General features: G+C 36.1%; 2 protein-coding genes, 1 long non-coding RNA gene, 3 other non-coding genes and 1 pseudogene across 6 annotated transcripts; 5 read left to right on the plus strand and 2 right to left on the minus strand.

Moving 5' to 3' along the window:
• The first annotated feature begins 8,733 nt into the window (after positions 1-8,733).
• On the plus strand, positions 8,734-10,538 carry LOC130966625 (ethylene-responsive transcription factor ERF061-like). Its single transcript, XM_057891442.1, has 2 exons — positions 8,734-8,802; positions 9,327-10,538. Exons 1-2 carry the CDS (start codon positions 8,734-8,736, stop codon positions 10,218-10,220), a joined length of 963 nt encoding a protein of 320 aa, XP_057747425.1. The 3' UTR covers positions 10,221-10,538.
• Positions 10,539-13,966: 3,428 nt separating this feature from the next.
• Positions 13,967-14,833, plus strand: LOC130970476 (subtilisin-like protease SBT2.5). The gene is made up of 3 exons (XM_057896571.1): positions 13,967-14,116; positions 14,209-14,356; positions 14,466-14,833. Exons 1-3 carry the CDS (start codon positions 14,040-14,042, stop codon positions 14,526-14,528), a joined length of 288 nt encoding a protein of 95 aa, XP_057752554.1. The 5' UTR covers positions 13,967-14,039; the 3' UTR covers positions 14,529-14,833.
• Positions 14,834-18,313: 3,480 nt separating this feature from the next.
• Positions 18,314-25,227, plus strand: LOC130968074 (uncharacterized). Its single transcript, XR_009081506.1, has 4 exons — positions 18,314-18,654; positions 18,881-18,955; positions 20,255-20,333; positions 21,288-25,227. It is a non-coding gene; the product is annotated as an uncharacterized LOC130968074 (long non-coding RNA).
• Positions 25,228-26,852: 1,625 nt separating this feature from the next.
• LOC130966626 (zinc finger BED domain-containing protein RICESLEEPER 2-like) lies at positions 26,853-30,647 on the minus strand (annotated as a pseudogene).
• A 5,073-nt stretch (positions 30,648-35,720) lies between these two features.
• On the plus strand, positions 35,721-35,828 carry LOC130972142 (small nucleolar RNA R71). The gene has a single exon (XR_009083338.1). It is a non-coding gene; the product is annotated as a small nucleolar RNA R71 (small nucleolar RNA).
• Positions 35,829-44,284: 8,456 nt separating this feature from the next.
• On the plus strand, positions 44,285-44,392 carry LOC130972143 (small nucleolar RNA R71). The gene has a single exon (XR_009083339.1). It is a non-coding gene; the product is annotated as a small nucleolar RNA R71 (small nucleolar RNA).
• Positions 44,393-64,316: 19,924 nt separating this feature from the next.
• Positions 64,317-64,424, minus strand: LOC130971360 (small nucleolar RNA R71). Its single transcript, XR_009082583.1, has one exon. It is a non-coding gene; the product is annotated as a small nucleolar RNA R71 (small nucleolar RNA).
• Between the last annotated feature and the right edge of the window lie 7,665 nt (positions 64,425-72,089).

Consider the following 72,089-nt stretch of genomic DNA (forward strand, 5'->3'; position numbering starts at 1 on the left):
TTTGCTTAATCTTATAATTTCTTTTTCCAAAAGATCTTTATATTCTAATGAGAACTCTTCTCTATCTCTTGCGGAATAAGGAATTTTATTTGGAATATTTATTTCTTTTGTAGGATCTTTTAATTTAATGTTTACTAATTCTTTATTTATATTTTTAATATCTAAAGGATTTTCAGCACAAGTTTCATCCAAAAGTTCTTCTATTTTTCTTTCAAGATTATTTTTTGGGATATTTATCTGAAAATATAAATTTAAATAACATGTTTCTAATATAGAAAATATTTTAAATTTTAAAATCTTATCTATGGTAGTAGTTGGTATCTTTATACGTTTTGATTTTTGATTTATTGAAGAATCATGTGGAGCTTTTAAAACTATATATGTTAATTCTTGAATGAATGGATGATATAGTTTTAAGAAGTTATTTCCTATGATAAAATCCATCCCAGAATCTAACATATATATGGATGGAACAATGAACCTATAATTTTGAATAAATATTTCAGCCATTTCTGTTTTTTGGTCAATTTTATGTATTGATTTGTCAGCTATTCTAACTCTTAATGGTTTCTTTAATTTTTTCTAATCAAGTTTTATATTTGTACTAGCAAAGCATTGTGTTGCTCCAGTATCTATGAAAGCATTTATAAACTTTTCTGTTATTTTTATAGTAATAAATGTGGCATTATTGCTCAGTCTCTGAGTCTGTTTCTGAGACATATTCAAAAATATAGTCTAAGTTATCATCTGATTTTTCTAATGGTTCCATGAAACAAGACTTAGCAATTTCTAATTGTTTGGTAAGATCTTTTTTATCTTTCTTTTTTGGACATTCATTTGCATAGTGTCCTTCTTCTTGGCAATACCAACACTTACAATTTTCTTTTTTATTTGGGCAATAGTCATTTTTTTGTTTTTTATTTTTATTGTTACTTCTTTTTCTAAAATACCTCTTTTTTCTCCAATTTGGATAGTATTTTCTTTTTCTAAATTGATATTTTCTTTTTCTTTGAAAATTTTTATTAAGACCATATTTTTGAGGTATTTCTTCATTATCCTAACAACAAATTCTAATTATATTTTCAAATCTTTTTTGAGTTGCTTCTTGCATACAACGTTCTTTTATTTCCTCTCTTATTGCAGAGGTTGCTCCTCCAAAATTATTTTCAATTGTTCCTCTATTTATTTCTCTTATAAATCTTTCTATTATGAATTCATTAGCAGGGTATGGAAGTTTTGTTATATACATACTAAGATAATGGTTTTTATCTTCTTCTTTTAGTTTATAATAATGTATTCTATATTCACATATGTAAGATTCCACATTACATAAATCATATATTTGAATATTAGCTAAATGGTTGTTCGCTTTTTGATATTCTTTATTATAGACTTCTTGTCTATGATCTATAATATTTTTTCCAAAAAATTCTTTATATAGAATCATCATTATATGTAATATCTTATCGTAAACTGTTGTTTTTGTTGCTAATTCTTCTATTATTTAGTTTTCTATTGATGTCATATAATCTCTTACAGTTCCAGATATCTCCTCCAGACAATTCACTAAGTTTTGGATTAATAAAGGCTTCTAATAAGAAGGAATTCAACTAGTTCTCGAAAATTTCTTTTTCATTCTTTTTACAGTTTAAATCGAGCATTCTTTCTTCTTCCATTTCCTGGATTTTAGGAACGTACTTTGATGGTATTTTTGTATACTTTGAATTTTTATTTATAAATCCCTTTTTAAAAGCATAATTTTCAAAACCTGTTTCCCATTTAACTTGAGATTGATTATCCTTAGATGTTTCAGCTTCATTTTTTACTTGTATTGGAATTGCTGGTTCTTCATCACTTGAATAATCTAGGATGTGTTCTTCATTTTCTATATTTTCAGAATTTACTAATTCTTCTTCTATTTGAAATTCTTGTTCCATAATATTATTTTCTTGAGCCATTTTTAATTGTTTAACAAGTATTGTAACTTCTTCTAATTTTTCTTCAATATTCATAATTTCAATGGTGGTTTTACTTTTAGTTTTGTTATGTTGGCTATATTTTGAATTTTTTCTTCTTTGGGATTCTCTTTCTGAAAATATTTATTTAATATTTATTTAATTTCGTTTATATTAGGTTCCTCTTTTTCCTTATTTCTTTGAAAATTTATGGATACTAATATTTCTTCAAGCATATCTACTATAGAATTTAATTGTGGGTTAAACGTAGGATAGAGATGTGGGGAATCATTTCCATGGTTGCATTTTTTAAAAATTCCATGTGAAATATAAATTTTTTTAGGTTTTTGAAGTCCTTCAATAAAACTTATAGTAAAATAAAGATTTTGAGAAAAATCATTTTGTATTGATTTTAAGAATTCGGTATCATTACAATTAATATTAGTTAAAATCATTAGTTTTTGATCTATTAATTTTGATAATTTAATTATTTCTTCTATTAAATCTTCTAATTTACTTTTTTCCATTAGGTGACGCTTTTCTCATAAAATGCTATGGTTTTAAGTGTTATGTAGTTAAAAGTGTGGCTTTAGAATGTATGGTTTAGGTTTTGCCACGTAGGCGTCTTTTAGAAAAAGTTGTTTTTGAGATCTTTATTTGAGTGGTGCCTATATTATTATTGTAGTATTGTTTTTTTTTTCAAATATATTATTATGTTATTATTAAAAAAATTATATTAGAGTTCTATTATATTGTTGATGAAGTGTTTATCTGAGTGAATGATCCAATTAATTGTGGTTTTTAAATTTATAATTACTCTTCTCATTAATATATATGCTTACACGGATTCGTAAAAGTAGTATTTGTAGTAATAGAGTATAAGATTTAAGGTTAGAATAAATGGAATATATAGTAATAAAAGTATATTTTATTTTTGTGAATTATTAGATACTTTAAATTAAATTATAAATATTTTGAATTTTTATGATACGAATACTAATATTTAATGTTTAAATGTGCTTCAAATAAAAATTATATAATATCGACAATATTTGTTTTATTTTTTAAATATATTATATTCATTATTGAAAATTTAATAATTTATCATTTAAACTTAATTTATAATATGTTATTATATAAATAATTAAAGACTATAAATTATTTTATTATAATTGTACTGAACTTGATATATTTTCATCGAATAGAATATTTTTCACGAGATCTATAGGTTATATATATTCCCATAAAGAAATTGAGGATTAGGAAAAACGTTTTCTGTCAAATAATATTAAGTAATTATTTTTTGATTAATATTAGTTAATTTTTTAAAAATTATTTTATTTATTTTATTTTTAGACTGTTTAACCTTACACTTTAAATTATATACTTTAAATTCTAAAATTAATTAGTATTAAATAACTAAAAATTAATTTTTTATATTTTTCTTTGTCAAAAACAAAAACTGAATAGGATTTTAGAGTGTAAGATGAAGAAAGAAAAGTTTTCTCCCTTTCCTACCACCTTTCACCCTTTCATGTTGTCATTTGTACTCTTTGCCAATTGGGATATATATATATATATTATTTGGTATTTATTAAAATCAGTTATTAATTTATTATTAGTATAAAATATATATTTAAAATAAATTAATTATATATATTTATATATAATAATTAATTTATTAATCAATTTTTTGTGTATATATAATAATTTTGTTAATCGGCACTATAAAAGAACAAGTACCATATATCAATAGTAAGAGTGAATTGAATTCTATATAGCTTACACCGATGTGTATTTACATTTGTATTCAATAATAGCAATAATATTGAAGATAATTGACCCCATAAAAAAAACCCATCAAAAAAATATTGAAGATAATTGAATTTTTTAATATTTTTTACAAGTCAACATATCATTATACTGTTGTCACGTGTATGAGCATTTTGATATACATTAGAGACGAGCATTTAAAGTGCCACATAAGAGCATTTATGGTGCCACATAATGCAGTGGCACAAGCCATTTGCTCTCTCCATGTTTGCCAAGATATATTGCAGGTTTTAGTTTGTTAGAAATATAATTATTAGGATTATATTTTAGTTTAAATTTTTAGAATAAATGATTTTATGATATGGTATATATTAAAATTTTATATTTAAAAAATTTGTTATAAAAAGATGCAAAAAAAGTTGATGGTTATTTTTTGTTGTTGATATTTTTTGATAATTTATTGTCGATATTTATAAAAAATATTTAAAAATAAATAATAAAATTAACAGTCTGGTTATCGATTTTTTTTATGCATGAATCTTTTTTTTAATATCGTCACATTGTCGATGAACCAAGAGTTGAAAATACTTATTTTAAAATCGACGAATATGACATTTATTTTATTATTTAAATTATTGATAATGTTTACTGTCGATAATTTTAAACGATTTAAATTATTTTTTAAAATCAAATAAACAGTATAGATTTAATATATAAATTAAAATAAATGCTTAAAATGTTGCATACTTTTTTTTAAATTAAAATCGAAAAATCTACTCTCGATTTTTATTACTAAAAACAAAATTCCGCGTCCACTTCCCGCTCTAAAGTTTAGAAACGCCATTTCATCACTAATCCCCAAATGCACACAATTTTTATCACTAACCCCGCATCCACTTTTCTCAAATTTCCCATTTTATTACTAATTTCCAAATTCACACCATTTTAAATGTTATTTTTTGTTATCATAGTCGCTCCGTGACAGTTGTGCCGCTATCGCTCTTCTTGCTAGCACCACCCTTTGCGCTCTATTGTTGCCGTGCTACTGTTACTCTCCACATTCACGTCAATATCGCTCCTTTTAGATAAGATGTCAGAAAAACAAGTTTTCAAATATATTATTAACAGTTAATGACTGTCGTAATAAAAATCTTAAACATATTCTTGCATTGCAATAATTATAAGAAGATGCTCAACGTTTTTCTTATATGATGCTTTGTTTGACATTTGGTCATTATATACATTGATGCTGAAAATGATTACAACTAAAAATATTATCAAATTTGTTTTGACAATTCACAACTGTGAAAATATAGTATTGAATATTTTTTATTTTACAATTGTAAATGACCATAAGATATTCTTTGATAAATTAATTATTTAACTTTTAATAACTATATAAAAAGCTCTTTTTTCTTATGATATTAGTACGTATTCAGTAGTTTATGCTATGTTACATTATTTGAAGTATTTTTCATTTTTTTGAGTTTATAAATTCGTATTCACTTAATTATTGACACGAGCAAACGGAGCTAGTGATTGATGCATGACTTCCATTTTATGCCCATTCCTACATATAGAAATTAATTATTGGTAGGGGCATCTAAATTAATCTGTACAAAATGAATTATGATAAAAGATTTAAAAAAAGCTGAAAATATCCTTTTCTGAAAAAATGGTTTATAAAATTTATCAGTTCAGTTTGTTTTTCATTTTAATTTCTAGATTTGAACCAAAGAAAACTGAATTGAAGCAATTAGCAGATCTCATTAATTAATAACAAAACTCCATCAACAGACATATCATCATCATAAGTTCCTTTTCGTATCTGGAGACTGTGCCCTAATATTATTGGTAAAATAATTAATTAAATCCACGTAAACTTCCTTGAGTTTGCATAACAATATAAGTTTAAATTCACATTTCAGCGACAGGCAGAAGTGAAGAAGAGTTTGCTTTCTGACATTGTGCCTACCCTATTCCCTTCCTAGTTTCTATATTGAAATAGCCCTTTTTTATAATATCACGTAAACTCCCATTATTTCCTTATTTATAAGATCACTTCTATTCTTCTTAGCCATAAAAAAAAATGATAAGTGCACCCTAAAAATAACCATCAAATAAGTTATTATATACTTATATTAAATATACGTATAATTTATTTTATTTTAAATATATATTTTGTATCTTAATATATATTATATATTGATGATTGATTTTAATAAATATCTAACTTATTTAAAAAATTCATGATTTTAACTATATTATTTTTTAAATTGTTAAATAATAAATTAATCTTACTAAATGTACTAAAATTAAATATTAATATAAAATATATATTAAAATATAAAATATATATTAAAAATAAATTAAATAACATATATATTTATATATAAATATATAATTAATAATTTTAATAATTAATTTTAGTATATACATACTATTTTTTATGATAAATATGAAAAGTACTACGTTGTGCCTTTGTGCTTGATAAAATTTGTTAGAATTGATTTGGAAATAAAATGAGTAATGTACTTATATTTGATAGTTTAATATATATGAAAAATGATATTGTAAAGAATAGTAATTATTCACTTATACCTAAAACAAAACAATATATATTATATAAAGAAGAAGGCTAGGAAAATCAATATTTTAGTGAAACAACAAAAAATAGAGTAATTAATTTGAATATGAAACAAAAATATTAATTATCTAACATTTGTCATATAATAATTAATAAAATATTATTTATATACTAAAATTAATTATTGATATATTTATGTATAAATAAATATGTGATTTAATTTATTTTTAATATATAGTTATATTTTAAAATATATTTTTAATAATTAATTTTAGTATATATATAACATCGAATAACTAATTATAATAGTAGTATAATATAATCGAATATTTCTTTTTTGGAAGAGAATGAGGGCATTTAAGTAATTTGAGTGTAGTTATGAAGAAGAAGTTCTTATTAGCGTAAAACGCAATGTTCTGGGAACCGGACCGGACCAGCCGGTTCAACTGGGTTAACCGGAAACCGGTCCCCTAGCCGGTCCGGTCCACATGGAAAACCGCCCTGCAAAAAATCGGTGGAAAAACCGGCCAAACCGGTGGTTAACCGGCGAACCGGGTGAACCGGCCCGGTTTTTGTCAACGCCGGTTCTCTCCCAGCCCCCTGAAAACGGCGTCGTATTAACTTAAAAAAAAAAAATTAAAACAGCCAATATCTGAAGCTGCTTCCCCCTTCCCTTCGACATTTCCCATTTTCCCCCAAATCTCCAAAACTAACCTAAAGCCAAAATCCCTTCACCTTTGTTTCGAAGACAGCCACCCTAATCGGAGCTGCAGACGGCGGAGGTGGTCGTCTTGTCTGCGTCGAGGCTGGAGTCGCGGGTCGTGGGTCACCGTCGCTCGTCGTCTTCTCTGCTTCCAGGGTCGCTCACCGTCGCTCGTCCATCACTGGTCGTCTTCTCTGCTTCGTGCTCGCTTACCGTCGCTGGTCGTCTTCTCTCCTTCGAGGTTAGTTCGTTCTGGCCTCTGGGTTGAACCAGTTTAAGGCTTCTGATGTTAGGGTTTAGGGTTGTGCTTCCTGCTCGGTTGTTAAGCTCTGTTATTAAATTTTATTTTTTTTTGTTCTGTGCTTCAAATTATTAAGGCTGTTGTATGTTGGATAATTTAATTAAGTTCTGTGTTCTTGACTTCTTGGTTGATAATGATTTCTGTTCTGTTAATTTTTGATTGTTAATTTCGGTTGTTAGGGTGGATAATGAACTATGCTCTGTTAATAATGAACTCTGCTCTGTTATTAAATTTTGTTGGTTTTTTTTGTTCTGTGCTTCAAATTATTAAGGCTGTTGTATGTTGAATAAATTGATTAAGTTCTGTGTTCTTGGTTGATTAAATTCTGTTCTTGGTTGAATAAAGTGAATAAATTGTATGTTGCTGGCATTCTGAATTATTTGTTATTTCATATCCAAGTTCAGTTTAGTACTTTAGTTTCAAATTTTAATATGTTGGGTGATAAACATTAAAAGTATTTGATTTTTGTATCTACGTAGGTGAATGGTGGAGGCTACACGGTGGGAGTGCTCCTAATTTGCAAAAAATGGCGGTCCGTCTTCTTCATCAAACCTCTTCTTCATCTGGATGTGAGAGGAACTGGAGCCTTTTTGAACAAATCCATTCAAAGAGGAGGAACCGGTTAGAGCATCAAAGGCTGAGTGACATTGTTTATGTCACCTATAACCTACGCCTTCAATCTAGGTTGCATCGAAAGAAGAGGAATTATGATCCAATTGACATTCAAAGCATTGACACGGTAGATTTTTGGGTAATGGCAGATGATGATGATCCTGAATTTACTAATGGAGATGTTGAAGGCATTGAAAGTTTAATATACACTGATAATGCTATGCCTTCCTATCCTAATGGTGAGTGACATAGCAAACTTTGTTTCCTTCCATAAAGATACATGTCATCAATATTGATTTCTTATTGCGTTCTCTTTCCATTTTATTAGATGGTGGAGACATGGAAGTTGAAGTGGATATGCCTGATGTTGTAATTGAATCCTCAAATACTATTTCTGAAGATGCTGGCTTTGGATTACCTGTTTATGATGGAGACATCGGAACACTTAATGATGATTATGACTTCTAGTGTCTTTGTTTAGTTGAAGTATTATTTGTTGAATATTGTTTCTTTTGGTTGCAAAACATTATGTTTGTCATTTATGTGCGTTTTAATTTCTTTAGTTATAAACTTTGACATTTGAAGTTGTCTTTGACCTTTTAATGATGAATTATGTATTGTTTATTTTGTGAAATTATTAAATTTTGAATCTTATTAGTTTAAAAATTATTGCATTTAACTTTTTAAAATTATGTTTTGATTTTTTTTTATAATTTTATTATATATTTAATTAAACCGGTTCAACCACAGTTCAACCCCGGTTGAACCATTGAACCATTGAACCAATCACTTGACCGGTTCGATGACCGGTCCGGTTCTCGCAACCTTGGTAAAACGTGGCTTCTTTGGCGTCTTTGTCTTGCATGCAACCGTATATTCTACCGACTAAAGATGTCTTTTAAGATATTTTTTATTAATTAAAATTTAATACATATAATTAATTAAATTATATTATTTTTATTATATATAAATTTATTTAATCGAAAAATTAATAAATTAAATTTTAAATTAATATAAATTAATATTTTTTTTATAAAAGATAATTATAATAATTTTATTATAAAAAATAATTAAAATATTTTTATTATATATATATATTTTAATTTTAGCGTTTTTAAAAAATATATATAAAAATATTTTAATTTTTATAATAAAAATAATATAGTTATTTTTTATAAAAAAATATTAATTTAAATTATTTTAAAATATAATTTATTAATTTTTTAATTAAATTAATTTATTTAATTTAATTTTAATAAAAATAACATAATTTAATCAATTATATATATTAAATTTTAATTACTTAAAAATATCATTAACAAAAACATTTTAAGCATGTTTATTTGTGTGCTCTCTTATTCTACACCTATAAATGGCTAATATAACACGCTGAAGTTTGAGTTTGAACCCAAACTAAAGGAATTCAATTCACTCAACCCTATCCTTCCTCCTGAATCCAAAACCATGGAAATAACGGATGAAAGAAACACATTTGATGACATTGGGTGGTGTTTATCAGATCTGATATTATCATCATCGGGTTCAAACACGTTGGACTCAATCTTCTCTCACTGCCCTCCCACTAATCCCACAGTGGCCTTCCAGCAACCGTTCGGGTGCTCCTCCGTCTACACCCGCCAAAGAAACATCCTGCAGAAGTTGTACGAGCAAAGCCGAGTGACCACGAAGCGTTCTTGTTTTGTTGTTCCCCCTCCCTCGCCATGGAAGAAGAAGCTGTACAGAGGAGTGAGGCAGAGGAGCTGGGGAAAATGGGTGGCTGAGATTCGACTCCCTCAGAACAGAATGAGGGTCTGGCTTGGCACTTACGATACTCCAGAAGCCGCTGCTTATGCTTATGACCGCGCTGCTTATAAGCTTCGTGGCGAGTACGCGCGCTTGAATTTCCCTGCTTTGAAGGAACCCTCCAGTGATGTCCTCTTGTCTTCCCAAGATTCCATCAAGTTTAACTCTCTCAACTGCTACGTGGATGCTAAGATTCGTGCCATATGCCAAAGGCTCAAGCGAGAGAGGATCATGCGCAAGAATAATAACAACACTACCACTAGTCCTCTCGAGAATCCACGGATGTTCTTGTCTAGTTCAAGCGCCGAGTTTGTTGAAGCAGCTGCTGGCGGTTTCCTTTCAGTAGAGGACAGTATTGTTTTAGCAGAGTGTCCCCCAACAATGACAACAGCAGATTCTGAATCATCCGATGATTTCCAAAACTGTTCCTTAGCAAGACTGCCTTCCTTCGATCCTGACTTGATTTGGGAAGTTCTGCCTAACTAAATATACGTTTCCATTAAGTTATTATCTTTTATAATATGAGATATAACAATAATAAGGTACACGAATGCATCAAACATTTCCTCAAAGAACATCATCATCAGGTCACTTAGTCTTGGATGTGTGTGTTGTACGTTCTCTTTCTTTTCTGGATAGTGGGTATTATTGGCATGGTGCTTAAGTGTAGCTCTTGTTCCTCAGAATGGGGACAGGTCCTTTTGTATTAAGTGGGATATGATATGATAGTTGTAATTTCGTCGGCCTTGTCTTTTTTTTTTTTTTTTCAATATAATGCCTAATTATACTGTGTTGTCTCTCCCATGCATATTTCTCAAATGCTCGAACTTGTGTTCATTAATCTATTAAATTCTGTTGTCTTAACTAATTATGTAATACTATTGAATTCAATTGTTGTTATCCAACCTTGTTATATAATTATATTAAAACATGGATATGAGATAAGCTCTCGTGTAATTTAGGGGGAAGAGAGTATGTTTGAAAGCAATAAATTCGACTAATCATAGATATATATCATGATTTATTTTTTGTTTTTTTTTTATTTTTATTTTTTATTATGTTTTTTTATTATATATCCTGATGAGGTATATTTCATTTTGGGTGAAGAGGACTAGAAGAGCCCGTTTCTTCTTTGTTTGACAAGATATAATACAGGAATACGAGTACCTACAAAAAATATTTTGACACTTACATTAGTATAAGTCTATTTTAATTTTGAAGTATATGAGATTCAAAAGCATAATTTTTCCAAATTTAGATAATTCTTTTACAGGTGACTTATGATGAAGGAAAGTTGTAAAATAATCATTTACTTAGAGTCGAAATTAATAAATAATCATAATAAGGTAAATAATTTTGCAATTAACAAGTTATATTGATGGTAAAAACTCAAATGCAGTTGACTTCATGTAAAGTTGATAGTTGAGAGTCGTTAGATAAAAATTTAATCAAATCAGTCAAATCATTTAACGATTTCTATCTATCAACTTCACGTGAAATCGACTGCATCTGAGTTTTCACCTATATTGATATGTGATAAGTGATAAGTAATAAGTTTATTGACCAAATTAGTTATAATTTGGGTTAAGTATGATTTTGGTCCCTAATGTAGGGGCTGAAAATTTCTTTCGTCCCTCGGCTTTTTTTTGCTCGAAAATGGTCCCCAAAGTTTCAATTTGTTTTAAAATCGTCATTTTTACCAATTATATTTTTTTATTACCAAATTACCCTTTATTAAAAAAAATTATAAAATAAAATAAATATAAAATAAATAAATAAAAAAAGAAAAAAAAAGAAAGAAAGGGGGGATAACAGAAGCGGGGGTGGGTGGGGAGAAAAGGGAGAGGGAGAAAAGGGAGGGAGGGGGTGGGGAGGGAGAAAAGGGGGGGAGGGGGGTGGAGGGGGGAGACCCATGCCGCTGCACCGTCGCTGCCTGCCGCCTCCGCCCGCCGCTGCACCGCCGCCCATGCCCGCCGCCACACCGCTTTCTTCTTCTTCTTCTCCCGCCGCCACACTCACCGCCGCCCCACCCACCGCCGCCCCCTTCTTCTTCTTCTTCTTCATCTTCTTCTTCTTCTCCCGCCGCCATACCCACCGCCGCCCCCCTTCTTCTTCTTCTTCTTCTTTTTCTTCTTCTTCTTCTTCTTCTTCTTCTTCTTCTTCCTCCCACCGCCACACCCACCGCCGCCCCCCACTTCTTCCCGCCGCCGCACCCACCGCCGTCCCCCGCTTCTTCTTCTTCTTCTGTGAATTCTGTGAATTGAATTTTTTTGTGAAATTTCTGGATCTGAATTTTTGTTTATCTGAGTTGAGTTCTGGATCTTTTATGATGATATTGATTTTCTGAGTTTGGCAGTGGATGGGGGTGGTGGTGGTGGTTCTGGTTTTAGTGGTGGTGGTGGTGGCATGATTTTGGGGAAGAAGGGGTAGGGGCATTTTGGTCCGAAGGACCATTTTAAAACAAACTGAAACTTTGGGGACCATTTTCGAGCAAAAAAAAGTCGAAGGACGAAAGAAATTTTCAGCCCATACATTAGGGACCAAAATCATACTTAACCCTTATAATTTTTATATTTATTTTTTATAAATTTATTCACAGGATGTTGATGAGTGGGTATTTAAAAATAAAATAAAATAAAATTTGGAAACACAATGCAACCCGTTCTATGTCACTCCAATAGATTGCATAAGTAATATGTGATGCATTGTAACGGTTATCACTTCTCATTTTTAGTCTAGTGCTAATGAAAGGTCAAAGAAGAAGTCCAAACTTTTTTTTTTTTTTTGGTCTTAGACGGAAGTCCAAACTATTTACAATACTTGGGGGTAAAATAACCCCTCTACAATCATCATCAATAATTTGTCGAAGACTACTTGGAGGAACATGTATGAACATAAAATTTTACTGCATTTCTAGACCCCTTTTTTGCCAAGAAGTCTGTGCATCTATTTCCCTCTCTGAAGTAAGGTTTTAATATGCCTTTGATGTTTACTGATTCCGTTTTGATTATTTAAAGTGCCAATAACGTGCTCGATTCAGCCTCCATAATCACTAGAAGAGGAGGAAACTTGCAAGTATTGCTCAATAAGATCACTTGTAAGTTGTGCCATCTTTCCAGTGGGCTTTCACAACAACATCCCCGATTCTTTAAGGCCCTAAATATAAATATTTTTGTTTTTGGGATTTGGGCTTATATATGGATGTCCTCGATGGATCCTCTTATGTAGTGAATGCAAGAATTGACGATGATATGGTTGCTTGGCAGATGTGACCAAATCAAGAACGAATTTAGATTCTTAAAAAATGAGAAATTAATTACTAATAATTTTATGATTTTCATAAAATTTGTGTCGCACACTAATAAAGGAAGACTCACATTAAAACATGATCATGCCTACACTCGCTCACGATTTGCAAAAAAAGAGCATAGATTGACCAGTGGCCGTCAACTGGGAAGCCTACCACGTGATTGGATCTAGCTGCTCCTGTGTTTTTCGAAACAATCATCACTCATTTGTAAATTGTAATGTAAAGTTAGCCACCTACCTAGTTAATTCACCCTTTTTATTAATGTAGCCGGTGTAGATTAGATTAAATAAAGGGGTGAGCTTTGACTTCACACACACACATCTCATAGTGCACTGTACATGTACAAGCTAAGTGTGAACACCGCTGCTTCGCTCATCATCCCCTCTATCTCCTCCCACCTTATAAGAATTAACATGGATCTTTAAGGCTCACCACATCTCATCGATTTTTATTAAATATTCTATCTAATTAAATCTCTCCATTATATTAATAAGGAAATGACTATGACTAGCTATCATTCAAATGAAATCAACTTTGATTGATCTACTAATTAACTCATTAATTCGTTTAATAAATGTCAATAATTTAAATTTTGTTTTATACATGTAATTAACTCATTGATTCACGACAAATTTTTAATTAAAACTTCGATGGACGACAAATTAATTCTTGAATTGTTGGGGGTGAAAAAACTGAAAATACTGTGAAAAATCGGAAAAAAAGCTATCATTCAAATGAAATTATAAATTCCCTCTATAATTGCATGCATTGAGCTAGTTAATTAGCAAGCGTTACGGAAAAAAGTTACCAATTAACTCTACTCGTGCAAATCGAAATGAAACCAACGTGGGCCTCTTTTTGTTTTTTTCTCTATTATTGGTTTGTAGTATATATAGGTAGCGAGTGGTGGTGGAGCAGAAGACACACGCACCATTATATCGTAGATATTTCCCTCCATTCCTTTCAATCACATACACGAGGGATCGTACTTCTGAATGGGGAGCAGAAAAGGCGAGCCATACTTTGTGTTCATGAGCTATGATCCAGAATACGAGAGACTTCGTGCTGATCGGTTTGTTAATAATTAAGTTGTTCATTCTTATATTAATATTATCACTTGTTATTAACTAATTAGTAGTATATATATGACCTATGGGGATGTAGAAGCAAGAGAGGGACGCACGAGCTTGATTTGTACATAAGCAGAAAGCACGATGAAGTGTTGGCCACCAGCCTTGAGCCTGGAACCTACAGGAAGACTTCTTCTTTGGTCATTGTTGATGGCTTTGCAGTCGAAATCACTGAGGATCAAGTAATATTCATACCCTCCTCCTCTTGCTCTTGCTCTTTCTCTTTCTCTTTCTCTTTCTTTCTTAATACATATGAATGACCCGCTACCCATTTCTTATTTCTTAAAACAGGCCAATGTGCTCAGATCTGCAAAAGGAGTGAGGGTTGTTGACAAAAACGAACAAGTTCCATAGGAGATGATCCAGAGAAATTAACATATATATGTATATGGAAGGAAGCACTACTTTAGTTCGTTATTCTCTGCTTTCTTGATAGATGAAATTAGTTATGCGTGATTTGCTATGTAGGCCAGGTGTTATTGAAACCATTAACAAGCTCCTAGATTTCGGTTAGGTATGATATGTGTGTGTAATAATTGCTACGGAAATTTGAGTGTTGCCTATTACAGATTACCGTATTACACTATTACCTATATATCAGTATGAAATATGAATATTATGTAATGCAGCCAATTTGTTATAGACCACTACTTAAACAAGTCATGAAAGATATTCTAATTAATCCTAATATTTTACATTATATTGTAGTGACATTGTGATCATAAACTCTTATTATAACCATATATGCAACGGATCTCACCGCCGAAAAAGAAAAATAAACTCAAACCAGCATGGTGTTCATGTTTCTTAAATAAAAAAAATATTGAGAGCGACGAAAGTGTAGACTTCAGAATAATTATAGTTAGGTGTGGATTGGCAGCCATAGAAAATTACATGACAAAGAGAGAAGTGAGAATTGACATTGACTCCTCCAAAGTAAGCATGAATATGTCACTTAATACAGCAAGGCAAGGATAACAACGGGACCAGACTTAGCTGATTTCATTCAGCTAATAATACACCAAAGCTGGGGCCTGCTCTCAGCTCTGCTTTCCTTTATAATTACTGCAATAAAAATGTTTGATAACAAAAAATAATTAGTCAAAATCAGTTAAAATATTTTTTATTTAATATATATTAATTATTATAATTATTAATAAATATTAAATAAAAAATTCTGGCTTTTTTTATTTTTTTAATATTATCAAAAATTTATATTAAAAATAAGTAAAACAACATATATATTTATATATAAATATATAAGAATTAATTTTTATAATTGATTTTTTTAAGTTTGATGATAAAGTAAATAATTAGGGTGAATAAAATAATAAAAAAGTTGTTATTTCCATAAAAATATCTTTATGTAAAAGTTATACGGCGAATCATAAATAATTTAATATATTTGATGTTTGACTGAATAATCTAAATCTAACTTCATGTAAGTATTCATGTAAAATTTTTTTTTATAATAATGATAGAAGATGCATAAAAAAATTAGAAATTAAATTGAATCAGAGGATAATTATTATAGCTTTTATCAATTGTCCTATACTCGTATTGGCATTGGGGTGATTCACGGAAGGAAGTGAATTGGCCAAGTGAGAAGTGAGAAGGGGAAACAGGATTTGCTAGTTTAGGTAATAAAAGGGACAGGGCCTAGACGCCTAGTTGTGTTACTTGCTTCCAGTTTTGAGCAATGGGGTTTCAGAATCAATTTCACATGCTGCCCCCCACAAAATTCATCTTATTCTATCTACACATGCTCCTTCTCTTACAAAAGGTTCCCTGCTAGCTCCCCCACTTTATGTGTACAGCCAGTCAGCTACACCATCTCTCTTTCTATCCTACAAATTAAAGAGCAACTTCTGCCTGCAAGTCTCAACCGAAGTTTTATCTAGAGTCACATTAGAACATGTGAGAAGTGAGAACACGCTTCATACAAATAATAAAAAGAAAAAATTCAATTAGGATTCTCACTTCCGGAGTTCCAGGAAAAAATTTTAACTAAAACTTTATTTATTTTTTAAAAATGTTAACTGAACAATATTTTTATTTATTTATTTTGTATTTACTCTAATACTAATTTTCATTTTTTTTATACTAAAACTGTGCTGTTGATTCTTAGAATTTTTTCTAATATAAAATAATTCATTTCCTTTTTTTTTAATAGCAAAAATAAAGTACAAGTCCCAGACCACTTCCGTTGACCACTATAGCGCCCTCTTCAAATATCATTTCATTTTCTATAGCCATATATATGTCCTCCTTTTTTAACTTGATATATAAGATGACTTATCAAGTTCTTTAATAATTAAAAATGCTTAAAAAGCAGGTAACAACCTAACCTAGATATATAAAGGAGAAAGTGCTTGAGCAATAAATCAGCTAGGAACTAAAGGAATTTGAGCAACTCAAGACACGTTGAACAAATCCTATCAAGCTCCATACACATTGAATTTATCCTTCTAAATAAATTAAGAAGTAACAAACACTATACTCGCTCCCAAAAAGGCCTCAAACTTGTTTCATGAGAAGCAATTTGGAAGCCCTTGAGGGAGAGAGAGTAATGAATGCTCCACGGGATTAAAGCTTTGATTGTGTGAATAATAATGATGGAAAGCTTTGTAAGGGATAGTTTATTCACTCCTCATCAAGGGTTTCTTGCCATACTTGTACCCAATAAAAAAAAAAAATGAAGAGGTTGGTGCTAGCAATTAGAAGCCCTTGAGGGAGAGTGAGCAAGCAAACCCTCAACTGATTCTTCAGCTTTGTTCTCATTGGCCGGGCATAGAAGCTCCTTTTATACTGCATAAAATAGAATGTTAGTTGTTACATTTAATAATGTGGAAGCCATTGACCTTATCTTGTGGGGCCTCCAAATCTTAGCACTTGAGAGGTTTTGATAAATGGTACAGGGAGGATCGCTAAATGGTACATACAGGTAATGATCACATACACTCCATAACAAGCCAAGACTTTGGACTCTCAGTGAATCACGAGCTTACCAATTTACATAAGAAAATCAAATTGTTACTAAAGCACGCACGTGGCAGGCATTAGGAGCGTCGTTCCAAAGGAGCTTCTCCGGTTCTACCTGCTTCTATGATTGGAAATTTTTGAATAGTTAAGAAGATGGATTTGGCTTTTGGCAACCTTCAAAAAACATCTAAAGAAGAATAAAGCAGTTATGAGGCATCTAAACGTTATGAGCTGCCTCTAATCCAAACACGCTGTTTGACATTCCTTTCATGTCTTATCCATAATCTTGTCCCTCTTTTATTTGCTTTATTTGGCATATCTAAATGTGTGTATTGATTTAATTTTTTATTTATTAAATTCGTATACAAATAATAAAAATAAAATTAATTAAAATAACAAATTATTTATAACGTAGATAAAAGATTTTGTATTTAGGTCTTGAAATAAAAATATTGATTTAATTCTTAATAAATACGTCACATATGCATTGAGATTGCATATAAAAAGTAAAATTTCATTTTGTATGGATAATTATGATCTCTCAAAATATGGTTAAAAAGAAAATAAAATTTTTCATATGGATGTTGGAAAAAGTGTAAAGTACCAATCTGATCTCTGTCCATTTTTCCGAATGACAAGACGACCTTTAACCAAAAATAGGTTCTATTTCGGTCTCTAACCCTGTACTTCGTCTGTCAACTCGGTTCTTCTGTCATTTTTACGACAAAAATTTGACGGAAATCGTTGACGCGTGAAGGTGAGGGTATGACACGGATGACTTGGGTGGTTATGTGGAAGATAGAATCCCATGTGGCTAGGTGAAATAAACAGGACACTACAAGAAAAATACCTATTCAGCCACACTTTTTTTAAGCTACATTTGAAAAGCGTAGTCTATTCACAAAATAGACTACGCTTTTCTCCGTATTGCCTTTTTATAAGAGAAAAATATACATAATTGTGGTATCATTTAAAAAATGTAGCCTTAAATATTATAGAAATTGTTTATAAAGTATAGCCGTATGTTGATATTTATCGTCAAATTTTCGTATTAAAAAAAGAGTTTTTATAAGGTAATTTATTTGTTAAATTTTAGATACACTTCAAAAGTGATGGCAAATGTATCTAAAGCCAAAAGCTTGACCCTTGCAGAATTTTTTTCCAAATTTTCCCGAAAGCACACTCAGGCCTCAGCTCACATTTATTTTTTGTTTCCCTCCAAAGCACACTCATCACCTCCAAAGCGCGAAGAAAACCCTTTCAGAGAGCTGACCATCGCAAAGATCGAAAACCTTCTCACTACCGCCATTGCCCGTCGTCGCCCCCCACTCACCACTCATCACATCGCTGCACACTCACCACTCACGGCCACACACTATCGCTGCGCACTGACCGTCGCTCCTCTTCACCCTCCTACACTGATCATCGCTGCACCGCCCTCACTATCGTCGATCTCTGCGCTTCTCATCGTTGTCTCTGTGCTCACGTCGTCGATTAGGTATGTATTAATATCCATTTGGTTCTGAAATTTGAGGGGTTTAGGGTTTCGATTTTTGAAAGCGATTTCCGGTCGATAACCACAAACACAGCTACTATGCTCTTATTTATTTCTTGTATTACAATTAGAATGTTGAAATTTGAGAATAAACCAAGTTGATGCATGTGCCAGATATGTCATTGTTGTGGTAATTTCAGAGATAATAGTGTGTTGAGTTCTTTTTCAGAAGGGAGCTCGAAGAGTTAGGTGTGACACTTCCAAAGGATGCATTCGAACTGATTTTTGTTTTCCTCCAAGAGTGGTAAGTGGTGTCTGCTCTTTACTACATCACTTTAGTTTTGTCTCCATATTGATTCTGTTTTTATTTTTTATTTTTTTAAGTTGATATATAATTAATTAGTTAATTAATCCTTTATGGAAGACATGCATAACTTCCACCAAAGCTTCCAGAAATTTGATTCCCTGCCCACTACTACTACCATAGTACTAACTGTCAAGCATTTTTTGTGTTTTTGTTAATTTCTTTTTCTCCAATCCGTAAGATTTGATCATTGAATAGTATACTAACTTCTACTGTATTTATGGTTCGCTCGAATTATTCAATTGGGTTTCCTTGAATTTTTGGTTTCAATATTCAATAGAAACACCGCACACTGTTCACATTTGTCTATGTGCGTAGCTATTATTGTTGAAATAATTTGCATATCCTGAATGTTCAATACATGTTTAATTAATGCTTTTCCTCTATCATGTTACATATTGTAAGTTGTAATTTCTATCTCATTAACATGTGAATCAAATTAAAAATTAATTTCATGGAAAAATTGGTTCACATGGCTGCAATTCCTGCATTGATGCAATTTCAGTGGTTATAGTAACAACAATATTTATGCTGCATTCATGACTGTGTCTACAAAATGTTGATTTTGGTACCATGTTACTAGTCGACGGAGTTCGTTAGTTGAGTGAACTTATACAATTGTGTGTATTAATAGGTGAAAGATACAAATTATTGCTGAAGACTTTGGAATTAAGTTATGCATTTTGTCATTTCTTTTTATGCTTTGGCCTTTCAGGGACAAACTCCACTTTTCTCCAAAATTTTAGCCACGAGGTTGCTGGGCATGTAATTTTGGTATTTCTTTTTCTGTGTGGTTAATTTAGAAGTATGTTGTATTTGCATTTGAATTACATATGATTGAAGAACAGGGATTTTATAAGGATGTTGAAACTTGAAACAAAGAAATGGACCACTGACTCATTAAAATTTCGAAAATGATCAGTTTGGATGCTTGGCTAAACGTATTAGTGGAGACATTTAATGATTGTCACATAGGAATTGAAACTTGATCTCTTATTTTCTGTAATTATGCTTGGCTAAGTGTTTCAGTATAATTTTACTTTGGTGCATGCTCTATGCAGTTATTTAGGGATATTGGCTTAGCATTTTATTGAGAATTATTATATGCATTTTCTGTAATTTGCATTTGAGTTCATTATGAATGGTGACCAATGAATTTTATTAACAATTATTATATGAAATTGCTTTACATTACATTTTTATGATTTTGACTGAAAATTCTTATTTGTTTTGTGTTAGATTCTTGGCAAATAGACATTCTGCACATAGGAAGCTGCAATACATATCAAAGTTAGAGAGAAATGTAACTTTATTTCAGGTTAGTTATTTATTGCAACACATAATTTAGCAATAACTTGCACCAATTTGTAATTTAGATATTACTTGCCCTGTTTCTTTTTTTTTTCACACCTTCCTCACACACGCCCTTCCCCTAACTTGACTATTATACCCTAATCTCAATTCGTAATTTAGTAATACTATAATCATCATGACTTAATATCATAGGCCCAAATGGAATGCCAAACTTTGATGCCTTCTTAATAATACTATTAATAGAAAACTTATTTTAAGAAGAGTAAGTAATTAATTGTAAATTAAAAAAATCATAATTATTTAAAAGTTTCAAAACATTAGCATCTGTGTGTTCTATTTCATTGGGTATAAAAATTAACTCTCCCTCTTGTTCATAATATGATATATTCTCTCCATGCAAAATACAAGATCCTTTTCAACACTTATATCCATTTTTGCATTCAGTATCTTTCTTCCTCTCATAAAGTCTTATATAATTATAAAATAAAAATAAAAATAAATAAAATATTGCAAAAAAGGCCCCCTTTTGCTTAGTTAGAGTTTCCCCAAGCAATCCCCCAGAAGTGGTTAATGACTAATGAGTAATCACACTATCATTACCAATTACCAAATGTCACATTGGACAGCAGCAACAGGCAATTCATTGTATATTACACAATTTAATCTCCTTAATAATTGATTGGATATAAACTGCAACTTGAATATTTCTTGTGAATCTGCTTGTTCCCCCAATCATTTATAGCATTTTATCTTATGGTTTATAGCTTATGCTTTTTTGATCTTTGAATTCTAAATTTAGATTTGTGAAACACTATTATGCATTGGTGAAACTTGCACACAGTACAGAAAGAATTAATGATATCAGTCATTGATAGTTTTGAGTTTGATTTTTTAATTTTTATAATTGTGAATGTCATTATAAATATTTTTCTAATTATTTTTTTATATAATTATGCAGGATAATATTGAGGATGATAATGAAGATTAAGCTGATTATTATTGTGGTTTATTGGCTAACACTTTGAATGTCAAGATGAACACCAAAAAAACTTTGAAGATCAAGATGAACACTAAGAACAAATTTTAAAAATTTTTAAGAAAAAGGACACCAAACTTAAAAATTTTTATACTTGGAACACTAATAATTCGAAAATGTATAAGATAAAAAGCAACAAAAGACACGAAACTAAAAAATTTTTAGAAAATCAAACACAATTTTTTGAAAATAAAAAAGAAAAAGCACAAAGAGGACACCACACTTAAAACATGAAGTTAAACTCAAACAAAAGACTCTAAACCAACAAAAATAAACTATTCCTAATCTAAGCAACAAGATAAATATTCTGTTGTTCAAACTCGAACAATTCCCGACAACAGCGCCAAAAATTTGGTGCATAGAAGTGTGATTCACACTTCTCACAACTTCGGTGCCACTAACCAGCAAGTGCACTAGGTCGTTCAAGTAATACCTTACGTGAGTAAGGGTCGATCCTACGGAAATTGTCGGCTTGAAGCAATTTATGGTTATCTTGTAAATCTTAGTCAGGAGATTAAGAAAAAGAGTTTTGTTTGTAAAAAGCAAAAGAACATGAAATGAATAATACTTGTTATGCAGTGATGGAGAACAGGTTGAGGTTTTGGAGATATTCTGTCTTCTGAATCTCTGCTTTCCTTCTGTTGTCTTCTTCACGCACGCAAGGCTCTTTCCATGGCAAGCTGTATGTTGGTGGATCACCGTTGTCAATGGCTACCATCCGTCCTCTCAGTGAAAATGGTCCAATTATGGTTTCGTAGGGCTAATCATCTGTCGGTTCTCACTCGTGTTGGAATAGGATTCATTGATTCTTTTGCACACTATCACTGCGCCCAACATTTGTGAGTTTGAAACTCGTCACAGTCACCCCTTCTCAGATCCTACTCGGAATATCACTGACAAGGTTTAGACTTTCCGGATCTTAAGAGTGCTACCAATTGATTCTAGTTTATACCACGAAGATTCTGGTTTCACGGATTTGATCACTCTGTTGTCAAGAGAGGCAATCAAACTCGTGAACTAGGAACCCAAGAGATACACACTCAATCTAAGGTAGAACGGAAGTGGTTGTCAGGCACGCATTCATAAGTTGGGAATGGTAATGAGTGTCACGGATCATCACATTCATCATGTTGAAGTGCGAATGAATATCTTAGAATAGAAACAAGTGTGATTGAATAGAAAACAGAAATAATTGCATTAATCCATCGAGACACAGCAGAGCTCCTCACCCCTAACCATGGGGTTTAGAGACTCATGCCGTAGAAGATAAAAATTCAGATGTAAAATATCGTGAGGTACAAAATGAATCTCTAAAAGTAGTTTTTATACTAAACTAGTAACAAAGGTTTATAGAAAAATGGATAAACTAAGATAGATAGTGCAGAAATTCACTTCCGGGGCCAACTTGGTGTGTGTTTGGGCTGAGCATTGAAGCTTTCACGTGCATAGTCTATTCCTGGATTTAAACGCCAGCTTTGGTGTCAGTTTGGGCGTTTAACTCCAACTTTTATTCCAGTTCTGGCGTTTAACGCCAGAAAAGGGTAGAAAATTGGCGTTAAAATGCCAGTTTGCGTTATCAATACTCGGGCAAAGTATGGACCATTATATATTGCTGGAAATCCCAAGATGTCTACTTTCCAACGCAATTGAGAGCGCGCCAATTGGGCTTATGTAACTTCAGAAAATTCATTTTGAGTGCAGGGAGGTCAGAATCCAACAGCATCTGCAGTCTTTTTTCAGCCTCTGAATCAGATTTTTGTTCAGGTCCCTCAATTTCAGCCAGGAAATACCTGAAATTACAGAAAAACACACAAACTCATAGTAAAGCCCAAAAATGTGATTTTTGCATAAAAACTAATAAAAAAACTAAAAACTAACTAAAAATCATACTAAAAACTATGTAAAAACAATGCAAAAAGCGTATAAATTATCCGCTCATCACGTAGCCTTTGGTGTAGAAAAGTGTAGCCTTTGAGAATAGGCAACGGCCGAATAAGAATCACCACAGAAAGCGTAGCCATAGCCTAAGACATCACTTTTTTTTTTTTATTTTTGGCTACACTTTTTAAGTGTACCTGAATGGGTGTTTTTCTTGTAGTGGGGTCCTTTCTGTCCTTGTCCACAACACAAAATCGATGGCGTTTTGAGGGTTCCAGAATTTAGGCCTCCTAGGAAGAACTAGAAATCTAGGCCCACTCCTGGATTTAGGCCTCCTAGGAAGAATTAGAAGTGTAGTCCTAGGTTTATATCCCAACAAGTAGATGATTACTTTTTGATAAACTAGCTTACATACAGCCACAATAAACAGTTTTTTGCTTTCTGTTTTGATAGCCTATGTGAATTAAGGACCTATAATACTTTATTTATCTGTGTTGCTGATGTTGGTATAGGGCTATATGTTGTCCACTTTTGGAGTTATTTTGTACACAACATGTTGGCATTTGGTGGCTGTATGAAGTTGTTAATGTTACATATTACTGTTACTTATTACTGAATTACTTTTCATGGAATGAAAGAATTCGAGTATAACACATTCTATTTTTTGACACAATGAATCTTTTCTAAACAACCAACACAATTGTTTCATTTAATAATCTCGGATTCACACTGTTAAGTGATACAATACAACTATTTCAGCAACAGGTACTTCCAACACAAAACCAACATCATACACTAACTATCTGCTATACAGTCTAACGACTAACAGAGATAATTTGCAAATACAACTCCAATGACAAACACAACAGATATCAATGGATAACTAAACCTCCTATTACACTTAACATGCCTAGAATTTTTCATCTGCAATTCTAACCTAAAACTCTGTCCTCTAGCTTTGTCACTTTTTCCTCCATCAAAAAGCTGCATCCAACAAATTATTTTGCTTTGGATTCCAAGCATAAGGATTGTCAACATTTATTTGCTCCTCTTGAAACAATGAAACATATTCATCTAGCCACTGAAAATATTTGCAATGACATTCTGCAATTTGCACAGTAAAAAAAAAGGAAAACTCAAATTGCAACAAAGAGATGCTTGCTATAGATCTTGGCAGGAATATCAACATAACTACCTATTTCATACCTTAAAATTTGGACATCCAAAGAATAGCCTCTTAGGGTTCGACTGTGTTGACGACATGAATAGAATTGCATGAATCCCATAATTGCATTTCGGGACAACGAATCTTTTCTAATCTTTTCTTCTTTCTCGCTCCAGCACTACCAACGGAGCTCACAAAAATACTCCTACCCTCATCGTTCGACGCATCTCTTCCAATCCCACGATCTTTGCTATTGCTCATGGTGGTATCGGTTCCATACACGAAACAGGGAAGATAGACGACCAGACTCGTCTAATAAAGACGCCTGGAACCCTCAAAACACCATTGTTTTTGTGTTGTGGACGAAGACAAAAAGGACCCTGTCCATTTCACCTAGCCACATGGGATTTCATCTTCCACGTAACTACCCAAGCCATCCGTGTCATACCCTTGCCTTCACACGTCAGTAATTTTCGTCGAGTTTTTGCTGTGAAAGTGATAGAAGGACCGGGTTGGCAAACGGAATACAGGGTCATGGATTGAAATAAAACCTGTTTTTGGTTAAGGGTCGCCTTGTCATTTGAGGAAATAGACAGGAATCGAGTTGGTACTTCACTCGTTGAAAAAAGGGTTAAAGTTTAAAAAAAAACATCTTAAAGAGTTAAACTTATCTCTTTAAATGAAAACTAGAATAATAAATGATTATTTGATTAGATTTGCAGTGTTGAGATAATCATCTAGCAAGTTAAAAATAAATTAAATTAAATGTCTTTTCATTATATGACATGTAGTAGTAAACATTCAAATTTTTTAGACATTCTCAAGAGAAACATCGTCCGGAGTAACGTTAAAACTGCTATCTTAACTTGTGAAAATTCTTTTATTATTTTGTCTAAAATATTATTTTTTATTATTATTCCATATTTTATTCTTATATTGCTTATTTGTACATTAATAAAAGTATTTTTTTCTTAAATTTATTTATCTTTAATCTCTTCTCTTGATTTATTTTAGATAATTTCTTTTCATAAGGCACTACTAGAAAACTAGTTATTACAGACGAATATGTTCAACGAATTTTATCCCACGGAAATACAGACGGAATTTCAAAGGGATTTTTTTATCGAAAAACAAAAAAAATAAATTAGCATAAATTACAGACGGAAAAGAGAATTCGTCGATAATTCTGTCGAAAAAATTAATTTTTTTTCGTGGGAAATAATTACATACAGAAAATCCGTCTGTAATTAAATGGATAAAGACGATGCATTTTATTAAACTATTACAGACAAAAAATCTGTCTGTAATTTAAAATTTTTCCTCGGAAATAGAGTTTACCCTAATTTTATCCCCAACTATCGAGCTCCATTCACACTCCACACAAATTCAATGAGCGTGTTCCTCTATCCGTCACCGAGTTGCTTCTTCTCTCTATCGCACCAGCTTCTTCCACCGCTGTCGCCACGTTTCACGTTGCAGGATCTCTCTCTGTCATCCTTGCGTCGCATGGGCTCCCTCCACCGCTGCTCTCGTCATGTCTGCATCGATTCATGGAACTCAGCTCAACTCGGTGGAAACTCGGTGGTTATTGTTGAATAGCGAAGCTTGAAGCGAAGCACGGAATGATAGTGGACTCCGTTGGTAACTTCTTCTCTGGCAAAGATCAGCTTCCCTGGTGTGACCCTGACATCGTCGCTGTAAACCTTTTCTTTTTCTCGATTCCATTTTCTTCATTCAGAATTGATATCAACTTGTGATTTCTTGTTATCTATTGGTCGTGATTTCAGTCTTGATGTTTAGGTCAAAATAAAGTAAGCGCTTGCAATAGGTTTAGGGTTTAGATTTAAATCAATTACATATCTTTTGTTATTTTAGTTAAGGAGGAGGAATTGCAGCTTCTATTAGGGGTGTTTGCAGTGCGATTTGGTTCAGTTTTTGAAGGAAAAGCCATCCGATCCGATCGTTTAATTAAGCTGCGGTTCGGTTTGGTTCGGTTTTTTTTTTCAAGGTCATCCGAACCAAACCAAACCAATTAAAATCGGTTTAGTTTGGTTCGGTTTGTTCGGTTTTTTCAATCAAATAAAAAAAAATTCTACCATACTATTATGCAATGTCATAAGATTGAAATCAACAAGCTAAAATACACAATAGCTAACAAAGTCTTGATCTAATGAAATATAACGACAATAGAATTCAAATACGACAATTAAAGAAGTTTAATAGCTCAACAGTCAACACAACTGAAAATAAAAATAAATTGTCATTAAACTGATAGCAATTAGCAAAGTTATGGTGTCTTCTCCAACAAAATAGCTAAAACTTCATAATGCAAACCAACCTGAAATAAAAAAAATTACATAATAAGAACAACAACAACAACAACAACAATAATAATAATAATATAAGGAGAACAATTCATACTATAAAACTTAACAAGATGTACTTTAATCAGACTCAACACCAGAATCTTCTTCATTGGGATCACGAGTGGGTGCAACTTCTACAAAATATATAAAACAAGAAACAATCATAACAAATAATATATATTAATAAAAACTAGATTAAAATAAAGAAAATTATAAGTAGAAACTTAACCATACCTAATTCTAACTTCTCCAATTTCTCGATGAGTTCCTCAAGGACAAGTTTTGGAGAGTTTCGAAGCCAATTTTGGGTACAAATTAACGCTTCAGCTGTCATCGGAGTTAGAAAACTCATATAATTATTCAACACCCTTCCTCCAGTACTAAATGTCGATTCTAAAGCAACTGTGGAAACTGGCATGGCTAAGACGTCTCTTGCAATCCCCCAAGAATTGGAAATTTAGTGGAATTCACTTTCCACCAATTTAGAATGTCAAATTGCACGCCACTCTTCTCTAATGCCTCCATAAGATATAACTCCACCTCATTCTTGTTAACACCCTCATTGAATTGCATTTCCTTCTCAAATTCCATAGCAAAAGAAGTTTCATGTGCCTCAAGCTCTTGTGTGCTAATTTCAGGAGGATCTTGCCGAGTAGACCTTTGATAGTTACCACCAAACAGCCTGTAGCTATCAAACACCTTGAAAAGCGTCTCCTTTACCTTTGATGTTAAAAATTCAGCATCTTCTTTTTCATACAACTTTTCAAAACTCCACTTAATCAATTGAAGCTTATACCTAGGATCAAGAACAACTGCAATGAAAATCATCATGTTTGTATTCTTTATATTTCCCCAATACTTATCATACTTGGACTTCATTTTCTGAGCCATGCTTGAAAGTACCGTATCTAAGCTTCCCATCCAATGCTTAAGTGTAGACAATATTTTACAAAAGTCATTAAAGTGTTGAGAAGATGTCACAAACGTTGAACCAGAAACTTTGTTAGTAACCTCATAAAATATTTTTAAAAATTTGACAAAATGCCTTGCATTCTCCCAATCCTCAGACCTAGGAATCCCACCAGCCATCATAGCAAACTCAAAATCTCTCTCCCCCAAACGTTTAAATGCCTTTTGAAACTTCAAAGCACTTTCAAGCATTAAAAAGGTAGAGTTCCACCTGGTAGGAACATCTAAATGGACAGTGCCTTTTTCCAGAATTCTAGCTTCCTTAATCATAGTTTTAAACCTCTCAGTACGACCAGGTGATGCATGCATATGCCGAACCGCATTTCTAATCTTTAAAATTGACTCATGCATTTCTCTCAACCCATCATTCACAACAAGATTTAAAATATGAGCACAACATCTAACATGTAAAAACTCTCCCCTTAATGGATGTGAGTTCCAATCCTCCATTCTATTTTTCAAGTAAGAAAGTGCAACATCATTTGAACTAGCATTATCAACAGTGATAGCAAAAACCCGGGATATCCCCCAGCTCAACAAACATCTCTCAATCTTCCTACCAATTGTTTCTCCCTTATGATTTTTGATAGCACAAAAATTCAAGATTCTTTTTTGCAACTTCCAATTAGTATCAATGTAATGAGCAGTAAGGCAAAGATAGTTTAAGTTTTGCACAGATGACCAACAATCAGTTGTCAAATAAACATTTTGATTTGGTTGAGAGAAAACAGACTTCAACTTAATTTTTTCATTCAAATAAAGCTTCCAACAATCCCTAGCAACTGTGAGCCTTCCAGGAATTGGAAACTTGGGTTGCAAACAACTCGTATAATAACGAAAACCCTCCCCCTCAACATGCGAAAAGGCAATTCATCCACAATAATCATTCTAGCAAATGCTTGTCTACAACGATCAACATCAAATGACACGGCAGAAAGTGAACTACCTATCCCTCTCCTATCATCTTTTACCACATCTTGAAAACAAAGAATCTTTTGGGTAGGATCTAATGCCTCCTTCGGAAATTTTTTGCATTACGACAACAAGTGATTTTTCATGTTACTAGTGCCATTTTTATGTGTATCACATGCATAACTAGCCCTACACCAATTACATTTAGCTCTAGGATACTGTGGATTACTAGTTTCATCTTTAGTAAAGTGATCCCATGTCCAAGACCTAGGTCTAGAGGGTTTTCTCTTACCTTCGTCGGTCTCAGTTTCAGCAGAGTCATCAACAGGAGCTTCTTCAACAGCCCGCCTTTTCCCTCGGCCTCTACTAGCAAGCTTTCTTGTGTTTCGTTGAGGAGCTGGCACAGGAGGCAAAGCAGTTGGAGATCTGATGCTTGTTGATTCATTCGGAATAGGAACTGGAGGCAATCCAGTGTCGCTCATATTCTCACTTGAATTGACGTCAAACTACATAAACAAGCAATAACCATTAACCAGCCCTAAACCAGCAATAAACCAAACAGAATTGGCACTTGATAATGTGAACAAGCAATGAACAAATTAAACCAGCAAGGCAGCAATAAACACTAAACAGAATTTGCAAATTGAACTTGGCAATGAACAAATTGAACTTGCCAAATTAAACACTCAACAGAATAAAACTTGATAATCTCAAATTAAACCAGCAATGAACCAAACAAGAAATGAACAAGCAATAAACCATTATACCAACAAATTGAACTTAGCAATAGACAGCAATAAACCAAACAATAAACAAGCAAATGAACCAGCCCTAAACCAGCTATAAACCAAACAGAATTGGCACTTGATAATGTGAACAAGCAATGAACAAATTAAACCAGCAAGGCAGCAATAAACACTAAACAGAATTTGCAAATTGAACTTGGCAATGAACAAATTGAACTTGCCAAATTAAACACTCAACAGAATAAAACTTGATAATCTCAAATTAAACCAGCAATGAACCAAACAAGAAATGAACAAGCAATAAACCATTATACCAACAAATTGAACTTGGCAATAAACAGCAATAAACCAAATAATAAACAAGCAATGAACCAGCCCTAAACCAGCTATAAACCAAACAGAATTGGCACTTGATAATGTGAACAAGCAATGAACAAATTAAACCAGCAAGGCAGCAATAAACACTAAACAGAATTTGCAAATTGAACTTGGCAATGAACAAATTGAACTTGGCAAATTAAACACTAAACAGAATAAAACTTGATAATATCAAATTAAACCAGCAATGAACCAAACAAGCAATGAACAAGTAATAAACCTTTATACCAACAAATTGAACTTGGCAATAAACAACAATAAACCAAATAATAAACAAGCAAGGAACCAGAAACTAAAAGCCTCTATTTTAGAAGCCAAATTCAAAACTTTGATCCTATAAATAAATTGAAAAAAAAAAACAACTCCAATCATTCACCTATATCTGAAGCAAAAGGCAAACTATTTACTATTTTCCCATTGTTTTGCCCGTTTCTGTATTCATGTGAGGAAGAAAGTGGTTAAAACTAAAATTTTACAAAAAATAAAAAAACAATATGAAACATACATGAAATGGTAAACATTACTTATAAACTATTTTTCAGGTTAAATTATGTTAATGATTAATTGATTATATTAAAATTGAACTAGATCCCTAACATCATTTTTCAGGTTAAATCTATTCAATTCTATCAATCTTTATATTAAAATTGAACTCCTAGATCCTAACGTACAAAAAAAGATGATTAAACTAACCTGAACAAACTGAACAAACTGAACATTGAACAAACTGAACATTGAACAAAGTCACAAACTGAACAAACTGAACATTGAACAATAACCATTAACCAGCAAACACCAAGCAGCAATACCAACAACAAGGCAAGAATGCATCAGTAAAGTTTATCTGAATAGATGGCTTGGGCTCCATATGCACTTGAATCGGTGGCTGGGTGGGAGGCCTTCTAGGTGGAGGCGGCGAGGTAGGAGGTGGTGAGGTGACCCTACAGAACCCAGAAACGCTGCTGGGTGGAGGCTTTCTGGGTGGAGGCGGTGACGTCGGAGGTGGTGAGGTCGGAGGTCCTGTGGGTGGGTGGGTGACTGGGTCTTCGTCTTCGTGTTCGCAGTGGGTGGGTGACTGCTGCCTTCAACTTCGAGTATCAAGGACAAGGAGTGAAGAAGGTGGGTGACTGCTGGCCATTTGGGTGCGTGGGTGCGTGGGTGGTGGCTCCGATCTGGGGTTTGGGCAGCGGGGTTAGGTTTCCATGGGGGGAGTCGGGGAGGGGAGGGACTCGTGCAGCTGTAAGTGTAACGCGTTTGGGGGGGGGGGGGTGGGGGTATGGGGGGTGGGGTTGGGGTAGTTTTAATTTTAGGGTTTTCTGAAGAACCTTTTCGATTTTCGGTTAATTCGGTTTTCGATTTTTTCGGTTCGGTCTATCGGTTTAGTTCGGTCCGGATCGGTTTTGAACACCCCTAGCTTCTATGAAACAATTTCCTGTTGTGATGGATCATTGTGTAATCAGTTAAGTTTTTACATTAGGTTAAGTGGAAAAAACACATAAACTTGCTTTGTGTTATATAACTGTTTGGTTCAAGTATTTACATTAGGTTCTTTGTTAATTTAATGTAAGACAATTTTTCTGGTTCTGGTGCAGATTCATGGAGGATCACAACACAGCTACCTTTCCTTCCAAAAAGTAAGCTCATGCAGAGTTATACTTTAACTCATTTAAATTTGAACAAGCCTCTGCATACTTTTGTAGATAAGAAGTAATCTTTGCTCATGAGTCTGCTAATTGTCAATTTGGGGATGTTTTTGTCCTTCATTTACATTGTCATCTTCTTAAACTCCTCGTTGTGCAATGTTGACTTGGATTTAAAACCTTGAATGAATTTTTCTGTATACTTGTTAGGATTGACAACTGGTTCAATATGTATTGGCAAGTACTACAACCTTGATGCTTATTACAGGCGTCAAATGGAAAAAGGATATGAAAAAATGTATTAAGAAGGTTCGAACAATGACAAGAACACCCTCCCGTTCTGCCGAATGGCCGTTCCATTCTATGACACAACTACATTCCCTTCCAATTCTCATTTCACTTTCCCTTCTTTCATCTCTCTCTTTCTATTTCCATTTTATTATTATTTTGTTTCTTAGAATGCCTCGCCATTTGAGTTTCACATTCATTTAAAGGTTCATTCTTTATTTTTTAAATCTCTTCTTGGAAATACTTGTTGAAGGAGGGGAAATTTTGTTTTGGAAAATGAAAGAGGATGTTGAATTGGTATTTGGGATTTGTGTGGTGATTCTGAAGAGAGAGGCGATTCTTAAAGGAGATGAAGACTTTGATTGCGACAATGTATTTGCCAAGGAGCTTAAGAATGCAGGCTTGGTTGTTGAGAGTTCTTCAATGTTACAACAATTTATTCTCAAATTTCTTAATTCTTCATATATATACTGTGGCAAAATATCATTATTTTATTTTTTTTGTCCTCTGTTATTTTCTTTTAACGATGAAGAACATCATAGGTATGTGTCGTCCTATATGTGGATTTTGTTATTGGCATTGTAAATTGATTCCATTTGTCTAAGCTTTTTGATAAACCACTATTTTATGGTATATATTATGTTTAATTATGTGGTTTTATCATGATCCTTACCCACTTATTCATTAATTTAGCATGCATTTATATTTCCTTCCTGAAGTTATTACATGGTTGAAAACTGCTTCCTAGAGACTTTTTAATTATGCATTTTAGTTCTCCTTTATCCCATTCGATGCCGTGATCTGTGTGTTAAGTGTTTCAGGCTTTATAGGGCATGGATGAGTTGGAGATTAGGAAGGAAGCTAGCAAAAATGGAAGGAACACAAGAAATTGAGGAGGTAATCAGCGAGAAGTGACGCGGCCGTATGGCTCACGCGTTCACGCGAAAGAGGAAAAATCGCAGTGACGCAGCCGCATGGCTCACGCGACCGCGCGGATTGGAAAAGCACAAGCGACGCGTCCGCATGGACGACGCGATCGCGTGACGTGCGCGATCTGCAGAATCTGCAAATTCCGCTAGGGGTGATTTTTGGGCCCTATTTTGACCCAGTTCTCGGCCCAGAACAGCAGACTAGAGCCAGAGAACATGCAGAAACCAAAGACAACATTCATTCTACACAGTTTTAGTTTTAGATATAGTTTTTTACTCCTCCTCTAGGTTTTTCTCTCTACACATTGATAATCTTAGGATTTTATTTTTCTCTCACTTTTTGCATTGGGATACTGAGAAGAGTTATTACCTCATCAGGACTTCGTCATTCTAGTTCATTTTCTTTACTTGGCTTTACTCTTCCATGTCCTTTGCTTTGTTAATTTTACCATTGGAATATTATTAGGATTTGCTTAATACAAGGATTACTTTTATTTTTATTTGATTATTTTGATTTTTATTTACAATGTCTTTCTTTAATTCCTTTTCATATGTCATGAATTTTACATTCACAATGAGCGAGTAGTTCCCTAACTTGATGGGGAGTTGATTGAAAGGAACCAATTGAGTTGGAAGACTTGAAAGAAAAATTGTAATTGGGTTATTGTTGGCTTGCCCTCTAGTCACTGACACCAATCCCTTTTAATTAAGTGGATTGCAACTTGTGAATGGGCATAGCATTCCAACTTGTTTATCTTTCCCTTACCTAGTAAGAGATAACTAAATGGGATAACCTTCAATTATCAATTAATCTAGAGAGTAATCCAACAATAGCGGAACTTCCAACTAATCAACTCCCAATCAAGGCTTTTATTTACATTATTTAAATTCTCCAATTTTATTTCTTGTTGACTCAACTCAAACCTTTTTGAAAACATCTGATTAATAAAATAACACACTTTTCTGCAACTCGTTAGGAGACGACCTGGGATTCATACTCTCAGTATTTTAAAATTTAAATTTCTGTGACACCTTTCTAAATTGATAAGTGGATTTCTGGTGAGTTAAGAACTATACTTGCAACGTACACATTTTAATAATTTTTAATTCACCAATTTCCACCCCATCAATTTTTGGCGCCGTTGCCGGGGAGTTGCAACAGTGTGTTAATTCATTGATTGGTATTTATTTTTATTGCAATTTTTTTTCTTTTCATTCTATCACTATGAACTGTAAGTTTCTTTCGTTAAATGACGCGTTCGCTTCCTGATCCAAGCTTGCCAGCATTTGACCCTGAAATTGAAAGAACTCTTTCACATATAAGGCGAGCTAGGCGTAGGCGACTCCTCTTTGAGGACGAACCTGAACCGTCATTTAAGGAAGAAACAAACCCCCTTTCTACTGATCCAGTTCATTTACGTGCAGGTGACATGGCAGCGCCCAGAAGAGTCACCATTCAAGAGGAATGAGCCCCTGATTTTACGCTCCAACCATTCCAGGCACACCACCTAGCAGTAGCTGTAGATTTTGAAATAAAGTCTTCACTACTCAACTTGATGCCCAAATTTCATGGCTTACCTGCTCAAGAGCCTATCAAGCATCTTAGAGATTTCCAGACCGCTTGCTCTACTGTTAAGCGTGATGGCGCTGATGAAGTTTTTATTCTATTAAAAGCCTTCCCGTTTTCTCTGGAGGGAAAGGCAAGAGAGTGGTACTGCACTCAAACCAGAGAAACTGTTTCCAACTGGGATACACTTAGGAGAGAATTTCTGGATAAATTCTTTCCAGCTGAAGTTACTGATAAGCTAAGGACGGACATGTCTATGATCGTTCAGGATGAATCTGAGACCCTCTATGAATACTTGGAACGCTTCAATACACTTCGAGATGCATGTCCCCATCATATGATTGACAAGATAGTTTTGCTGGGTTATTTTATACAGGGTCTGAGATCTCAAGATAGGACCACACTGGAAGGTGCTTGCAATGGTTCTATGAAAAAGTACAAGACTACGGACGAAGCATGGCAATTGATCAGAGACTTAGCTGACTCTACTAGGAATCATAGGCAGAGACAAAGTCGGTCAAGAGCTGTTGTTAAGGTATCCACTAATACAGAGACTACTGCTATAGCCCAGAGTCTATATGAAATGACTAACTTGCTGAAGCAGATGCAACTGAATTAACAACAACCTCAGCAAGTTTAGCCTTTTCCACCACAGCACAGCCAGTAGTTAGTTCCACAAAGAGTGTGCGGCATCTGTGCAGATTACAGTCACTATACCGATGAGTGTCCGCAGCTCCAACCAGAAGACAATACTGTAGCAGCCACTCACAATTTTCATGACCGCCCCAATCAAGGGTACAATCAAGGTTGCAACTATAATCAAGGATGGCAGGATAACTCTAACCAAGGCTGGAGAGACAATTCTAACCTGGGTTGGAGGGACAATTCTAACAGAGGAGGCAGAGATAACAATGGAAATCAGAGGTGGAATAACAATAATAATTTCAGGCAGCAGAATCATACTCAGTCCTACAGAGCACCTCATTTGAGACAATCTCAAGCATCTCAGCAGACCTCTCAGATCACATACCCCTCTTCATCTCCTAATGATGAATTACTACAAGCTATTGATCAGAGGCAACAAGCCATGGAAAACAACCTTACTTCTACTCTGAATGGTTTGAATTCTACTTTTGCAAGCCCTTGTCTCACAGATTGGATCAATGAACAACTCCAACAACCAGTCCTCAAGCTCTGGTGGACTCCCCTCTCAACCATTACCCAACCCAAAGGGTGGTATTAATGCCATCACCCTAAGGTCTGGAACCACACTGTAGGAGAGAAATCAGGAGGAGCCAAGCTCACCAGAACACGCCTCAACTGAAGAGGTAGTAGAATTAGAAGATGTTGAAGAGGAAGAGGACATACAGGACATAGCAGAGAAAGAAGAAGCTCAACCACAGGAGGAAGCACCAAAAGGCACAGACACTGCAGGAAACACCACCCCCATTCTATTTCCAAAACTTGGATAGTTCAGAGAGACCATCATAGAAAATACCTATGATGCTCCATTCAGAAAGCATGTCTGAGGGACATCTTCTGATCAATTGTTTGTATCTTTCCCAAGCTTCATAGAGGGATTCTCCATCCTTCTGTCTGAAGGTTTGGACTTCCACTCTAAGCTTACTCTATCTTTGTGGTGGAAAGAACTTTGCCAAGAAGGCATTGACTAGCTTTTCCCAAGAGTCCAGGCTTTCTTTAGGTTGAGAGTCCAACCATATTCTAGCTCTGTCTCTCACAGCAAAAGGGAATAGCATCAGTCTATAGACCTCAGGGTTAACCCCATTAGTCTTGACTGTGTCACAGATTTGCAAGAACTCAGCTAAAAACTGATGAGGATCTTCCATTGGAAGTCCATGAAACTTGCAATTCTGTTGCATTAGAGAAACTAATTGAGGCTTAAGCTCAAAGTTGTTTGCTCCAATGGCAGGGATAGAGATGCTTCTCCCATAAAAATCAGGAGTAGGTGCAGTGAAGTCACCCAGCACCTTCCTTGCATTGTTGGCATTGTTGTTGTTTTCGGCTGCCATTTGTTCTTCTTCCTTGAAGAATTCGGTCAGGTGCTCTAAAGAGAGTTGTGTTTTGGCTTCTCTTAGCTTTCTCTTCAAGGTCCTTTCAGGTTCAGGGTCAGCTTCAACAAGAATGCCTTTGTCTCTGCTCCTGCTCATATGAAAGAGAAGAGAAACAGAAAGTGTGGAATCCTCTATGTCACAGTATAGAGATTCCTTGAAATGTCAGAGGAAAAGAGAAATAGAAAGAAGAAGGAGAAGGAGTATTCGAACTTTAATTAGATAAGGTTCGAATTGTGCATTTAGAAGGAGTGGTACTCCATAAATAGAAGGATGTGGGAAGGAGGGAAGAAGATTTTCGAAAATTAATTAAAATATTTTGAAAACATTTTTGAAAAACATCAACTAATTTTCGAAAATCAAAGTGGAAAAGAAATCAAGTGATTTTTGAAAAAGCTTTTTTAAATTAGAAATTAAAAAGATTTGATTGAAAACTATTTTGAAAAAGATGTGGTTAAAAAGATTTAATTGAAAAGTTATGGTTTTAAAAAGATGTGATTGAGAAGATATGATTTGAAAACAATTTTAAGAGATATGATTTGAAAACAATTTGAAAAGATATGATTTTAAAAATTAATGACTTGCCTAACAAGAAAAGATATGATTCAAACATAAAACCTTTCTCAACAGAAAAGGCAACAATTTTGAGATGTTCAATCAAATCATTAATTGTTAGTAAGTATCTTTTAAAAAAGAAAGAAATTGATTTTGAAATCATTTGATTGAAAAAATTTGATTTGAAAAAGATTTGATTTTGAAAAACTAAAAAAAATTGATTTGAAAACAAAATCTTCCCCCTAGCACCATCCTGGCGTTAAACGCCCAGAATGGTATACATTCTGGCGTTTAACGCCCAAAATGCTACCTCTTTGGGCGTTAAACGCCCAACCAGGTGCCCTGGCTGGCGTTTAAACGCCAGTCTGCCTTCTTCACTGGGCATTTTTGAATGCTAAGCTTTTTCTGTGTAATTCCTCTGCAGTATGTTCTGAATCTTCAATTCTTTGTATCATTGACTTGAAAAGACACAAATTAAAAATATTTTTGGGTTTTTAATAATCAAAATGCAAAAGGAATCAATTAACAATGCATGCAAGACACCAAACTTAGCAGTTTGTATACTACTGACACTATATGAGACACACAAAATACTTCAAGTCAATAGAATTCAAAGATCAAAACAAAGAAATATATGCATGGATTCGAAAATTATAACAAAAACTTGCATTTGACTCCAAACTTAGGATGAGACACTAAACTTAAGCAAGAAACATCAAATATTTTTGGTCTTTTTATGATTTTGTAAATTTTTTTGTGTTTTTCGAAAATTAAGTAGGAAAAGGTATCAAAATTCTTAATGAGAATTCCAGGAATCAGTGCAATGCTAGTCTAAGACTCCGGTCCAGGAATTAGACATGGCTTCACAGCCAGCCAAGCTTTCAAAGAAAGCTTCGGTCCAAAACACTAGACATGACCAAAGGTCAGCCAAATCTTAGCAGATCACTGCTCCAAAAGCAAGATCAACAAGCTCTTGTGATGATAAGTTGAAACCTCGGTCCAATGAAATTAGACATGGCTTCTCAGCCAGCCAGATTTCAACAAATCATCATGAAACTCTAGAATTCATCTTCAAGAATTTCGAAAAAATAATACCTAATCTAAGCAACAAGATGAACCGTCAGTTGTCCAGCCTAAACAATCCCGGGCAATAACACCAAAAACTTGATGTTGTTGCCGGATCTTGGCACTGATGTTACCAAAAGCTTGCTCAAAACTTGAACAATCCCCGGCAACGGCGCCAAAAATTTGGTGCGCGAAATTGTGAACAATACTTTTTCACAACTCAAATAATCCCCGGTAATGGCTCCAAGAACTTGGTGGCTCAATACCATGGCATTACACAACTTCGCACAACTAACCAGCAAGTGCACTGGGTCGTCCAAGTAATAAACCTTACGTGAGTAAGGGTCGATCCCACGGAGATTGTTAGTATTGAAGCAAGCTATGGTCATCTTGTAAATCTTAGTCAGGCAAACTCAGATGTATATGGTGATGAACGAAAATAACATAGAAGATAAAGATAGTGATACTTATGTATATCATTGGTGTAAGAGCTTCAGACAAGTGTATGAAGATGCCTTCCCTTCCGTCTCTGCTTTCCTACTGCCTTCATCCAATCCTTCTTACTCCTTTCCATGGCAAGCTCGTGTAAGGTTTCACTGTTGTCAGCAGCTACCTCCCATCCGCGCAGTGAAAGCTAATGCACACACTCTGTCACAGTGCTGCCAATCACCGGTTTGGTTCCCTCCCCTACCGGAATAGAATAACTCTTTTGCGTCTGTCACTAACGCCCAGTAGGTTACAGGTTTGAAGCACGTCACAGTCATTCAATCATTGAATCCTACTCAGAATACCACAGACAAGGTTAGACCTTCCGGATTCTCTTGAATGCCGCCATCAGGTCCTGCCTATACCACGAAGATTCCGAAGAATCCAAGAGATATTCACTAAGCCTCAGATGCTTGTAGAACAAGAATGGTTGTCAGTCACCTTATTCATGGGTGAGAATGGTGATGGGCGTCAATCATCACCTTCATCATGTTGAAGAACAAGTGATATCTTGGATAAAGAACAAGCGGAATTGAATGGAAGAACAATAGTAATTGCATTAATACTCGAGGTACAGCAGAGCTCCACACCTTAATCTATGGTGTGTAGAAACTCCACCGTTGAAAAATACATAAGCATAAGGTCTAGGCATGGCCGAATGGCCAGCCTCCCAATGATCTAAGATAGCATAAAACTCAAAGATAGCTACCAAGATGTGTGTCTAATACAATAGTAAAAGGTCCTACTTATAGAAAACTAGTACATAGATGAGTAAATGACATAAAAATCCACTTCCGGGCCCACTTGGTGTGTGCTTGGGCTGAGCAATGAAGAAATTTCGTGTAGAGACTCTCCTTGGAGTTAAACGCCAGCTTTGGTGCCAGTTTGGGCGTTTAACTCCCAATTAGGTGCCAGTTCCAGCGTTTAACGCTGGGATTTCTTGAGGTGACTTTGAATGCCGGTTTGGGCCATCAAATCTTGGGCAAAGTATGGACTATTATATATTGCTGAAAAGCCCAGGATGTCTACTTTCCAACGCCGTTGAGAGCGCGCCAATTGGGCTTCTGTAGCTCCAGAAAATCCGCTTCGAGTGCAGGGAGGTCAGAATCTAACAGCATCTGCAGTCCTTTTGAGTCTCTGAATCAGATTTTTGCTCAGGTCCCTCAATTTCAGCCAGAAAATACCTGAAATCACAGAAAAACACACAAACTCATAGTAAAGTCCAGAAAAGTGAATTTTAACTAAAAACTAATAAAAATATACTAAAAACTAACTAGATCATATCAAAAACATACTAAAAACAATGCCAAAAAGTATACAAATCATCCGCTCATCACAACACCAAACTTAAATTGTTGCTTGTCCCCAAGCAACTGAAAATCAAATAAGATAAAAGGAAGAGAATATGCAATGAATTCCAAAAACATCTGTGAAGATCAGTATTAATTAGATGAGCGGGGCTTTTAACTTTTTGCCTCTGAGCAGTTTTGGCATCTCAATCTATCCTTTGAAATTCAGAATGGTTGGCTTCTTTAGGAACTTAGAATCCAGATAGTGTTAATGATTCTCCTAGTAAAGTATGATGATTCTTGAACATAGCTATTTATTGAGTCTTGGCTGTGGCCCAAAGCACTCTGTCTTTCCAGTATTACCACCGGATACATACATGCCACAGACACATAATTGGGTGAACCTTTTCAGATTGTGACTTAGCTTTGCTAAAGTCCCCAATTAGAGGTGTCCAGGGTTCTTAAGCACACTCTTATTTGCCTTGGATCACAACTCTTATTTTTTTTTCGTTTTCTTTTTTTTTTTTCGGTTTTTTTTTTTTTTTTTTTTTGAATAGCAATGCTTTTTCTTGCTTCAAGAATCATTTTATTGATTTTTCAGATCCTCAATAACATGTCTCCTTTTTCATCATTCTTTCAAGAGCCAACATTCATGAGCCACAAATTCAAGATACATATGCACTGTTTAAGCATACATTCAGAGAACAAAAATATTGCCACCACATCAAAATAATTAAACTATTATAAAATTCAAAATTCATGCAATTCTTCCTTTTTCAATTAAGCACATTTTTATTCAAGAAAGGTGATGGATTCATAGGACATTCATAACTTTAAGGCATAGACACTAAGACACTAATGATCACAAGACACAAGCATGGATAACATAAAGCATAAAAATCGAAAAACATGAGAATAGAGAACAAGGAAATCAAGGAATGGGTCCACCTCAGTGATGGCGGCTCTTCCTTGCTTTTGAAGGTCCTATGGAGTGCTTGAGCTCCTCAATGTCTCTTCTTTGCCTTTGTTGCTCCTCTCTCATGATTCTTTGTTCTTCTCTAATTTCATGGAGGAGAATGGAGTGTTCTTGGTGCTCCACCCTTAGTTGTCCCATATTGGAACTCAACTCTCCTAGGGAGGTGTTTAGTTGCCCCCAATAGTCTTGTGGAGGAAAATTCATCCCTTGAGGAATCTCAGGGATCTCATGATGAGTGGGATCTCTTGTGTACTCCATCCTTTTCTTAGTGATGGGCTTGTCCTCATCAATGGTGATGTCTCCCTCTATGTCAACTCCCACTGAATAACAGAGGTGACAAATGAGGTGAGGAAAGGCTAACCTTGCCAAGGTGGAGGTCTTGTCCGCCACCCTATAGAGTTCTTGGGCTATAACCTCATGAACCTCTATTTCTTCTCCAATCATGATGCTATGAATCATGATGGCCCGGTCTATGGTAACTTCGGACCGGTTGCTAGTGGGAATGATTGAGCGTTGTATGAACTCTAACCATCCTCTAGCCATGGGTTTGAGGTCATGCCTTCTCAATTGGACCGGCTTTCCTCTTGAATCTTGCTTCCATTGTGCGCCCTCTTCACATATGACTGTGAGGACTTGGTCCAACCTTTGATCAAAGTTGACCCTTCTAGTGTAAGGATGCTCATCTCCTTGCATCATAGGCAAGTTGAACGCCACCCTCACACTTTCCGGACTAAAATCCAAGTATTTCCCCCGAACCATAGTAAGATAATTCTTTGGATCCGGGTTCACACTTTGGTCATGGTTCTTGGTGATCCATGCATTGGCATAGAACTCTTGAACCATCAAGATTCCGACTTGTTGAATGGGGTTGGTAAGTACTTCCCAACCTCTTCTTCGGATCTCATGGCGGATCTCCGGATATTCACCCTTTTTGAGTGAAAAGGGGACTTCGGGGATCACCTTCTTCAAGGCCACAACTTCATAGAAGTGGTCTTGATGCACCCTTGAGAGGAATCTATCCATCTCCCATGACTCGGAGGTGGAAGCCTTTGCCTTCCCTTTCCTCTTTCTAGAGGTTTCTCCGGCCTTGGATGCCATAAATGGTTATGAAAAAGCAACGCTTTCACCACACCAAACTTAAAATGTTTGCTCGTCCTCGAGCAAAAGAAGAAAGAAGAGAGTAGAAGAAGAAGAAATGAGGAAGAGGGAGATGGTGGTGTATTCGGCCTAGAAGGGTAAGAAAGGGTGTTTAGGTTGTGTGAAAATGAAGGGTTGGAGAAGGGTATTTATAGGAGAGAGGGGGGTGAGGGTTCGGCCATTTGAGGGTGGGCTTGGGAGGGAAAGTGGTTTGAATTTGAAGGGTGAGGTTGGTGGGGTTTTATGAAGGATGGATGTGAGTGGTGAAGAGAAAGATGGGATTTGATAGGTGAGGGGTTTTTGGGGAAGAGGTGTTGAGGTGATTGGTGAATGGGGGAAGAAGAGAGAGAGTGATGGTAGGGTCCTGTGGGGTCCACAGATCCTGTAGTGTCAAGGAAAAGGCATCCTTGCACCAAATGGCATCAAAATCCACGTTTTGAGCCTTTTCTGGCGTTAAACGCCGGGCTGGTGCCCATTCCTGGCGTTTAACGCCAGGTTTTTACCCTTTACTGGCGTTTAACGCCAGTCTGGTGCCCCTTTCTGGCGTTAAAAGCCCAGAATGGTGCCAGACTGGGCGTTAAACGCCCAACAGCTAGCATTACTGGCGTTTGAACGCCAGCTTCTTCTTCTCCAGGGTGTGCTGTTTTTCTTCCTGTTTTTCATTTTGTTTTTGCTTTTTTCATTGTTTTTGTGACTTCTTATGATCATCAACCTACAAAAAAGATAAAATAAGAAAATAATTAATTATAAAACATTGGGTTGCCTCCAACAAGCGCTTCTTTACTGTCATTAGCTTGACAGAGGACTCTCATGGAGCCTCAGGGCTGTTCAGAACCGTGTTGGGACCTCCCAACACCAAACTTAGAGTTTGAATGTGGGGGTTCAACACCAAACTTAGAGTTTGGTTGTGGCCTCCCAACACCAAACTTAGAGTTTGACTGTGGGGGCTCTGCTTGGCTCTGTTTTGAGAGAAGCTCTTCATGCTTCTTCTCCATGATGATAGAGGGATATCCTTGGGCCTTAAACACCAAGGATTCTTCATTCACTTGAATGATCAACTCTCCTCTATCAACATCAATCACAGCCTTTGCTGTGGCTAGGAAGGGTCTGCCAAGGATGATGGATTCATCCATGCACTTCCCAGTCTCTAGGACTATGAAATCAGTAGGAATGTAATGGTCTTCAACCTTAACCAGAACATCCTCTATAAGTCCATAGGCTTGTTTTCTTGAGTTGTCTGCCATCTCTAGTGAGATTTTTGCAGCTTGCACCTCAAAGATCCCTAATTTCTCCATTACAGAGAGGGGCATGAGGTTTACACTTGACCCCAAGTCACACAAGGCCTTCTTGAAGGTCATGGTGCCTATGGTACAAGGTATAGAAAACTTCCCAGGATCTTGCCTCTTTTGAGGCAGTTTCTGCCTAGACAAGTCATTCAGTTCTTTGGTGAGCAAGGGTGGTTCATCCTCCCAAGTCTCATTTCCAAATAACTTGTCATTCAGTTTCATGATTGCTCCAAGGTATTTAGCAACTTGCTCTTCAGTGACATACTCATCCTCTTCAGAGGAAGAATACTCATCAGAGCTCATGAATGGCAGAAGTAAGTCCAATGGAATCTCTATGGTCTCATTTTGAGCCTCAGATTCCCATTGTTCCTCATTGAGGAACTCAGAGGAGATTGGTACACGCCCACTGAGGTCTTCCTCAGTGGCGTCCTCCTCCTCTCTTTCCTCTCCATATTCGGCCATGTCTATGGCTTTGCACTCTCCTTTTGGATTTTCTTCTGTATTACTTGGGAGAGTGCTAGGAGGGAGTTCAGTAACTTTCTTGCTCAGCTGACCCACTTGTCCTTCCAAATTTCTGATGGAGGACCCTGTTTCATTCATGAAACTTTGAGTGGTCTTTATTAGATCAGAGACCATTGTTGCTAAGTCAGAAGTATTCTGCTTAGAACTCTCTGTCTGTTGCTGAGAAGATGATGGAAAAGGCTTGCCATTGCTAAACCTGTTTCTTCCACCATTATTATTGAAACCTTGTTGAGGTCTCTCTTGATTCTTCCATGAGAAATTGGGGTGATTTCTCCATGAAGAATTGTAGGTGTTTCTATAGGGTTCTCCTAGGGAATTCACCTCTTCCATGGAAGGGTTCTCAGGATCATAAGCTTCTTCCTCAGATGAAGCATCCTTAGTACTGTTTGGTGCATTTTGCATTCCAGACAGACTTTGAGAAATCAGATTGACTTGTTGAGTCAATATTTTATTCTGAGCCAAAATGGCATTCAGAGTGTCAATTTCAAGAACTCCTTTCTTCTGACTAGTCCCATTGTTCACAGGATTCCTTTCAGAAGTGTACATGAATTGGTTATTTGCAACCATTTCAATCAATTCTTGAGCTTCTGCAGGCGTCTTCTTCAGATGAAGAGATCCTCCAGCAGAGCTATCCAAAGACATCTTGGATAGTTCAGAGAGACCATCATAGAAAATACCTATGATGCTCCATTCAGAAAGCATGTCTGAGGGACATCTTCTGATCAATTGTTTGTATCTTTCCCAAGCTTCATAGAGGGATTCTCCATCCTTCTGTCTGAAGGTTTGGACTTCCACTCTAAGCTTACTCCATCTTTGTGGTGGAAAGAACTTTGCCAAGAAGGCATTGACTAGCTTTTCCCAAGAGTCCAGGCTTTCTTTAGGTTGAGAGTCCAACCATATTCTAGCTCTGTCTCTCACAGCAAAAGGGAATAGCATCAGTCTATAGACCTCAGGGTTAACCCCATTAGTCTTGACTGTGTCACAGATTTGCAAGAACTCAGCTAAAAACTGATGAGGATCTTCCATTGGAAGTCCATGAAACTTGCAATTCTGTTGCATTAGAGAAACTAATTGAGGCTTAAGCTCAAAGTTGTTTGCTCCAATGGCAGGGATAGAGATGCTTCTCCCATAAAAATCAGGAGTAGGTGCAGTGAAGTCACCCAGCACCTTCCTTGCATTGTTGGCATTGTTGTTGTTTTCGGCTGCCATTTGTTCTTCTTCCTTGAAGAATTCGGTCAGGTGCTCTAAAGAGAGTTGTGTTTTGGCTTCTCTTAGCTTTCTCTTCAAGGTCCTTTCAGGTTCAGGGTCAGCTTCAACAAGAATGCCTTTGTCTCTGCTCCTGCTCATATGAAAGAGAAGAGAAACAGAAAGTGTGGAATCCTCTATGTCACAGTATAGAGATTCCTTGAAATGTCAGAGGAAAAGAGAAATAGAAAGAAGAAGGAGAAGGAGTATTCGAACTTTAATTAGATAAGGTTCGAATTGTGCATTTAGAAGGAGTGGTACTCCATAAATAGAAGGATGTGGGAAGGAGGGAAGAAGATTTTCGAAAATTAATTAAAATATTTTGAAAACATTTTTGAAAAACATCAACTAATTTTCGAAAATCAAAGTGGAAAAGAAATCAAGTGATTTTTGAAAAAGCTTTTTTAAATTAGAAATTAAAAAGATTTGATTGAAAACTATTTTGAAAAAGATGTGGTTAAAAAGATTTAATTGAAAAGTTATGGTTTTAAAAAGATGTGATTGAGAAGATATGATTTGAAAACAATTTTAAGAGATATGATTTGAAAACAATTTGAAAAGATATGATTTTAAAAATTAATGACTTGCCTAACAAGAAAAGATATGATTCAAACATAAAACCTTTCTCAACAGAAAAGGCAACAATTTTGAGATGTTCAATCAAATCATTAATTGTTAGTAAGTATCTTTTAAAAAAGAAAGAAATTGATTTTGAAATCATTTGATTGAAAAAATTTGATTTGAAAAAGATTTGATTTTGAAAAACTAAAAAAAATTGATTTGAAAACAAAATCTTCCCCCTAGCACCATCCTGGCGTTAAACGCCCAGAATGGTATACATTCTGGCGTTTAACGCCCAAAATGCTACCTCTTTGGGCATTAAACGCCCAACCAGGTGCCCTGGCTGGCGTTTAAACGCCAGTCTGCCTTCTTCACTGGGCATTTTTGAATGCTAAGCTTTTTCTGTGTAATTCCTCTGCAGTATGTTCTGAATCTTCAATTCTTTGTATCATTGACTTGAAAAGACACAAATTAAAAATATTTTTGGGTTTTTAATAATCAAAATGCAAAAGGAATCAATTAACAATGCATGCAAGACACCAAACTTAGCAGTTTGTATACTACTGACACTATATGAGACACACAAAATACTTCAAGTCAATAGAATTCAAAGATCAAAACAAAGAAATATATGCATGGATTCGAAAATTATAACAAAAACTTGCATTTGACTCCAAACTTAGGATGAGACACTAAACTTAAGCAAGAAACATCAAATATTTTTGGTCTTTTTATGATTTTGTAAATTTTTTTGTGTTTTTCGAAAATTAAGTAGGAAAAGGTATCAAAATTCTTAATGAGAATTCCAGGAATCAGTGCAATGCTAGTCTAAGACTCCGGTCCAGGAATTAGACATGGCTTCACAGCCAGCCAAGCTTTCAAAGAAAGCTTCGGTCCAAAACACTAGACATGACCAAAGGTCAGCCAAATCTTAGCAGATCACTGCTCCAAAAGCAAGATCAACAAGCTCTTGTGATGATAAGTTGAAACCTCGGTCCAATGAAATTAGACATGGCTTCTCAGCCAGCCAGATTTCAACAAATCATCATGAAACTCTAGAATTCATCTTCAAGAATTTCGAAAAAATAATACCTAATCTAAGCAACAAGATGAACCGTCAGTTGTCCAGCCTAAACAATCCCGGGCAATAACACCAAAAACTTGATGTTGTTGCCGGATCTTGGCACTGATGTTACCAAAAGCTTGCTCAAAACTTGAACAATCCCCGGCAACGGCGCCAAAAATTTGGTGCGCGAAATTGTGAACAATACTTTTTCACAACTCAAATAATCCCCGGTAATGGCTCCAAGAACTTGGTGGCTCAATACCATGGCATTACACAACTTCGCACAACTAACCAGCAAGTGCACTGGGTCGTCCAAGTAATAAACCTTACGTGAGTAAGGGTCGATCCCACGGAGATTGTTAGTATTGAAGCAAGCTATGGTCATCTTGTAAATCTTAGTCAGGCAAACTCAGATGTATATGGTGATGAACGAAAATAACATAGAAGATAAAGATAGTGATACTTATGTATATCATTGGTGTAAGAGCTTCAGACAAGTGTATGAAGATGCCTTCCCTTCCGTCTCTCTGCTTTCCTACTGCCTTCATCCAATCCTTCTTACTCCTTTCCATGGCAAGCTCGTGTAAGGTTTCACTGTTGTCAGCAGCTACCTCCCATCCGCGCAGTGAAAGCTAATGCCCACACTCTGTCACAGTGCTGCCAATCACCGGTTTGGTTCCCTCCCCTACCGGAATAGAATAACTCTTTTGCGTCTGTCACTAACGCCCAGTAGGTTACAGGTTTGAAGCACGTCACAGTCATTCAATCATTGAATCCTACTCAGAATACCACAGACAAGGTTAGACCTTCCGGATTCTCTTGAATGCCGCCATCAGGTCCTGCCTATACCACGAAGATTCCGAAGAATCCAAGAGATATTCACTAAGCCTCAGATGCTTGTAGAACAAGAATGGTTGTCAGTCACCTTATTCATGGGTGAGAATGGTGATGGGCGTCAATCATCACCTTCATCATGTTGAAGAACAAGTGATATCTTGGATAAAGAACAAGCGGAATTGAATGGAAGAACAATAGTAATTGCATTAATACTCGAGGTACAGCAGAGCTCCACACCTTAATCTATGGTGTGTAGAAACTCCACCGTTGAAAAATACATAAGCATAAGGTCTAGGCATGGCCGAATGGCCAGCCTCCCAATGATCTAAGATAGCATAAAACTCAAAGATAGCTACCAAGATGTGTGTCTAATACAATAGTAAAAGGTCCTACTTATAAAAAACTAGTACATAGATGAGTAAATGACATAAAAATCCACTTCCGGGCCCACTTGGTGTGTGCTTGGGCTGAGCAATGAAGAAATTTCGTGTAGAGACTCTCCTTGGAGTTAAACGCCAGCTTTGGTGCCAGTTTGGGCGTTTAACTCCCAATTAGGTGCCAGTTCCAGCGTTTAACGCTGGGATTTCTTGAGGTGACTTTGAATGCCGGTTTGGGCCATCAAATCTTAGGCAAAGTATGGACTATTATATATTGCTGGAAAGCCCAGGATGTCTACTTTCCAACGCCGTTGAGAGCGCGCCAATTGGGCTTCTGTAGCTCCAGAAAATCCGCTTCGAGTGCAGGGAGGTCAGAATCCAACAGCATCTGCAGTCCTTTTGAGTCTCTGGATCAGATTTTTGCTCAGGTCCCTCAATTTCAGCCAGAAAATACCTGAAATCACAGAAAAACACACAAACTCATAGTAAAGTCCAGAAAAGTGAATTTTAACTAAAAACTAATAAAAATATACTAAAAACTAACTAGATCATATAAAAAACATACTAAAAACAATGCCAAAAAGTATACAAATCATCCGCTCATCAATGACTCAGATAAGCCATCATCAATCCTACTTGGCAGACCATTCCTGAAGACATCAAGATTCAAATTAGATGCTTTCTCAAGAACATATTCTTTTGAAATAGATGGCCGAATAGTAATCTTCAATTTGAATGGAGTCACGAACAACCCTCCAGAAGATCATTCTATCTTCCAGTGTGATATCATAGATGAAACTGTAGCTGAAATTCACCAGGAAGAGTTGGAAGAAAAGTACACAGAACAAAGTCCAAGTGTAGGGACTCTATTACCTGACAATAAGGATACTTAAGCATTTTCACAAACTCCAGACAATCCAGAACCTGCCCATGACTAGAAGATAGAGTTGAAACCTCTCCCTCCATATCTCAAATACGCTTATCTTGAAGATGGGCAGAAGTTTCCAGTTATTATTGCACAGGACCTCACTCCTGAACAGGAAGAGCAGTTACTTAATGTGCTGAGAAAGCACAAGAAAGCAATTGGATGGAGTTTGGCAGACATAGTAGGCATCAACCCTCATGTATGTGAGCGCAGAATATTCTTAGAGGAAGGAGCAAGACCTGTCCGCCAACCCCAAAGAAGACTGAATCCCACTATTTTGGAAGTTGTCAAAAAGGAAGTGACCAGACTATTGGAAGCAGGTATCATCTATCCCATTTCAGACAGTGAATGGGTTAGCCCAGTACAAGTGGTGCCCAAGAAGTCTGGAGTCACTACATTGAAGAATGAGCATAGAGAGCTCATAGCAACCAGAGTACAGAACGCTTGGAGAGTCTGCATTGATTACATGCGCCTCAACCAAGCTACTCGCAAGGATCACTACCCACTCCCATTCTTTGATCAAATGCTGGATCGCCTGTCAGGTAAATCACATTACTGCTTTCTAGATGGTTACACAGGTTATTTCCAGATTCATATAGCTCATGAGGATCAGGAAAAGACTACTTTTACATGTCCTTTTGGGACTTATGCTTACAAGAGAATGCCCTTTGGCTTGTGTAATGCACCAGCTACTTTCCAGAGGTGCATGATGAGTCTTTTCTCTGATCTTATTGAGGACTGTATGGAGGTTTTTATGGATGATTTTAGCGTTTATGGTGATTCTTTTAACCTTTGCTTAGATGGATTATCTAGAGTATTGGATAGATGTGTCAGTACAAACCTTGTATTAAATTTCGAAAATGTCACTTTATGGTAAAACAAGGGATTGTACTGGGACATGTTGTATCTAATACTGGCATTTCTGTAGACCCAGCAAAGGTGAATGTTATTTCTAGTTTACCTTACCCCTCCTCTATGAGGGAAGTCCGTTCGTTCCTTGGCCATGCAGGTTTTTACAGGAGATTTATTAAGGACTTCAGTAAGGTAGCACTTCCCTTATCCAGATTACTGCAGAAGGATATTGAGTTCGAGTTCAGTGAGGATTGTAAGCGAGCGTTTGATAAGCTGAAGACCAACCTGACTCAAGCTCCAATTGTGAGAGGACCAGACTGGAGCCAGCCGTTTGAAATCATGTGCGATGCTTCCGACCAGGCAGTAGGAGCAGCGCTGGCTCAGCGTGAAGGTAAGGATCCTTTTGTTATTGCTTATGCGTCTAAGACTTTAGACGCTGCCCGGTCCAAATATACTACTACTGAGAAAGAGCTTCTTGCTATTGTTTTTGCTCTGGATAAATTCCGAGCTTATTTACTTGGTACTAGAGTAGTAGTGTATTCGGACCATGCAGCTTTAAAGTATTTATTAGCTAAAAAGGAGTCCAAACCAAGGCTCATACGTTGGATACTGCTATTACAAGAATTTGATTTAGAAATAATGGATAGGAGTGGTAACCAGAATCTAGTGGCAGACCACTTGAGTCGCCTTGAGCACATTAAGGATGATTCTACTCCTATAGATGATAATTTCCCATTAGATAACCTGCAAGCAGTATCTGAAGTAGCCCCTTGGTACGCACCTGTAGCTAATTATCTAGTTAGCCGCACATTTCCTCCACACTTTTTTAAGCATCAAAGGGACAAGTTGAAAAACGAGTCTAAATATTATATATGGGATGACCCATATTTGTGGAGATGTGGCGCTGATAAGGTAATTAGACGTTGTATGCCTCAATCAGAATTCCAGTCCATTTTAGAGGCCTGTCAATCGTCTAAGAGTGGAGGACATTTTGGCCCTCAAAGAACAGCTAGGAAGATCTTAGACTGTGGATTCTGGTGGCCTACTCTTTTTAGAGACGCTGTTGAGTTTTGTAAATCTTGTCTTCCATGCCAAAAATTTGGTAATATATCTAGGAGGGATGAGATGCCTCAACAAATTATGCTTTTCTGTGAAATTTTTGATGTTTGGGGCATTGATTTCATGGGTCCGTTCCCAAATTCTAATGGTCATTTTTATATATTGTTAGCTGTGGATTACGTTTCCAAATGGGTGGAAGCAATTCCTACCCGCACTGATGATGCTAATACTGTTGTTTCCTTTGTGAGAAACCATATTATTTGCCGCTTTGGATCACCACGAGCAATCGTGAGCGATCAAGGCACCCATTTTTGTAACAGGAGACTAACAGGATTGATGAAGAAGCATGAGATAATTCATAAGGTTGCAACAGCATACCACCCTCAAACCAATGGGCAAGCCGAGATGTCAAATAGAGAGATAAAGCGTATCTTGTAGAAGATAGTCAAATCTCATAGAAAAGACTGGAGCACCAGGCTACATGATGCTCTGTGGGCATACAAGACAACATATAAAACACCCATTGGGATGAGCCCTTTCCGCTTAGTTTACGGAAAAGCTTGTCATCTCCCAGTTGAAGTAGAGCACAGAGCCTTTTGGGTAGTCAAGGAATGCAACATGGGAATTGAGCAAGCTGGAGCTGAAAGGAAGCTGCAACTGCAAGAACTGGAGAGCCTTCGCCTAGAAGCTTATGAGAACTCAAGAATATACAAGGAGAAGATGAAGGCTGTACATGATCAGCACATCAAGAGAAAAGAGTTCCAACCTGGGGATTTAGTCCTCCTTTACAAATCTCGACTGAGGCTCATGCCAGGCAAGTTGAGATCAAGATGGGAAGGTCCATACAGAGTAGAGAAGGCCGAACCATACGGAGTTTATCACCTCAGCCACCCTTCACGCTCTGAACTTATCAAAGTTAATGGACAACGTCTGAAGCTGTACCATGGCGAGAAGATACAGAAGAATAAGGAACTTGAGATCTTCCTCTTAGAAGACCCCCACATGCCAGAAGATTGAGCTAGTGGAGCGTCCAACTTACGAACATTAAAGCAAAGTGCTAGGTGGGAGACAACCCACCATGGTATGATCGTTCCTTTCTTCCTATCTTTAGTTTTTCCTAGTCAATAAATCTTCTCTTTATCAGTACCTTCATGCATCTGCATTCGCATATTTTTATAAAAAAAGGCCGCGCGATGCGACCGCATCCGCAACGCGTCCGCGTCGCAAGGAGAAGTGAGAAAATAAAAAAACGAACAGAGAGTTTCGTTGGAGCATGGCTGGAGGCGTGCCAATGGAACAAATTGTCCCATGCGGCCGCGTCGCTGACGCGTCCGCGTCACATGGGATTCCTGGCCTCCCACGCGACCGCGTGCCCCACGCAGCCGCGTGCCTTGATTTCCGACGTTAAAATGGGTGCACAATGAAATATTGTGCGAGAGTGGTGCTGGATTGGTGCGGGACGCACCATCCCTACCACGCGACCGCGTTGCTGACGCGTCCGCGTCATCCCTTCTGAAGCCCACTCACGCGATCGCATGCCCCACGCGATCGCGTCACCCCAAATTTGGCAAATATATCAATTTGAATAGAGAGTTGTGCGAGCACGAGGCTGCCCTCGCGCCAGAAGAACAATATGAGACACGCGATCGCGTGGCCGACGCGACCGCGTCGCTTGCGCCGCACAGCTCCACCAAAATTGCCAGAATATCTTATCTTTCTCTCCTCCAAATCCTAATTTTTCTTTTCCCTCCTTATTTCTTCCTCCTCCTCTCTCCCTTCTATCTCACCTTTCACTCTCTCTTTCTCTCACCTCCATTAACAAGGTTTTATTTTCTTCTTCCCTCCTTCCTTTTCTATCTTTCTTCTTATTTTCTATGTTATTTTCTATGTTATTTTTCTTTTTCTTTTTTATTTTCCATATTTTCTTTCTTCTTCTTTCCTTTTTACATGGTGCTAGAAAATTTATTTGAGTCATCATTCCTCATTATTTGCTTGTGGATTATTGTAAATTGTTTGGCAATTATATCTTATTTTCATAAAAGGATTGCTTGCATGTTTACTTTAATACTTTCTATGACTTATTTACCATGCATGCTATGTGTTTGTGAAAAAGCCCATATGGCATCATGCACTTTTCTACATTATCCTATTCTACTACTCAATGCATGTTTTTCACAAATTTCCTTTACTATTTTATTAATTCAATTTAATTGCCAATACAAACATGTTAGTTTGTTACAAAGTGATGGTTGATCTATGCTACTCATGCCCTTACCGGTATGCCAATAATCATCTTGCATCTACTTACCTTTTTATGCACCTATCCTATTTTCTTTAATGATCTTTTCACATGTTGTCATGACCATGTGTTTATTTCATTCATCATCACCGTGCACTGTTTATTACTCACTCCATCTCCTCCCTTGCTTTAATTCTTTGGATCTAACTTACTTTCTCTTCCCTTTTTCAAAATGGCCACCAAGAAAGGCAAAGAGAAAGCTACCCCTAAACCCACAGCAAGGAAAGGAACGAAAAGAGCATTAGTGGCAGAACCTTCTTCAACTGCTGTCAAGACCTCAACAAGGAGAATTAAAAGGATTATCAAGGTTGATGAAAAGGAACGAGCCTTCCCAGCCAAGGACACTGCACGATTTCCAAATCGCTACTGTGAGCAGATGTTTCCTATTTTGGCAGCTCGAAATTACAACAATGAATACCTTCTTATCCTTCCGCCTCGTATCGCTGAATTTGTTGAGCCACAAATTGCACAGAGACATTGGGGATTTTTACAGAGACAGCCACGACAGGTTAATCTTTCTTGGGATGTTGAGTTCTACTCCAGCTTCTACCTGTCGACTCTGCAGTCCGTTTATTTACGCCAGAAGCAAGTCCCCATTACAGAAGAAGCCATACAACAAGCCTTAGATCTCCCACCGGCTCCAGAAGGATTGGATGCTTTTCAGAAAGCCGCAACCAAGCACCAAGCATACACTTTTGACTGGGACGCTGTTCTCAGAGTTATTGCTCGCCCTGGCAGCAAATGGATCTTCGGATACCATCGTTCCCGTCCTAAGGGAATCTCGGCTTCTGCACTTACCTTGGAGGCTCACGTATGGGCACAGATTATGTCCCATTACGTCTTTCCGAGTACTCATGAGTCCTCCTTCACCGCAGACATGGCCGTTCTACTATGGTGCATCCTCACAGACCAGCCTCTCAACTTACCACGACATATTCGGAATGCTATGGAACATGTGCAGATCGCGGGCAACCTACCTTTTCCCGCATTGGTCTCTGATCTCATCTCAGCAGCCGGAGTATCCTACAGAGCTGGAGACACCAAAGCCATTCTTCCACGAGATGATCAGTATGTCCCTAACGGGAGATATCTCAAACCACAACTTGCCACTACCAGTCAGTCCACAGAGGATGCTGCAGCTCCTCCACCATCTACTAGTCAACTACTACATCAAATACTGAAGCGGTTGGACCAACATGAAAAGAAACCAAAGCTCCGAGAGCGCCGCAATCAATGCCGATTCAAACACCTCAGGGAGCTGCTTAGAGGAGATTGCAGAGACTCAGACACCCCGTACTCCACTTCCTTCACCAGCACAGGGAGCCATGACGGCCTCGACTGTGGAGACACTGCCACCAGCCCACCCTTGTTCCTGACAGATGGCACCGAGGACGGTGCAAAGCCTTAAGTGTGGGGAGGTCGGTCAGTACCTGACTTCCAGAGGTAATTTCTCTTCCTTAGCACCTATAAATTAGGATATTTTAGTTAGATTTTCTTTCTTTTATAGAATAGAATAAATTGCATAGTAATAGGTTAGTTGCATGCATGTTCTACTTGATTGAAAAGACAATAAGTTTCTTCTAAAAAAATATCTTTGGAACAAAATTTCACTAATTCTAATCAAAACTTTCATGATAAATTTGCTTGAAGTTGTATTTAAAACATGATTTTTGAGCTAAAGAACAAACAACCTGTGAAAAATTGAGCCTTTATGCATGGTTACATTATTTAACCATAATTATTTTATTCTTGTGTGTTTACTTCTCTGTGATTGTAATCTATATTTTGTTTCATCCTATATGTCCAATAGTTATTATGTTTATATGCTTGCATGTGATTGAGGCCATTATTTGTTTAAACTCACTTATCCAAATTAAGCCTACCCTTTTTAATTACCTTTGTTAACCACTTTGAGACTTAAAATCCCATTTGTTCTATATTTTACCACATTACTAGCCTTAAGCAGAAAAATAATTGTATATCCCAAATTGAATCTTTGGTTAGCTTAAGATAGAATTGTGTATGCTAGTTAAGTATGGGAATTTGTGGGAACAAAAGTTATTAAGGGAATATGTCATGATAATACAATGGGAATTTGGATACCTACTCATGTGAAGCTATAAGAATTAAAAATCTATGTGCATTGATAAGCTATGTTTATTTCTATATATATATAAATTTTTTTTCAATAAATAAATAAGGGGACAAAATCACCCCAAAGCTGAATTAAAAATTCAAAGATCAATGCACATATAATAAAATTGATACATGAGTATGGAATGTAAAAGGGAATTTTGGGTAGCTAGGTATGAATTCTAAAGTTATATAAAATATATAGGTTGGGTTAAAGCTGGGTTAATTAAAGATTCCATTTATAAGCTCACTTAACCATATATATATATATATATATATATATATATATATATATATATATATCCTATCCCTACCTTGGCCCCATTACAACCTTAAAAAGACCTCATGATGTGTGCATTGGCATATTAACTGTTGTTGATTGGTTAGGAGAAAAACAAAAGTTAGAGAGCATGATTAGAGAAGGATAGAGTGATTACCCTATACACTGGAGAGATTAGAGCATACATACATCATCAGTGAGGGTTCTATGCTTGAATTTCCATGTTATTCACTTTCATGAGCTATCTTCTTGCACTTTTATCTGTCTTGCTGTATAATGATAGAATTAGTGGAATTTGATTTGTAATTATTTTGAAGAGCTTATTTACTTTTGATCAAGTGGGCAAGAATCATATAGTTGCATTCATATATATATATAGGTTGCATTGCATTGCATGAGTTTCTACATGTTCATACTTATTTATCTTATCTCCTTCAATTAAGCATAAGGACATGCTAATGTTTAAGTGTGGGGAGGTTGATAAACCACTATTTTATGGTATATATTTTGTTTAATTATGTGGTTTTATCATGATCTTTACCCACTTATTCATTAATTTAGCATGCATTTATATTTCCTTCCTAAAATTATTACATGGTTGAAAACTGCTTCCTAGAGACTTTTTAATTATGCATTTTAGTTCTCCTTTATCCCATTCGATGCCGTGATCTGTGTGTTAAGTGTTTCAGGCTTTATAGGGCATGGATGAGTTGGATATTAGGAAGGAAGCTAGCAAAAATGGAAGGAACACAAGAAATTGAGGAGGTAATCAGCGAGAAGTGACGTGGCCGCATGGCTCACGCGTTCGCGCGAAAGAGGAAAAATCGCAGTGACGCAGCCGCATGGCTCACGCGACCGCGCGGATTGGAAAAGCACATGCGACGCGTCTACATGGACGACGCGATCGCGTGACGTGCGCGATCTATAGAATCTGCAGATTCCGCTGGGGGCGATTTTGGGCCCTATTTTGACCCAGTTCTCGGCCTAGAACAGCAGACTAGAGCCAGAGAACATGCAGAAACCAAAGACAACATTCATTCTACACAGTTTTAGTTTTAGATCTAGTTTTTTACTCCTCCTCTAAGTTTTTCTCTCTGCACATTGATAATCTTAGGATTTTATTTTTCTCTCACTTTTTGCATTGGGATACTGAGAAGAGTTATTACCTCATCAGGACTTCGTCATTCTAATTCGTTTTCTTTACTTGGCTTTACTCTTCCATGTCCTTCGCTTTGTTAATTTTACCATTGGAATATTATTAGGATTTACTTAATACAAGGATTACTTTTATTTTTATTTGATTATTTTGATTTTTATTTACAATGTCTTTCTTTAATTCCTTTTCATATGTCATGAATTTTACATTCACAATGAGCGAGTAGTTCCCTAACTTGATGGAGAGTTGATTGAAAGGAACCAATTGAGTTGGAAGACTTGAAAGAAAAATTGTAATTGGGTTATTGTTGGCTTGCCCTCTAGTCACTGACACCAACCCCTTTTAATTAAGTGGATTACAACTTGTGAATGGGCATAGCATTCCAACTTATTTATCTTTCCCTTACCTAGTAAGAGATAACTAAACGGGATAACCTTTAATTATCAATTAATCTAGAGAGTAATCCAACAATAGCGGGACTTCCAACTAATCAACTCCCAATCAAGGCTTTTATTTACATTATTTAAATTCTCCAATTTTATTTCCTTTTTACTCAACTCAAACCTTTTTGAAAATATCTGATTAATAAAATAGCACACTTTTCTGCAACTCATTGGGAGATGACCTGGGATTCATACTCCCAGTATTTTAAAATTTAAATTTTTGTGACACCTTTCTAAATTGATAAGTGGATTTCTGGTGAGTTAAGAACTATACTTGCAACGTACACATTTTAATAGTTTTTAATTCACCAATTTTCACCCCATCACTTTTCCTCTGAACTTACACTGCACCTGGTTTTATTTGATTCATGAAGCAGAAAATTTTACTCTCATTGTTTTAAATTTGTTCTGCATAGGATTTTCTCAATCTGTTTGTTTGACTTTGTCAACTGTTTTTCATTTGCACAAAATCAGAACATCTACACCATCAAGGCATATAGTAGTTTATATGATTTAACATTAAATTCCTTTATTTTCATTATAGCATGATAATTTTTTCATTGCCACTGCAGGCAAGAATTGTTGCAAGCACGTGAAAAAGCATAAGAAAGAGCAAGTGATTGCTCTGAAGCACTCTATGCAAAGTGGAATGGTTAGTTTTTACCAGATTGCTTTTTTATGTTGATGTGGCTCTTGTTTTTAGATTATTTTGTTGATGTCAAGGTCCTTTTCTTCTCACACTTCTAGGCTGTCATTTACAGGTACAGGCAATGATAGAGTAAGCTCAACTGAGGGAGGAAATGGCATACCAATACAAGCTTGGTAACTTTGAGGTGAGAATCCCAAATTAAACTATTTGAGGCTCTTTGGTTAGTTTTAATGGTTCTGCTTGTTTATTTGTAATTGTGTCACTGTAGGCTGCTGCTGCAATCCAGAGAAGGTTGGATCCTAATGCTGCTTTATAGTTGGATATAGCTTCCATGAATAAATATAGAGAAAAGAGTTTTCTGATCAAAGAATTTGGTGACAGTTTCATGGTGATCATGCCTTCGTGACAAACATCAATGTAGATTATGAATTGTTATGGTTACAGGTATGAGATATGCCTGGGAGGTGGGGATGGATTTTATTTGTTCCGAAAGTTTAGTTAAATGCTCACTGTTTGTGACTCATTTTTGCTTACTGCTATTTAGAATTTTAGATACTAGAATTTTGTAGAAGTTCTGCCTTTTAGCATGAATTTAAGCAAGGTGGAAAAATCATGTTGTCTTGAACCATAAATCTAAATATAATTTGGCTGAACGTATGAGATATTTTTCTATATCCTAAACCATAAAGTTGAACGACCAGATATCAAGCTTAATTTTTGGCATTATTTTTCTAAGGGAAATGGAGATATATGTATATTTTGAGGAAGATGGAGAATATTACTCTCTTGCCTTAGATTGTTGTTGTCTTGTTGAAAGAGTGATGGTCCCCATGTGCATCCAACTAATATGTTCTACCTCTTCTTTTGATTGAGAATTTGTAAAGGTTCTTTTGGTTGAAATTTTAGTAAAAGTGCATTTTCATATAGGAATATTTGCAAAAGTGTATAAGGAATTCACTTGAACTTGCATGCTATTATTCTCAATTTTTGTATTTTTCATTGATCTTGCAGGAGCGCCTTCTTGGAGATATGAATAAGCAACATAGGCTCAAAGTTTTGAAATATAACATACACCAAACATTTCAGCATAGGAATTATTATTGCAACAATTCTAGCTACGGAGGATACATGCCTCTTGTCATATTTGTTTAATTAATTTAATTAATGAACACATTTTTAAATTAATTTATTTTCTTGAAAAATTAAACTTCAATTTTCAGCTTGAGGCAGAAGGGTTCAATCTAAAAGCTATGGAAAGCTTGTGGAGTTCAACTTCAGCTGCTACAATAGCAACTTTACCTTTCAGCCTTCTCAAACCAATAACCCTATGGATTGCCAACCTGAGCCTTTCTTGCAAATAGGGTAAATGAAATTTCCAATTTAATTTTAGTGATGTGTTCATAGAAATAATTAATTAATGACCTGATTAAGGTATTAACACTCAAGTATTAATTAATAGTTTTTTCTTGGACTGAAACTTGGGTCAAGTATTATACTACTGGTGTCAATTATTTTATAAAAGCAATTTAAAAATGATAGGATATATATATATATAGTAGGGATTTCTATCAATAGTAACTGATATATTTACATTCTATGGGAAAAAGAGAAGTCACGCTCCTTGATCTTAGTGATAACCAAATTAAAAGTTTATCTATTTAGCCTCATCTAATGTTGCTTTCTTAGTTTCTTTCAATAGGTCACTTTCACACTATCATGCGCATATGATGAGAAACCTTGAATTTGATGTTAATTTGAACGGAGTCATAGTAGTTTTCATTCTATTTTATTTTGTTTTCTCCCTCAACGCCAAAATTATCTTTCAGTCTAAAGAATCGTTGGTGGAGCTGCTGCAAAATCTCGCAGACATAGATATTACATTCCAAGGTTGAAGGTAATTTAGCTTCTTTTTTTTAATTAATTTTATTTTTCTGTATAACGGGAAATAGTTTGAAGACTATGGGTTAGGAAGCTCACTTTGATTGCTGCATTTTATATTATAGATTAACAATCAGCACAGTATTGTCTAGAACCACCTCTCTCTTTCCTCCTGTTCGAACCGTAGAGACCTGGGCATCCTTCTTTCCAGGTTTTAGTTTCAAAATTCTTTTAATTTCTGTTGAGTTCAATTAATTTTAGGTTGTTAAAATAGGATTAGATTAGGTTTTGATTTTGAATAGCTGAGAAATGTTTAGATTGTTAATCTGGATTGCTGAACATTGCTGAACATTGTTAATATAAGCTTGATGAATGTTGTCTAGAACAGAAATTTAATTCAGTTAATGGCTTCTTCTCTGGTAATGCTTCTTCTCGGTAATAATCTGTAATTTCTATTGATCTTTCTTGGTGCTGTGGTGGTTGTGATTGAGATCCGGAATTTGATTATTCTTCTTCTAATTCTTCTCTGCTAAGTTGTTCAATTTCTATTTTGTGCTTAATTTCTTCTTCCTCTTTTCTTTCTTGAATTTCTGCTATTGTTGCTGCGAATTTCTTGATCACCCACTGCTACCAATTTCGCAACTACATGTGCCAAGGCATTTCCTTCTCTAGGAATCCAGGTAATGCCACATTTCTTTATGCCCCCTAATAGCTCCCACATGTCCTGAAGAATTCATTGAATCTCTACCATGGAACTTTTTGACTTAATTATTTGGCATAACTTTTGATTATCAATCTCTATAATTACCTGTTCTAACTGAAAGTTTTTTGCCACTATTAGTGCATTCCTGACTACTTCTACTTCTGCAGCGAGATTTGAGTTAACAAATAATCTTGTTGCCAAACTAGTGAGGAATCTTTTCATGTGATCCCTGAAGACTGCTGCAATTGCACCTAATGATGCATCCACATTAGCTTTAACCCAATTTGTAGTTGGCGGTCTCCAGGTAACTGTTCTTACTCTTCTCTTTGTAATGCTCTGAACTTCACTAATTAGCTGGTATTTGCTTTAATAGAACTCCTGCTTCAAATGTTGAAACTGAATGCTCGTTTGGACAATATTGAATTTGTGCTCCAAACCAAGCTGCTCTTGTCCATGGACAAAGTAGAAGAGCATGCTCTATCGTTTTCAGTACCTGCAAGCAAAATGGACATAAAGGTGAATTAATTATTCTCTTTTTATATAGATTCAAAAAAACTGGAATAATGTCATATGATGCTTTCCAAAGAAACATCTTTATTATTGTATGATTGATGAGCGGATAATTTGTACCCTTTTTGGCATTGTTTTTAGTATGTTTTTAGTATGATCTAGTTAGTTTTTATTATATTTTTATTAGTTTTTAGTTAAAATTCACTTTTCTGGACTTTACTATGAGTTTGTGTGTTTTTCTGTGATTTCAGGTATTTTCTGGCTGAAATTGAGGGATCTGAGCAAAAATCTGATTCAGAGACTGAAAAGGACTGCAGATGCTGTTGGATTCTGACCTCCCTGCACTAGAAGTGGATTTTCTGGAGATACAGAAGCCCAATTGGCGCGCTCTCAATGGAGTTGGAAAGTAGACATCCTGGGCTTTCCAACAATATATGATAGTCCATACTTTGCCCAAGATTTGATGGCCCAAACCGGCGTTCAAAGTCACCTACAGAAATTCCAGCGTTAAACGCCAGAACTGGCACCAAAATGGGAGTTAAACGCCCAAACTGGCACCAAAGCTGGCGTTTAACTCCAAGAAGAGTCTCTACACGAAAATGCTTCATTGCTCAGCCCAAGCACACACCAGGTGGGCCCGGAAGTGGATTTTTATGTCATTTACTCATCTTTGTACACCTTAGGCTACTAGTTTTCTATAAGTAGGACCTTTTACTATTGTATTTGACATCTTGGTAGCTATCTTTGAGTTTCAGGCTATCTTAGATCATTTGGGAGGCTAGCCATTCGGCCATGCCTAGACTTTGTTCTTATGTATTTTCAACGGTGGAGTTTCTACACACCATAGATTAAGGTGTGGAGCTCTGCTGTACCTCGAGTATTAATGCAATTACTATTGTTCTTCTATTCAATTCCGCTTGTTCTTTGTCCAAGATATCACTTGTTCTTCAACTTGATGAATATGATGATCCGTGACACTCATCATCATTCTCACTCATGAACAAAGTGACTGACAACCACTCTTGTTCTACAAGCATACGAGGCTCTAGTGAATATCTCTTGGATTCCTGATACACGATGCATGGTTGATCGCCTGACAACCGAGTGCTCGCCTGACAAACGAGCCAGCCATTCCGTGAGATCAGAGTCTTCGTGGTATAGGCGAGAACTGATGGCGGCATTCAAGAGAATCCGGAAGGTCTAACCTTGTCTGTGGTATTCTGAGTAGGATTCAATGATTGAATGACTGTGACGTGCTTCAAACTCCTAGCAGGCGGGGCGTTAGTGACAGACGCAAAAGAATCACTGGATTCTATTCCGGCCTGACCGAGAACCGACAGCTGATTAGCCATATGCTGTGACAGAGCATAGGAACATTTTCACTGAGAGGATGGGAGGTAGCCACTGACAACGGTGAAACCCTTGCATAAGCTTGCCATGGAAAGGAGTAAGAAGGATTGGATGAAGACAGTAGGAAAGCAGAGAGACGGAAGGGAAGGCATCTTCATACGCTTATCTGAAGCTCTCACCAATGATATACATAAGTATCTCTATCTTTATCTTTATGCTTTATTCGTTTATCACTATACCCATTTGAGTCTGCCTGACTGAGATTTACAAGGTGACCATAGCTTGCTTCATACCAACAATCTCCGTGGGATCGACCCTTACTCACGTAAGGTATTACTTGGACGACCCAGTGCACTTGCTGGTTAGTTGTGCAAAGTTGTGTAGTGATCACAACTTCGTGCACCAAGTTTTTGGCGCCGTTGCCGGGGATTGTTCTTGTGTATGTACAACTGACGGTTCATCTTGTTGCTTAGATTAGGTATTTTTCTTCAGAGTTCTTAAGAATGAATTCTAGAGTTTCATGATGATCTGCTGAAATCTGGCTGGCTGAGAAGCCATGTCTAATCTTATTGGACCGAGGTTTCAACTGATCATCACAATAACTTGTTGATTTCTATCAATCTTGCTATTGGAGCAATGATCTGCTAAGGCTTGGCTGGCCATTGGCCATGTCTAGTGTTTTGGACCGAAGCTTTCTTTGAAAGCTTGGCTGGCTGTGAAGCCATGTCTAATTCCTGGACCGGAGTCTTAGACTAACATTGCAATGATTCCTGGAATCCAAATTGAGAATTCTGAAACTTTTATTTTCTAGTTTCATATAATTTTCAAAAAAGCACAAAAAAATTATAAAAATCATAAAAACCAAAAATATTTTATGTTTCTTGTTTGAGTCTAGTGTCTAATCATAAGTTTGGTGTCTTGCATGCCTTATTTATTTGATCTTGGTTCTATTTTCAAGTCAATAGTACAGGGGACTGAAGATTCAGAACATGCAGCAGAGGAATTACACAGAAAAAGCTGGGCGTTCAAAACGCCCAGTGAAGAAGGACAGACTGGCGTTTAAACGCCAGCCAGGGTACCTGGTTGGGCGTTTAACGCCCAAAAAGGTAGCATTTTGGGCGTTAAACGCCAGAATGGATACCATTCTGGGCGTTTAACGCCAGGATGGCACAAGGGGGAGGATTTTGTTTTCAAAATCAATTTTTTTTTCAAGTTTTCAAAGTTTTTCAAAACCAAATCTTTTTCAAATCATATCTTTTCAATCAAATGTTTTCAAAATCAATTTCTTTCCTTTTTTCAAAGATACTTACTAACAATTAATGATTTGATTGAACATTTTAAGTATGTTGCCTTTTCTGTTGAGAAAGGTTTAATGTTTGAATCATATCTTTTCTTGTTAGGCAAGTCATTAATTTTTAAAATCAAATCTTTTTAAATTGTTTTCAAAATCATATCTTTTCAATCATATCTTTTTAAAACCATAACTTTTCAATCATATCTTCTTAATCACATCTTTTTCAAAACAGTTTTTGATCATATCTTTTTGATTTCTAATTTCAAAAATCTTTTTCAAAAAAAAATTACTTGATTTTTTTTCCCACTCTTGATTTTCGAAAATTAATTAAAGTTTTTCAAAAATGTTTTCAAAATATTTCACTTGATTTTCGAAAATTTCTTCCTCTCTTCCCACATCCTTCTATTTATGGAGTACCACTCCTTCTCAATGCACAATTCGAACTCTAACTAATTAAGTTCGAATTCCTCTACCTCTTCTTTCTATTTTTCTGTTCCTCTGACACTTCAAGGAATCTCTATACTATGACATAGAGGATTCCATATTTTCTTGTTCTCTTCTCTTTCATATGAGCAGGAACAAAGACAAAGGCATTCTTGTTGAAGCTGACCCTGAACCTGAAAGGACCTTGAAGCGAAAGCTAAGAGAAGCTAAGGCACAACTCTCTGTAGAGGACCTGACCGAATTCTTCAAAGAAGAAGAAGACATGGCAGCCGAAAACAACAACAATGCCAACAATGCAAGGAAGGTGCTGGGTGACTTCACTGCACCTACTCCCGACTTCTATGGGAGAAGCATCTCTATCCCTGCCATTGGAGCAAACAACTTTGAGCTTAAGCCTCAATTAGTTTCTCTAATGCAACAGAATTGCAAGTTCCATGGACTTCCATTGGAAGATCCTCATCAGTTCTTAGCTGAGTTCTTTCAAATTTGTGACACTGTCAAGACTAATGGGGTAGACCCTGAGGTCTATAGACTTATGCTATTCCCTTTTGCTGTAAGAGACAGAGCTAGGACATGGTTGGACTTACAACCTAAAGAAAGCCTGGACTCTTGGGAAAAGCTAGTCAATGCCTTCTTGGCAAAGTTCTTTCCACCTCAAAAATTGAGTAAGCTTAGAGTGGAAGTCCAAACCTTCAGACAGAAGGATGGAGAATCCCTCTATGAAGCTTGGGAAAGATACAAACAATTGATCAGAAAATGTCCTTCAGACATGCTTTCTGAATGGAGCATCATAGGTATTTTCTATGATGGTCTCTCTGAACTATCCAGGATGTCTTTGGATAGCTCTGCTGGAGGATCTCTTCATTTGAAGAAGACGCCTACAGAAGCTCAAGAGCTCATTGAAATGGTTGCAAATAACCAATTTATGTACACTTCTGAAAGGAATCCTGTGAACAATGGGACAAGTCAGAAGAAAGGAGTTCTTGAGATTGACACTCTGAATGCCATATTGGCTCAGAACAAGATATTGACTCAACAAGTCAATTTGATTTCTCAAAGTCTGTCTGGAATGCAAAATGCACCAAGCAGTACTAAGGATGCTTCATCTGAAGAAGAAGCCTATGATCCTGAGAACCCTTCAATGGAAGAGGTGAATTACCTAGGAGAACCCTATGGAAACACCTATAATTCTTCATGGAGAAATCACCCAAATTTCTCATGGAAGAATCAAGAGAGACCTCAACAAGGTTTCAATAACAATAATGGTGGAAGAAACAGGTTTAGCATTGGCAAGCCTTTTCCATCATCTTCTCAGCAATAGACAGAGAATTCTAAGCAGAACCCCTCTGACTTAGCAACCATGGTCTCTGATCTAATCAAAACCACTCAAAGTTTCATGACTGAAACAAGGTCCCCCATTAGAAATTTGGAGGCACAAGTGGGACAGCTGAGCAAGAAAATTACTGAACTCCCTCCAAGTACTCTTCCAAGCAATACAGAAGAAAATCCAAAAGGAGAGTGCAAGGTCATTAACATGGCCGAATTTGGAGAGGAAGGAGAGGAAGTGAACGCCACTGAGGAAGACCTCAATGGGCGTGCACCAACCTCCAATGAGTTCCCTAATGAGGAACCATGGGAATCTGAGGCTCAAAATGAGACCATAGAGATTCCATTGGACTTACTTCTGCCTTTCATGAGCTCTGATGAGTATTCTTCCTCTGAAGAGGATGAGTATTTCACTGAAGAGCAAGTTGCTAAATACCTTGGAGCAATCATGAAGCTAAATGACAAGTTGTTTGGAAATGAGACTTGGGAGGGTGAACCTCCTTTGCTCACCAAAGAACTGGATGACTTGTCTAGGCAGAAATTACCTCAAAAGAGACAAGATCCTGGGAAGTTTTCCATACCTTGTACCATAGGCACCATGACCTTCAAGAAGGCTCTGTGTGACTTAGGGTCAAGTGTAAACCTCATGCCTCTCTCTGTAATGGAGAAGCTAGGGATCTTTGAGGTGCAAGCTGCAAGAATCTCACTAGAGATGGCAGACAACTCAAGAAAACAAGCTCATGGACTTGTAGAGAATGTTTTGGTAAAAGTTGAAAACCATTACATCCCTACTGATTTCATAGTCCTAGAGACTGGGAAGTGCATGGATGAATCCATCATCCTTGGCAGACCCTTCCTAGCCACGGCAAAGGCTGTTATTGATGTTGATGGAGGTGAACTGATCATTCAAGTGAATGAAAAATCCTTTGTGTTTAAGGCTCAAGGATATCCCTCTGTCACCATGGAGAGGAAGCATGAAGAGCTTCTCTCAATTCAGAGTCAAACAGAGCCCCCACAGTCAAACTCTAAGTTTGGTGTTGGGAGGCCACAACCAAACTCTAAGTTTGGTGTTGAACCCCCACATTCAAACTCTAAGTTTGGTGTTGGGAGGTTCCAACATTGCTCTGAGTATCTGTGAGGCTCCATGAGAGCCCTCTGTCAAGCTACTGACATTAAAGAAGCGCTTGTTGGGAGGCAACCCAATGATTATATTTTATATATTTTTTCTTTTGTTATTTTATGTTTTTTGTAGGTTGATGATCATAAGAAGACACAAAATCAATTGAAAAAAACAAAAACAGAATGAAAAACAGGAAGAAAAACAGCACACCCTGGAGGAAGAACCCACTGGCGTTTAAACGCCAGTGAGGCTAGCAGTTGGGCGTTTAACGCCCAGTCTGGCACTATTCTGGGCGTTTAACGCCAGAAAGGGGCACCAGACTGGCGTTAAACGCCAGAAAAGGGCAAGAACCTGGCGTTAAATGCCAGGAATGGGCACCAGCCCGGCGTTTAATGCCAGAAATGGCTTAAAACGTGATTTTGAATGCCATTTGGTGCAGGGATGACTTTTCCTTGACACCTCAGGATCTGTGGACCCCACAGGATCCCCACCAACCCCACCACCCTCTTTCCCCATTCATCAATCACCTCAACACCTCTTCCCCATACACCCTTCTTCACTCCTTCATTTTCACACCACCTAAACACCACTTTTCCCCCTCTTTGGCCGAACACAAAGCCATTCCCTTCTTCCTCATTTCTTCTTCTTCTACTCTCTTCTTTCTTCTTTTGCTCGAGGACGAGCAAACCTTTTAAGTTTGGTGTGGTAAAAGCATTGCTTTTTGTTTTTCCATAACCATTTATGGCATCCAAGGCCGGAGAAACCTCTAGAAAGAGGAAAGGGAAGGCAAAAGCTTCTACCTCCGAGTCATGAGAGATGGGGAGATTCATCTCAAGGGTGCATCAAGACCACTTCTATGAAGTTGTGGCCATGAAGAAGGGTCAACTTTGATCAAAAGGTTGGACCAAGTCCTCATAGATATCTGTGAAGAGGACGCCCAATGGAAGAGAAATTCAAGAGGGAAGCCGGTTCAACTGAGAAGGCATGACCTCAAGCCCATCACTAAGAAAAGGATGGAGCAAACAAGAGACCCCTCTCATCATGAGAGAGGAGCAACAAAGACAAGGAAGAGACATTGAGGAGCTCAAGCACTCCATAGGATCTTCAAGAGGAAGAACAAGCCGCCATCACTAAGGTAGACCCGTTCTTTAATTTCCTTGCTCTTTTGTTTTTCGAAATTTTCATGCTTATGTTTGTCTATGTTTGTGTCTTATGATCATTAGTGTCTTAGTGTCTATGCCTTAAAGTTATGAATGTCCTATGAATCTATCACCTTTCTTAAAAGAAAACTGTTTTTATCACAAAAGAACAAGAAGTACAGGATTTCAAATTCATCTTTAAAACTAGCTTAATTAGTTTGATGTGGTGACAATATTTTTTGTTTTCTGAATGTATGCTTGAACAGTGCATATGTCTTTTGAATTTGTTGTTCATGAATGTTAAAATTGTTGGCTCTTGAAAGAATGATGAAAAAGGAGACATGTTACTGAGGATCTGAAAAATCATAAAAATGATTCTTGAAGCAAGAAAAAGCAGTGAATACAAAAAAAAAAAAAGAGAAGGAAAAAGAGAAAAATAGAGAAAAAGAAAGAAAAAGAAAGAAATAAAGTGTGATCCAAGGCAAAAAGAGTGTGCTTAAGAACCCTGGACACCTCTAATTGGGGACTCTAGCAAAGCTGAGTCACAATCTGAAAAGGTTCACCCAATTATGTGTCTGTGGCATGTATGTATCTGGTGGTAATACTGGAAGACAGAGTGCTTTGGGCCACGGCCAAGACTCATAAAGTAGCTGTGTTCAAGAATCATCATACCTAACTAGGAGAATCAATAACACTATCTGGATTCTGAGTTCCTAAAGAAGCCAATCATTCTGAATTTCAAAGGATAGAGTGAGATGCCAAAACTGTTCGGAGGCAAAAAGCTACTAGTCCCGCTCATCTAATTTGGAGCTAAGTTTCATTGATAATTTGGAGTCTATAGTATATTCTCTTCTTTTTATCCTATTTGATCTTCAGTTGCTTGGGGACAAGCAACAATTTAAGTTTGGTGTTGTGATGAGCGGATAATTTGTACCCTTTTTGGCATTGTTTTTAGTATGTTTTTAGTATGATCTAGTTAGTTTTTATTATATTTTTATTAGTTTTTAGTTAAAATTCACTTTTCTGGACTTTACTATGAGTTTGTGTGTTTTTCTGTGATTTCAGGTATTTTCTGGCTGAAATTGAGGGATCTGAGCAAAAATCTGATTCAGAGACTGAAAAGGACTGCAGATGCTGTTGGATTCTGACCTCCCTGCACTCGAAGTGGATTTTCTGGATCTACAGAAGCCCAATTGGCGCGCTCTCAACGGCGTTGGAAAGTAGACATCCTGGGCTTTCCAGCAATATATGATAGTCCATACTTTGCCCAAGATTTGATGGCCCAAACCGGCGTTCAAAGTCACCTACAGAAATTCCAGCGTTAAACGCCGGAACTGGCACCAAAATGGGAGTTAAACGCCCAAACTGGCACCAAAGCTGGCGTTTAACTCCAAGAAGAGTCTCTACACGAAAATGCTTCATTGCTCAGCCCAAGCACACACCAAGTGGGCCCGAAAGTGGATTTTTATGTCATTTACTCATCTTTGTACACCTTAGGCTACTAGTTTTCTATAAGTAGGACCTTTTACTATTGTATTTGACATCTTGGTAGCTATCTTTGAGTTTCAGGCTATCTTAGATCATTTGGGAGGCTGGCCATTCGGCCATGCCTAGACTTTGTTCTTATGTATTTTCAACGGTGGAGTTTCTACACACCATAGATTAAGGTGTGGAGCTCTGCTGTACCTCGAGTATTAATGCAATTACTATTGTTCTTCTATTTAATTCCGCTTGTTCTTTGTCCAAGATATCACTTGTTCTTCAACTTGATGAATGTGATGATCCGTGACACTCATCATCATTCTCACTCATGAACAAAGTGACTGACAACCACTCTTGTTCTACAAGCATACGAGGCTCTAGTGAATATCTCTTGGATTCCTGATACACGATGCATGGTTGATCGCCTGACAACCGAGTGCTCGCCTGACAAACGAGCCAGCCATTCCGTGAGATCAGAGTCTTCGTGGTATAGGCGAGAACTGATGGCGGCATTCAAGAGAATCCGGAAGGTCTAACCTTGTCTGTGGTATTCTGAGTAGGATTCAATGATTGAATGACTGTGACGTGCTTCAAACTCCTAGCAGGCGGGGCGTTAGTGACAGACGCAAAAGAATCACTGGATTCTATTCCGGCCTGACCGAGAACCGACAGCTGATTAGCCATATGCTGTGACAGAGCATAGGAACATTTTCACTGAGAGGATGGGAGGTAGCCACTGACAACGGTGAAACCCTTGCATAAGCTTGCCATGGAAAGGAGTAAGAAGGATTGGATGAAGACAGTAGGAAAGCAGAGAGACGGAAGGGAAGGCATCTTCATACGCTTATCTGAAGCTCTCACCAATGATATACATAAGTATCTCTATCTTTATCTTTATGCTTTATTCGTTTATCACTATACCCATTTGAGTCTGCCTGACTGAGATTTACAAGGTGACCATAGCTTGCTTCATACCAACAATCTCCGTGGGATCGACCCTTACTCACGTAAGGTATTACTTGGACGACCCAGTGCACTTGCTGGTTAGTTGTGCAAAGTTGTGTAGTGATCACAACTTCGTGCACCAATGATTAACTTAATTAATAAGTATTTGATATTTACAGAGGAATTTGAAAGAGGAAAGAGAAGAAGAGTTGACACTGATAGTGATCTTTGAAGCTTACTTAGATTATGTATCATGCTGTATTCTTTTATCAAAGTTTAAATGTTTTTTTCCCTTTGATTTCGTGTTTTGTAGGATTCATTCGCTGGTGAAGCTAATCATGGTCAGCCTTCTAGACAAGGTGATATTGATGGTGTTTTTAACTTGCCCTTGCAGTTTTTTCCCTCTTCCCATCATGTTTGATTCTCTTTTGTAATAGTATGAAACTGCATAAACTCTTTCAGTGTCACCGTCTTTATTAATGGTGCAAATGAAGCAAGTCAGAAGAGAACGAGCCACCAATGATGGCAGCATGCGTTCAAGTTTGCTACCCATCTCACTGTGTTACATGTTAAGTGATACTCCAATACACAGTTTGGTCTTAACAAATGAGAAATAAATTAATATAGCATGCGTTCAAGTCTGCTATATAAACACCATTCATGAATTTGCCTCATCAAAAAATTGTGAACGCTAAGAGAACAAAGAAAACTTATTAACCAGATTGGTTCTTATTAACTACTTCTTACTTGCCTTTTAAATCCATGTATAAGACGTTTCATGAAAATTGAAATATAATTGTGTTTATGGTGAAACAGAGAAGAAAACAATGAGTTCAGAAGATTGCCTTGGTTGGGCTGCAAGAGATGCATCTGGACATCTCTCCCCATACAAATTCAATCGCAGGTAATTAACCACACTAACATCTGAATGAACTTTAATTTACATGTTTCTAGTTAAGAGCTGAGATTTTATGATTTGCATTTTATAATTTACATGTTCCTAGTTATATTTTCACCCATACGAAATATTTTGTTGCCTTATTGGTCTTAATTAATTCTCTACTGAATTGGAAGTAGAGATAGACTGCCTCAATCAGATATACATGCGGCGGCGGCATATTTGAGATGAATGAAGTGAAGCTAAGGGTGGCAGTCCGTACGGTGTCCGAACTTATGCTCGTGGTGATGGATCAAGACAACCAACTAAACTTGAGTTAGATCAAGTATTATATTGCCACCATCACTAAAAAGCTCAAGAAAGAATGAAGCTATCCATAAATTAGGGTATTGAATCCTGATGAGTCACTAGTAGTTACTTGTCATCTAATGTATTCAGTTTATATTATTGCATGGAAATAATTGCTTCTTATTATAAAGAAAGCACTTTGTACTCACTTGTGTGTTTTTCTATTTGTACCATCAATAAAAATTTGTATTTATTAAATTTATATTTATTTTGTATGAAAACAAATTTATTTTGCAATGGAAAAATCTAAAAAAAATTATTTTACTTTACTGATAGATTTACAGACGGATTTTTTGTCTGTATTCAGAGTTTGGGATGATTTTTCAAGTTTCCAATTACCGACGGAAAATCCGTCTATAATTTCAGACAGAAAATGCGTTAAAAAATCCGTCTGTAATTACAGGCGGAAAATCTGTCAAAAAATTCGTCTGTAATTATAGATAGAAAATTTGTCTAAAAATCCGTCTGTCGGAAAGTTTGTCGTCTTCGGGAAATGGATGGAGAACTTATAGAGGAAAAATCCGTCGGTAACTGGTAAAAATCTGTCGGTAATTTTTCGACGGAAAAAAAATCCGTCGGTAAATAATTTCTGACGGGACTTTTACAGAGAGACAAAATCCGTCAGTAATTTCGTCGATGACCAAAAACCTGTCTGTAATAAAGATTAAATCTGTCTATAAATTTGTCTGTATTAATTCATTTTCTAGTTGTGAGATCACTCTTTAATTACATTGAAAAACTAAATTTTATATATAATTTATCTATTTAAACTTTCTTGTATTTTAGTTAAACGCTATTTTAAAATACTTGAGGCTTGATGCAAGGGGTACCGGCGAAAGCACTTCTTTTGTCATGCATGATTTCTTTTTAATTATTATACTTAATATATAGTTAGTTAGTTAACGAATTTAATGTTCAGGATATATTAATGAAAAAATTTTAGATAAATATATAAAACAAAATTATTTAATTGAATAAATTATCTCAAAATTTTGCACATAATAATACGTGACTAATTATTTTTGTAAAAAATATTTAAATTAGCAATGTAGTAACATTTCTTTTATACATAAATTTAAAATATAGTATCATATGATGTGCATATAAAAAATTAATTACTAAATTAAATACTTGTATAGAATACATATTAAAATATAAAATATATATTAAAAATAAGTTAAA

The sequence above is a fragment of the Arachis stenosperma genome, chromosome 3 (assembly GCF_014773155.1).
Source record: "Arachis stenosperma cultivar V10309 chromosome 3, arast.V10309.gnm1.PFL2, whole genome shotgun sequence".
Lineage (NCBI taxonomy): Eukaryota > Viridiplantae > Streptophyta > Magnoliopsida > Fabales > Fabaceae > Arachis > Arachis stenosperma.

Bases quoted from the DNA above. Each gene is read 5' to 3' on its own strand.
- LOC130966625 (XM_057891442.1), top strand. From the start codon at position 8,734: ATGACCGGTCCGGTTCTCGCAACCTTGGTAAAACGTGGCTTCTTTGGC. The intron at 8,803-9,326 runs GTATATTCTACC...AACACGCTGAAG, and splicing joins TCTTTGTCTTGCATGCAACC to TTTGAGTTTGAACCCAAACT.
- LOC130970476 (XM_057896571.1), top strand. From the start codon at position 14,040: ATGGGGAGCAGAAAAGGCGAGCCATACTTTGTGTTCATGAGCTATGAT. The intron at 14,117-14,208 runs GTTTGTTAATAA...ATGGGGATGTAG, and splicing joins GAGAGACTTCGTGCTGATCG to AAGCAAGAGAGGGACGCACG. The intron at 14,357-14,465 runs GTAATATTCATA...TTCTTAAAACAG, and splicing joins TCGAAATCACTGAGGATCAA to GCCAATGTGCTCAGATCTGC.